We start from the raw sequence: 68565 nt of genomic DNA, 5'->3' as shown, positions 1-68565 counted from the left end.
CCCAGCCTATCACCATGCACCAACATCAACTCAAAATGGATTAAAGACCTTAACATTAAACCTGAATCTCTGAAAATACTGCAGGACAGAGTAGGAGAGACACTTGAACTAATAGGCACAGGAAGGAACTTCCTGAACAGAGTCCCAGGGTCACAACAAATTGGAGAGAGACTCGACAAATGGGACTACCTTAAAATAAAAAGCTTCTGCACAGATAAAGCTATCGCAACCAAGCTAGAAAGACAACCAACTAATTGGGAAAAAATATTTACCAGCAATATATCAGACAAGGGGTTAACATCCTGTATATACAGGGAACTCAAGAAACTAATCCCTCCCAAACCTAACAAACCAATTACTAAATGGGCAAGGAAACTAAAGAGGGACGTCTCAAATGAAGAAATAAAAATGGCAAAGAAACACATGAGGAAATGTTCATCATCCCTGGTGGTGAAGGAAATGCAAATAAAGACAACCCTGAGATACCACCTTACCCCAGTCAGAATGTCCCACATCCACAAATCAGCCAACGACAAATGCTGGAGGGGATGTGGAGAAAGAGGAACGCTATTACACTGCTGGTGGGAATGTACACTCATACAACCACTTTGGAAAGCAGTCTGGAGGGTCCTTAGAAAGCTAAAGATTGACCTCCCTTACTACCCAGTCATACCACTTCTAGGCATCTACCCTGAACAACAGGAACCAATATACAAGGACACGTGCACCTCCATGTTTATTGCAGCACTGTTCGCAATAGCTAGGATATGGAAACAACCTAGATGCCCCACCACAGATGAATGGATCCAAAAATTGTGGTATCTATACACAATGGAATATTATGCAGCCATTAGAAATGACAAAATAATGGCATTTGCAGGGAAATGGATGGAGCTAGAAGGAATCATGTTGAGCGAGGTAAGCCAAGAACGAAGAGACAAACAGTACATGGTCTCCCTGATAAGTGGATGATAAATGCAAAATGTTAGGTGATATGACAAAACTAACAGGACTTAAGAAACAAAGAACTCCCACTCATCTGGTTGAACCACTACCAAATATCCCCATGCTGCTGATCACATATATGGTATATAACATGTGAGCACCGTTATATATTACAGACTGTGATAGACAATTTGCTCCAGGAAAGTTAGAATGAACTTGTGACTTTAAACGAGCATCATTATTCCACAATACTGTGAATTACCGGAAATTAAGTAACCACTTAATCACAATCCAAAAAAAAAAAAAAAAAAAGAACCTTAAAGAACCTTGGTGAAGGGAGGGAGGGAGGGGATGGTAGGGGGAAAACAATGGAGGGGGTAACAATGCTCAAGAGGAAGTGTACTCATTACCTCACTCATGTAACTGTAACCCTCTGTATAGTATCTTTACAATAAAAAAAATTTAAAAAAAAGAAAATAACATAATAAAGAGGGCTAGTGGTGCAGCTCAGTGATTAAGTCTGGGCCTGCCACCAGTGAGACCTAGGATTGATCCCAGCCCCACACATATATAAAACCTAAAAAGAGAACAGAGGCAGGAGAAGTGGAAGCAAAGGTGACATTTATTTGAAAGTGAGAACGAGGCACCAGGGAAACTGGGGCAAGCCTCTTAGCTATTAAAGGGCAAATAAACCCCCAACCAGGACTCCCAGCTGGGAGGGTTGTCTTTTGCCATGTGAGGTCTTGTCCACCTGCTTACCTGGCGAAGAAGAGGAGGAGGAAAGTATAGACTTTTCCTGAAAGAGAGGAAGAAATGGTACCCAGAAGAAATCAGGAGCCCAATGCAGGTTCCTGGAGTCTCCCTTTTATATGCCTCTTGGGGGAGTCACAGTTCTTCTGGCGTCTGGTTGGATCACCATCCCTCTCACCCCAAGGGGAAGGGACAAGTTGTCACCTGTGGAGGGTAGCTACAGGGTTGTCAGGGCCTTTACTTCTCTCAGGGCTTATTTTCGTTTCCCTGGCTCTTCAGAAAGAGGAGTGTTCTCAGATCTCAGCCTCCTGAATAGCTATGATTATAGGCATGAGCCACCAGCAACTGGCCCAATCAATGAATTTTTTCAATTAGATTGCCCTATACTGGAAAAACAACTGGGAGAGACTCTGCAGGGTCCTGAAGAATGACAGGCTAAATTCTAAATGCAATAGGCTATAGGTCTCATTGGGCCAGCTCTCCTAAAATGGTGGGCTCTAAGACAGAATCTTAGAGTTTCTTCTAAGTTTGTTTTCCATTGCTGGAACAAAATACTCCAGGCTGGGTGCCTTCATTTTTAAGTTTTTAGCTCCTTGATTTGGAATCTGAAATTCTAGGATTGGAGTTTTACACAGATGAACAGATGGCCTCTGATGAGAACCCCATAGAAGGTGGTACCATCAGCGTTAGGAATTCATGCAGAAGGGATCATATGAAACCAGAAAAGGATTCCAAGGCCAGACTTCTTGTTTGTTTGTTTTGGGGGGAATAGTCCGGGGGCTTGTGCCCAGGGACTAGTGTAGGCGCTGTCCCTGAGCTCTTTTGCTCAAGGCTAGCACAATACTACTTGGTGCCACTTTCAGTTTTCTGAGTGGTTTATTGGAGATCAGAGTCTCACGGACTTCCCTGCCCCAGCTGGTTTCAGCCTAATTAGTAGGTAGGATTATAGGCGTGAGCCACTGGCCCCTGGCAGTTTTATTATTAATTTTAATACAGAGTATGGTGGCTGGGACCCTGGAACAGGGATTACAGGTGTGCCCCACCATAGCCAACTAGAACAAGGGATGCTTCTCACCTATCTGAACTACTATCTCAACCTATGATGTGAGGTTTGGTGAAGAACATTCGAGGCCATCCCGTGGAAAAGGTTCGTGATTTGTGCCACAGTCTGACTGTGCCCCTCAAGGGTGCAAGTATTGGTAACTTGCTCCTTAGTGTGGCCATATTGGGAGGCAGTGGCAGCTTTAAGAAGTGGGGCCTAGACTGGGCACCGGTGGTTCACGCCTGTCATTATGGGTACTCAGGAGGCTGAGATCTGGGGATCGCATTTCAAAGCCAGCCAGGGCAGGAAAGACTGTGAGAATCCTATATCCAATAAACCACTAGAAAACCAGAAGTGGCGCTGTAGCTCAAGTGGTAGAGCACTCGTCTTCAGCTGAAGAGCTGAGGGACAACACCCAGGCCCAAAGTTCAACCCCCATGACTGACAAAAAAAAAAAAAAAAAGAAGTGGGGGCCTACTGAAGGGTGATTTGGGTCATTGGGGGGGTGCTGTTTCACGGGGATGAATGTTGGCAGCTAGGCGCTGGTGGCTCACATCTGTAATCCTAGCTACTCAGAAGGCAGAGATCTGACCACCATGCTCAGATTTGGTGCAGTGGCTCAAGTGGTAGAGCGCTGGCCTTGAGCAGAAGAGCTGAGGGACAGCAGCCAGGCACAGAGTTCAAGCCCCACGACAGACAATAATAATAACACAACAAATAAGAGGATTCCTGTCAAAAATAATCAATTTAGGTTCACCGAACCGGGGTGGGAGAGAAGAAATCTCCGTGGAGAAGAAATCTTCAACCAGATCCTTTGCCAGGAGGTGTATGCTTAAATGCAGGGAGTGGGGCTATCCGACTAGTACCCACAAACTTGGAATTCTGGTACAAAATGATTCCTGAAGGTACAGAAGCAAAAGTTTTTGCAATGGTGCAATTTCCAGCTTTCATCGTGACTGTGGCAGAGTGCGAGTCTTGAGCAAAAAATAAAAAGGCCAGCGACAGCGCCCAGAGACGGAGCTCGAGCGCCAAATCCTGAGTTCGAACCCTACGACCGGCACCAAAAAGAAAAAGAAAGCAAAAAGGCTTTGTGGAGCCCGACCCGTGAATCCCACTGATACCCATCAAAGGAGCAAGACTCCACATTAAAAGGGTCTCAAGTGAGGCTGGGCATTGGCCATGAACTAGACCAGAAAGACAGACAGACAGACACACACACACACACTCAGTCACACACACACACACACTCACACACACACACACACACACACACACACACACACACACACACACACACACTCGATCTCATCAGGACCCCGCAAAAAGGCGAGTTGACTCCCTCAACTTCCACTTCGACACCGAACCTTAAAGAACTGGCCAGGTGCAGGCAACCCGGACGCAAAGGAGACCGGGACTTCCGGTGTGTCACTTCCGCTTCCGGTTTCACCAGTATTTCCTGTGGTCGAGACCAAAGCGTTTCCAGTGAGGAGTTTGTGGCGTCGGAAGAAGGTTCCAGGAGATTCGAGATCCCGCCAGGATGATCGAGGTTGTTTGCAACGACCGTCTGGGGAAGAAAGTCCGCGTTAAGTGCAACACCGATGACACCATCGGGGACCTTAAGAAGTTAATCGCTGCCCAAACTGGCACCCGTTGGAACAAAATTGTCCTTAAAAAATGGTACACGATTTTCAAGGACCATGTGTCTCTGGGGGATTATGAAATCCATGATGGAATGAACCTGGAACTTTACTACCAGTAGAGAAGTCCTCCTCCTGTCCTCTCCTCATCCTCCAACCTCAGCTCTCCCATTGCTATGGATGTTTGTTTTGAAAAATTCTCATTAATAAAGACTTAGATGCTGCAAAAAAAAAATGAACTATACATCTTGTGGGCGAGGGGATGGGAGGGAAAAACTGGGAGATAGCCAGGGAAGGGGGGACATTGTTACAAAAGAAATGCACTCCTAACCTGACTTATGTCACTGTAACCCCTGTGTATATCACTTTTATCATAACAATAAAAATTGTAAATAAAATTAAAAAATAAGGTTGAGTAAATTTGTGTAGAGAAAATGTAATGCATATTTGATTACCAGGAGAAAAAATGAACAATGTAAATGTTGTGAGGGTTAAATAAGAGGCTGTACTTTGTTTTGCTTGAGTGTTTGAAGGTCCACATCAAACTAAATTTTTTTTTTGGGGGGGGATCCGGTCTTGGGGCCTGAACTTTGGGCCTGGGGGCTGTCCCTCAGCTCTTCAGCTCAAGGCTAGCGCTCTACCACTTGAGCCACAGCATCACTTCCGGCGTTTTTTCTTTCTGCTTATGTGGTGCTGAGGAATTGAACCCAGGGTCTCAGGCATGCAAGGCAAGCACTCTACCACTGAGCCACCTTCCCAGCCCCCTTATTTTTTTTTAATTGTGAAAATACTGTACAGAGGAGTTACAATTACATGGGCAAGATAATGAGTACATTTCTTATCAAGCATTGTATCCTCCTCCTCTGTTTCCCCTTCCAATCCTCCCCCGCCCTAAAACAACAATAACAACAACAACAAAACCCAACCAGGTACTGGTGGCTCACACCAGTAATCCTAGCTACTAAGGAGTTTGAATTTTGGGGGCTGGGGGTTTAGCCCAGCGGAAGGGCGCCCGCCTGGCAAGCACAAGGCCCTGGGTTCGGTTCTCAGCTCTGTGGGTTCGGTTCTCAGCCCTGTGGGTTCGGTTCTCAGCCCTGGAAAAAAGAAAAAAGAAAAAAAAAAAGAGTTTGAATTTTGGGATCACAAGGCAAAGCCATCCCAGGCAGGAAAGGTCATGAGACTCTTCTCTCCAATTAACCGCCAAAAACCGGAGGTGGTGCTGTAGCTCCAAGTGATAGAGCACTAGCTTTGAGTGAAAAAGCTCAGGGACATCACCCTGGCTGGCCCTGAGTTAATGCTTCCTGACCAACCCAAACCCAAAACAAAAACAAATATCCCCTAACTGGGGACTGTGACACACACCTCTAATCCTCTCACTGAGAATGCTGAGGCAGGGGGACTGAGAGGTTGAGATCAGTTAGGAAGACATTATCCCAAAATAGCAAGGATTGAGGGAACAGGTCAATGATAGAAAGCTTACCTGACTTAATCAAGGCGCTTTGTTCAATCCCCCAAAATATAAATAAATCAGGAAACACTGGTGATTATATAACTATTTTCTTACCAGACCTGGTTGCAAAGAGCAGAGGTGTCTGTCTGCCTGGCCCTCAGGTAACCTAGTTTGTAATATCATTTTTTTTAAAAAAATATTTTTTATTGTTAGGATACTGTACAGAGGGGTTACAGTTAAATGAACAAGGTAATGAGTCCATTTCCTATCCAGCATTGTTACTCTCCCTCCTTTGTTTTTCCCCTACCCCCTAACTCTTCCCTCCTCTCCCCCACAAAGTTGTAAAGTTTGTTTTCAACATAGTGCCTTGAGCCAGGCGCTGGTGGCTCACGCCTGTAATCCTAGCTATTCAGGAGGCTGAGATCTGGGGATCGCGGTTCAAAGCCAGCCGGGGCAGGAAAGACTGTGAGAATCCAATCTCCAATAAACCACTAGAAAACCAGAAGTGGCGCTGTAGCTCAAGTGGTAGAACACTCGTCTTCAGCTGAAGAGCTGAGGGACAGCGCCCAGGCCCAGAATTCAAACCCCATGTCTGACAAAAAAAAAAAAAAAGAAGTGGGGGCCTACTGGAGGGTGATTTGGGTCATTGGGGGGGTGCTGTTTCACGGGGATGAATGTTGGCAGCTAGGCGCTGGTGGCTCACATCTGTAATCCTAGCTACTCAGAAGGCAGAGATCTGACCACCATGCTCAGATTTGGTGCAGTGGCTCAAGTGGTAGAGCGCTGGCCTTGAGCAGAAGAGCTGAGGGACAGCAGCCAGGCACAGAGTTCAAGCCCCACGACAGACAATAATAATAACACAACAAATAAGAGGATTCCTGTCAAAAATAATCAATTTAGGTTCACCGAACCGGGGTGGGAGAGAAGAAATCTCCGTGGAGAAGAAATCTTCAACCAGATCCTTTGCCAGGAGGTGTATGCTTAAATGCAGGGAGTGGGGCTATCCGACTAGTACCCACAAACTTGGAATTCTGGTACAAAATGATTCCTGAAGGTACAGAAGCAAAAGCTTTGCAATGGTGCAATTTCCAGCTTTCATCGTGACTGTGGCAGAGTGCGAGTCTTGAGCAAAAAAAAAAAAAGGCCAGCAACAGCGCCCAGAGACGGAGCTCGAGCGCCAAGTCCTGAGTTCGAACCCTACGACCGGCACCAAAAACAAAAAGAAAGCAAAAAGGCTTTGTGGAGCCCGACCCGTGAATCCCACTGATACCCATCAAAGGAGCAAGACTCCACATTAAAAGGGTCTCAAGCGAGCCTGGGCATTTGCCATGAGCTCGACCAGACAGACAGACACACACACACACTCACACACACACACTCACACACACACACACACACACACACACACACACACACACACACACACACACTCGATCTCATCAGGACCCCGCAAAGAGGCGAGTTGACTCCCTCAACTGCCACTTCGACACCGGAACCTTAAAGAACTGGCCAGGTGCAGGCAACCCGGAAGCAAAGGAGACCGGGACTTCCGGTGTGTCACTTCCGCTTCCGGTTTCACCAGTATTTCCTTTGGTCGAGACCAAAGCGTTTCCAGTGAGGAGTTTGTGGCGTCGGAAGAAGGTTCGACGAGATTCGAGATCCCGCCAGGATGATCGAGGTTGTTTGCAACGACCGTCTGGGGAAGAAAGTCCGCGTTAAGTGCAACACCGATGACACCATCGGGGACCTTAAGAAGTTAATCGCTGCCCAAACTGGCACCCGTTGGAACAAAATTGTCCTTAAAAAATGGTACACGATTTTCAAGGACCATGTGTCTCTGGGGGATTATGAAATCCATGATGGAATGAACCTGGAACTTTACTACCAGTAGAGAAGTCCTCCTCCTGTCCTCTCCTCATCCTCCAACCTCACCTCTCCCATTGCTATGGATGTTTGTTTTGAAAAATTCTCATTAATAAAGACTTAGATGCTGCAAAAAAAAAAAAAAAAAAAAAAAAGAACTATACAACTTGTGGGCGAGGGGATGGGAGGGAAAAACTGGGAGATAGCCAGGGAAGGGGGGACATTGTCACAAAAGAAATGCACTCCTAACCTGACTTATGTCACTGTAACCCCTGTGTATATCACTTTTTTAATAACAATAAAAATTGTAAATACAATTAAAAAATAAGTTTGAGTAAATTTGTGTAGAGAAAATGTAATGCATATTTGATTACCAGGAGAAAAAATGAACAATGTAAATGTTGTGAGGGTTAAATAAGTGGCTGTATTTTGTTTTGCTTGAGTGTTTGAAGGTCCACATCAAACTAAATATTTTTTTGGGGGGGTTCCGGTCGTGGGGCTTGAACTTTGGGCCTGGGGGCTGTCCCTCAGCTCTTCAGCTCAAGGCTAGCGCTCTACCACTTGAGCCACAGCATCACTTCCGGCTTTTTTTCTTTTTGCTTATGTGTTGCTGAGGAATTGAACCCAGGGTCTCATGCATGCAAGGCAAGCACTCTACAACTGAGCCACCTTCCCAGCCCCCTTATTTTTTTTAATTGTGAAAATACTGTTCAGAGGAGTTACAAGTACATGGGCAAGATAATGAGTCCATTTCTTATCAAGCATTGTAGCCTCCTCCTCTGTTTCCCCTTCCCATCCCTTCCCATCCTCCCCGCCCTAAAACAACAACAACAACAACAACAACAAAACCCAACCAGGTACTGGTGGCTCACACCAGTAATCCTAGCTACTAAAGAGTTTGAATTTTGGGGGCTGGGGGTTTAGCCCAGCGGAAGGGCGCCCGCCTGGCAAGCACAAGGCCCTGGGTACGGTTCTCAGCTCTGTGGGTTCGGTTCTCAGCCCTGGAAAAAAGAAAAAAAAGAAAAAAAAAGAGTTTGAATTTGGGAATCACATTGCAAAGCCATCCCAGGCAGGAAAGGTCATGAGACTCTTCTCTCCAATTAACCGCCAAAAACCGGAGGTGGTGCTGTAGCTCCAAGTGATAGAGCACTAGCTTTGAGTGAAAAAGCTCAGGGACATCACCCTGGCTGGCCCTGAGTTAACCCTTCCTGACCAACCCAAACCCAAAACAAAAACAAATATCCCCTAACTGGGGACTGTGACACACACCTCTAATCCTCTCACTGAGAATGCTGAGGCAGGGGGACTGAGAGGTTGAGATCAGTTAGGAAGACATTATCCCAAAATAGCAAGGATTGAGGGAACAGGTCAATGATAGAAAGCTTACTCAAGGCTCTTTGTTCAATCCCCCAAAATATAAATAAATCAGGAAACACTGGTGATTATATAACTATTTTCTTACCAGACCTGGTTGCAAAGAGCAGAGGTGTCTGTCTGCCTGGCCCTCAGGTACCCTAGTTTGTAATATCATTTTTTTAAAAAAAATATTTTTTATTGTTAGGATACTGTACAGAGGAGTTACAGTTAAATGAACAAGGTAATGAGTCCATTTCCTATCCAGCATTGTTACTCTCCCTCCTTTGTTTTTCCCCTACCCCCTAACTCTTCCCTCCTCTCCCCCACAAAGTTGTAAAGTTTGTTTTCAACATAGTGCCTTGAGCCAGGCGCTCGTGGCTCACGCCTGTAATCCTAGCTACTCAGGAGGCTGAGATCCGGGGATCGCGGTTCAAAGCCAGCCCGGGCAGGAAAGACTGTGAGAATCCTATCTCCAATAAACCACTAGAAAACCAGAAGTGGCGCTGTAGCTCAAGTGGTAGAGCACTCGTCTTCAGCTGAAGAGTTGAGGGACAGCGCCCAGGCCCACAGTTCAACCCCTATGACTGACAAAAAAAAAAAGAAGTGGGGGCCTACTGGAGGGTGATTTGGGTCATTGGGGGGGTGCTGTTTCACGGGGATGAATGTTGGCAGCTAGGCGCTGGTGGCTCACATCTGTAATCCTAGCTACTCAGAAGGCAGAGATCTGACCACCATGCTCAGATTTGGTGCAGTGGCTCAAGTGGTAGAGCGCTGGCCTTGAGCAGAAGAGCTGAGGGACAGCAGCCAGGCACAGAGTTCAAGCCCCACGACAGACAATAATAATAACACAACAAATAAGAGGATTCCTGTCAAAAATAATCAATTTAGGTTCACCGAACCGGGGTGGGAGAGAAGAAATCTCCGTGGAGAAGAAATCTTCAACCAGATCCTTTGCCAGGAGGTGTATGCTTAAATGCAGGGAGTGGGGCTATCCGACTAGTACCCACAAACTCGGAATTCTTGTACAAAATGATTCCTGAAGGTACAGAAGCAAAAGTTTTTGCAATGGTGCAATTTCCAGCTTTCATCGTGACTGTGGCAGAGTGCGAGTCTTGAGCAAAAAAAAAAAAAGGCCAGCGACAGCGCCCAGAGACGGAGCTCGAGCGCCAAGTCCTGAGTTCGAACCCTACGACCGGCACCAAAAAAGAAAAAGAAAGCAAAAAGGCTTTGTGGAGCCCGACCCGTGAATCCCACTGATACCCATCAAAGGAGCAAGACTCCACATTAAAAGGGTCTCAAGTGAGGCTGGGCATTGGCCATGAACTCGCCCAGACAGACAGACAGACAGACAGACACACACACACACACACACTCACACACACAAACACTCACACACACACACACACACACACACACACACACACACACACACACACACACACACACACACACACACACACACACACACACACACTCGATCTCATCAGGACCCCGCAAAGAGGCGAGTTGACTCCCTCAACTTCCACTTCGACACCGGAACCTTAAAGAACTGGCCAGGTGCAGGCAACCCGGACGCAAAGGAGACCGGGACTTCCGGTGTGTCACTTCCGCTTCCGGTTTCACCAGTATTTCCTTTGGTCGAGACCAAAGCGTTTCCAGTGAGGAGTTTGTGGCGTCGGAAGAAGGTTCGACGAGATTCGAGATCCCGCCAGGATGATCGAGGTTGTTTGCAACGACCGTCTGGGGAAGAAAGTCCGCGTTAAGTGCAACACCGATGACACCATCGGGGACCTTAAGAAGTTAATCGCTGCCCAAACTGGCACCCGTTGGAACAAAATTGTCCTTAAAAAATGGTACACGATTTTCAAGGACCATGTGTCTCTGGGGGATTATGAAATCCATGATGGAATGAACCTGGAACTTTACTACCAGTAGAGAAGTCCTCCTCCTGTCCTCTCCTCATGCTCCAACCTCAGCTCTCCCATTGCTATGGATGTTTGTTTTGAAAAATTCTCATTAATAAAGACTTAGATGCTGCAAAAAAAAAAAATGAACTATACAACTTGTGGGCGAGGGGATGGGAGGGAAAAACTGGGAGATAGCCAGGGAAGGGGGGACATTGTCACAAAATTAATGCACTCCTAACCTGACTTATGTCACTGTAACCCCTGTGTATATCACTTTTATAATAACAATAAAAATTGTAAATAAAATTAAAAAATGAGGTTGAGTAAATTTGTGTAGAGAAAATGTAATGCATATTTGATTACCAGGAGAAAAAATGAACAATGTAAATGTTGTGAGGGTTAAATAAGTGGCTGTATTTTGTTTTGCTTGAGTGTTTGAAGGTCCACATCAAACTAAATATTTTTTTGGGGTGGGGGTCCGGTCGTGGGGCCTGAACTTTGGGCCTGGGGGCTGTCCCTCAGCTCTTCAGCTCAAGGCTAGCGCTCTACCACTTGAGCCACAGCATCACTTCCGGCTTTTTTTCTTTTTGCTTATGTGTTGCTGAGGAATTGAACCCAGGGTCTCATGCATGCAAGGCAAGCACTCTACCACTGAGCCACCTTCCCAGCCCCCTTATTTTTTTTAATTGTGAAAATACAGTTCAGAGGAGTTACAAGTACATGGGCAAGATAATGAGTCCATTTCTTATCAAGCATTGTAGCCTCCTCCTCTGTTTCCCCTTCCCATCCCTTCCCATGCTCCCGCCCTAAAACAACAACAACAACAACAAAACCCAACCAGGTACTGGTAGCTCACACCAGTAATCCTAGCTACTAAAGAGTTTGAATTTTGGGGGCTGGGGGTTTAGCCCAGCGGAAGGGCGCCCGCCTGGCAAGCACAAGGCCCTGGGTACGGTTCTCAGCTCTGTGGGTTCGGTTCTCAGCCCTGGAAAAAAGAAAAAAAAGAAAAAAAAAGAGTTTGAATTTGGGAATCACATTGCAAAGCCATCCCAGGCAGGAAAGGTCATGAGACTCTTCTCTCCAATTAACCGCCAAAAACCGGAGGTGGTGCTGTAGCTCCAAGTGATAGAGCACTAGCTTTGAGTGAAAAAGCTCAGGGACATCACCCTGGCTGGCCCTGAGTTAACCCTTCCTGACCAACCCAAACCCAAAACAAAAACAAATATCCCCTAACTGGGGACTGTGACACACACCTCTAATCCTCTCACTGAGAATGCTGAGGCAGGGGGACTGAGAGGTTGAGATCAGTTAGGAAGACATTATCCCAAAATAGCAAGGATTGAGGGAACAGGTCAATGATAGAAAGCTTACCTGACTTACTCAAGGCTCTTTGTTCAATCCCCCAAAATATAAATAAATCAGGAAACACTGGTGATTATATAACTATTTTCTTACCAGACCTGGTTGCAAAGAGCAGAGGTGTCTGTCTGCCTGGCCCTCAGGTACCCTAGTTTGTAATATCATTTTTTTAAAAAAAATATTTTTTATTGTTAGGATACTGTACAGAGGAGTTACAGTTAAATGAACAAGGTAATGAGTCCATTTCCTATCCAGCATTGTTACTCTCCCTCCTTTGTTTTTCCCCTACCCCCTAACTCTTCCCTCCTCTCCCCCACAAAGTTGTAAAGTTTGTTTTCAACATAGTGCCTTGAGCCGGGCGCTGGTGGCTCACGCCTGTAATCCTAGCTACTCAGGAGGCTGAGATCCGGGGATCGCGGTTCAAAGCCAGCCGGGGCAGGAAAGACTGTGAGAATCCTATCTCCAATAAACCACTAGAAAACCAGAAGTGGCGCTGTAGCTCAAGTGGTAGAGCACTCGTCTTCAGCTGAAGAGCTGAGGGACAGCGCCCAGGCCCAGAGTTCAACCCCCATGACTGACAAAAAAAAAAAAAGAAGTGGGGGCCTACTGGAGGGTGATTTGGGTCATTCGGGGGGTGCATTTCACGGGGATGAATGTTGGCAGCTAGGCGCTGGTGGCTCACATCTGTAATCCTAGCTACTCAGAAGGCAGAGATCTGACCACCATGCTCAGATTTGGTGCAGTGGCTCAAGTGGTAGAGCGCTGGCCTTGAGCAGAAGAGCTGAGGGACAACAGCCAGGCACAGAGTTCAAGCCCCACGAAAGACAATAATAATAACACAACAAATAAGAGGATTCCTGTCAAAAATAATCAATTTAGGTTCACCGAACCGGGGTGGGAGAGAAGAAATCTCCGTGGAGAAGAAATCTTCAACCAGATCCTTTGCCAGGAGGTGTATGCTTAAATGCAGGGAGTGGGGCTATCCGACTAGTACCCACAAACTCGGAATTCTGGTACAAAATGATTCCTGAAGGTACAGAAGCAAAAGTTTTTGCAATGGTGCAATTTCCAGCTTTCATCGTGACTGTGGCAGAGTGCGAGTCTTGAGCAAAAAAAAAAAAAGGCCAGCGACAGCGCCCAGAGACGGAGCTCGAGCGCCAAGTCCTGAGTTCGAACCCTACGACCAGCACCAAAAAGAAAAAGGAAGCAAAAAGGCTTTGTGGAGCCCGACCCGTGAATCCCACTGATACCCATCAAAGGAGCAAGACTCCACATTAAAAGGGTCTCAAGTGAGGCTGGGCATTGGCCATGAACTCGCCCAGACAGACAGACAGACAGACAGACACACACACACACACTCTCACACACACACACACACACACACACACACACACACACACACACACACACACACACACACACACACACACACACACACACACACACACACACACTCGATCTCATCAGGACCCCGCAAAAAGGCGAGTTGACTCCCTCAACTTCCACTTCGATACCGGAACCTTAAAGAACTGGCCAGGTGCAGGCAACCCGGACGCAAAGGAGACCGGGACTTCCGGTGTGTCACTTCCGCTTCCGGTTTCACCAGTATTTCCTTTGGTCGAGACCAAAGCGTTTCCAGTGAGGAGTTTGTGGCATCGGAAGAAGGTTCGACGAGATTCGAGATCCCGCCAGGATGATCGAGGTTGTTTGCAACGACCGTCTGGGGAAGAAAGTCCGCGTTAAGTGCAACACCGATGACACCATCGGGGACCTTAAGAAGTTAATCGCTGCCCAAACTGGCACCCGTTGGAACAAAATTGTCCTTAAAAAATGGTACACGATTTTCAAGGACCATGTGTCTCTGGGGGATTATGAAATCCATGATGGAATGAACCTGGAACTTTACTACCAGTAGAGAAGTCCTCCTCCTGTCCTCTCCTCATGCTCCAACCTCAGCTCTCCCATTGCTATGGATGATGGTTTTGAAAAATTCTCATTAATAAAGACATAGATGCTGCAAAAAAAAAAAAAAAAAGAACTGTACAACTTGTGGGCGAGGGGATGGGAGGGAAAAACTGGGAGATATCCAGGGAAGGGGGAACATTGTCACAAAAGAAATGCACTCCTAACCTGACTTATGTCACTGTAACCCCTGTGTATATCACTTTTATAATAACAATAAAAATTGTAAATACAATTAAAAAATAAGTTTGAGTAAATTTGTGTAGAGAAAATGTAATGCATATTTGATTACCAGGAGAAAAAATGAACAATGTAAATGTTGTGAGGGTTAAATAAGTGGCTGTATTTTGTTTTGCTTGAGTGTTTGAAGGTCCACATCAAACTAAATATTTTTTTGGGGGGGTTCCGGTCGTGGGGCTTGAACTTTGGGCCTGGGGGCTGTCCCTCAGCTCTTCAGCTCAAGGCTAGCGCTCTACCACTTGAGCCACAGCATCACTTCCGGCTTTTTTTCTTTTTGCTTATGTGTTGCTGAGGAATTGAACCCAGGGTCTCATGCATGCAAGGCAAGCACTCTACAACTGAGCCACCTTCCCAGCCCCCTTATTTTTTTTAATTGTGAAAATACTGTTCAGAGGAGTTACAAGTACATGGGCAAGATAATGAGTCCATTTCTTATCAAGCATTGTAGCCTCCTCCTCTGTTTCCCCTTCCCATCCCTTCCCATCCTCCCCGCCCTAAAACAACAACAACAACAACAACAACAAAACCCAACCAGGTACTGGTGGCTCACACCAGTAATCCTAGCTACTAAAGAGTTTGAATTTTGGGGGCTGGGGGTTTAGCCCAGCGGAAGGGCGCCCGCCTGGCAAGCACAAGGCCCTGGGTACGGTTCTCAGCTCTGTGGGTTCGGTTCTCAGCCCTGGAAAAAAGAAAAAAAAGAAAAAAAGAGAGTTTGAATTTGGGAATCACATTGCAAAGCCATCCCAGGCAGGAAAGGTCATGAGACTCTTCTCTCCAATTAACCGCCAAAAACCGGAGGTGGTGCTGTAGCTCCAAGTGATAGAGCACTAGCTTTGAGTGAAAAAGCTCAGGGACATCACCCTGGCTGGCCCTGAGTTAACCCTTCCTGACCAACCCAAACCCAAAACAAAAACAAATATCCCCTAACTGGGGACTGTGACACACACCTCTAATCCTCTCACTGAGAATGCTGAGGCAGGGGGACTGAGAGGTTGAGATCAGTTAGGAAGACATTATCCCAAAATAGCAAGGATTGAGGGAACAGGTCAATGATAGAAAGCTTACCTGACTTACTCAAGGCTCTTTGTTCAATCCCCCAAAATATAAATAAATCAGGAAACACTGGTGATTATATAACTATTTTCTTACCAGACCTGGTTGCAAAGAGCAGAGGTGTCTGTCTGCCTGGCCCTCAGGTACCCTAGTTTGTAATATCATTTTTTTTTAAAAAATATTTTTTATTGTTAGGATACTGTACAGAGGAGTTACAGTTAAATGAACAAGGTAATGAGTCCATTTCCTATCCAGCATTGTTACTCTCCCTCCTTTGTTTTTCCCCTACCCCCTAACTCTTCACTCCTCTCCCCCACAAAGTTGTAAAGTTTGTTTTCAACATAGTGCCTTGAGCCGGGCGCTGGTGGCTCACGCCTGTAATCCTAGCTACTCAGGAGGCTGAGATCCGGGGATCGCGGTTCAAAGCCAGCCCGGGCAGGAAAGACTGTGAGAATCCTATCTCCAATAAACCACTAGAAAACCAGAAGTGGCGCTGTAGCTCAAGTGGTAGAGCACTCGTCTTCAGCTGAAGAGTTGAGGGACAGCGCCCAGGCCCACAGTTCAACCCCTATGACTGACAAAAAAAAAAAAGAAGTGGGGGCCTACTGGAGGGTGATTTGGGTCATTGGGGGGGTGCTGTTTCACGGGGATGAATGTTGGCAGCTAGGCGCTGGTGGCTCACATCTGTAATCCTAGCTACTCAGAAGGCAGAGATCTGACCACCATGCTCAGATTTGGTGCAGTGGCTCAAGTGGTAGAGCGCTGGCCTTGAGCAGAAGAGCTGAGGGACAGCAGCCAGGCACAGAGTTCAAGCCCCACGACAGACAATAATAATAACACAACAAATAAGAGGATTCCTGTCAAAAATAATCAATTTAGGTTCACCGAACCGGGGTGGGAGAGAAGAAATCTCCGTGGAGAAGAAATCTTCAACCAGATCCTTTGCCAGGAGGTGTATGCTTAAATGCAGGGAGTGGGGCTATCCGACTAGTACCCACAAACTCGGAATTCTGGTACAAAATGATTCCTGAAGGTACAGAAGCAAAAGTTTTTGCAATGGTGCAATTTCCAGCTTTCATCGTGACTGTGGCAGAGTGCGAGTCTTGAGCAAAAAAAAAAAAAGGCCAGCGACAGCGCCCAGAGACGGAGCTCGAGCGCCAAGTCCTGAGTTCGAACCCTACGACCGGCACCAAAAAGAAAAAGAAAGCAAAAAGGCTTTGTGGAGCCCGACCCGTGAATCCCACTGATACCCATCAAAGGAGCAAGACTCCACATTAAAAGGGTCTCAAGTGAGGCTGGGCATTGGCCATGAACTCGCCCAGACAGACAGACAGACAGACAGACACACACACACACACACACTCACACACACACACACACACACACACACACACACACACACACACACACACACACACACACACATACACACACTCGATCTCATCAGGACCCCGCAAAAAGGCGAGTTGACTCCCTCAACTTCCACTTCGATACCGGAACCTTAAAGAACTGGCCAGGTGCAGGCAACCCGGACGCAAAGGAGACCGGGACTTCCGGTGTGTCACTTCCGCTTCCGGTTTCACCAGTATTTCCTTTGGTCGAGACCAAAGCGTTTCCAGTGAGGAGTTTGTGGCATCGGAAGAAGGTTCGACGAGATTCGAGATCCCGCCAGGATGATCGAGGTTGTTTGCAACGACCGTCTGGGGAAGAAAGTCCGCGTTAAGTGCAACACCGATGACACCATCGGGGACCTTAAGAAGTTAATCGCTGCCCAAACTGGCACCCGTTGGAACAAAATTGTCCTTAAAAAATGGTACACGATTTTCAAGGACCATGTGTCTCTGGGGGATTATGAAATCCATGATGGAATGAACCTGGAACTTTACTACCAGTAGAGAAGTCCTCCTCCTGTCCTCTCCTCATGCTCCAACCTCAGCTCTCCCATTGCTATGGATGTTTGTTTTGAAAAATTCTCATTAATAAAGACATAGATGCTGCAAAAAAAAAAAAAAAAAAAAAAGAACTGTACAACTTGTGGGCGAGGGGATGGGAGGGAAAAACTGGGAGATATCCAGGGAAGGGGGAACATTGTCACAAAAGAAATGCACTCCTAACCTGACTTATGTCACTGTAACCCCTGTGTATATCACTTTTATAATAACAATAAAAATTGTAAATACAATTAAAAAATAAGTTTGAGTAAATTTGTGTAGAGAAAATGTAATGCATATTTGATTACCAGGAGAAAAAATGAACAATGTAAATGTTGTGAGGGTTAAATAAGTGGCTGTATTTTGTTTTGCTTGAGTGTTTGAAGGTCCACATCAAACTAAATATTTTTTTGGGGGGGTTCCGGTCGTGGGGCTTGAACTTTGGGCCTGGGGGCTGTCCCTCAGCTCTTCAGCTCAAGGCTAGCGCTCTACCACTTGAGCCACAGCATCACTTCCGGCTTTTTTTCTTTTTGCTTATGTGTTGCTGAGGAATTGAACCCAGGGTCTCATGCATGCAAGGCAAGCACTCTACAACTGAGCCACCTTCCCAGCCCCCTTATTTTTTTTAATTGTGAAAATACTGTTCAGAGGAGTTACAAGTACATGGGCAAGATAATGAGTCCATTTCTTATCAAGCATTGTAGCCTCCTCCTCTGTTTCCCCTTCCCATCCCTTCCCATCCTCCCCGCCCTAAAACAACAACAACAACAACAACAACAAAACCCAACCAGGTACTGGTGGCTCACACCAGTAATCCTAGCTACTAAAGAGTTTGAATTTTGGGGGCTGGGGGTTTAGCCCAGCGGAAGGGCGCCCGCCTGGCAAGCACAAGGCCCTGGGTACGGTTCTCAGCTCTGTGGGTTCGGTTCTCAGCCCTGGAAAAAAGAAAAAAAAGAAAAAAAAAGAGTTTGAATTTGGGAATCACATTGCAAAGCCATCCCAGGCAGGAAAGGTCATGAGACTCTTCTCTCCAATTAACCGCCAAAAACCGGAGGTGGTGCTGTAGCTCCAAGTGATAGAGCACTAGCTTTGAGTGAAAAAGCTCAGGGACATCACCCTGGCTGGCCCTGAGTTAACCCTTCCTGACCAACCCAAACCCAAAACAAAAACAAATATCCCCTAACTGGGGACTGTGACACACACCTCTAATCCTCTCACTGAGAATGCTGAGGCAGGGGGACTGAGAGGTTGAGATCAGTTAGGAAGACATTATCCCAAAATAGCAAGGATTGAGGGAACAGGTCAATGATAGAAAGCTTACCTGACTTACTCAAGGCTCTTTGTTCAATCCCCCAAAATATAAATAAATCAGGAAACACTGGTGATTATATAACTATTTTCTTACCAGACCTGGTTGCAAAGAGCAGAGGTGTCTGTCTGCCTGGCCCTCAGGTACCCTAGTTTGTAATATCATTTTTTTAAAAAAAATATTTTTTATTGTTAGGATACTGTACAGAGGAGTTACAGTTAAATGAACAAGGTAATGAGTCCATTTCCTATCCAGCATTGTTACTCTCCCTCCTTTGTTTTTCCCCTACCCCCTAACTCTTCCCTCCTCTCCCCCACAAAGTTGTAAAGTTTGTTTTCAACATAGTGCCTTGAGCCAGGCGCTCGTGGCTCACGCCTGTAATCCTAGCTACTCAGGAGGCTGAGATCCGGGGATCGCGGTTCAAAGCCAGCCCGGGCAGGAAAGACTGTGAGAATCCTATCTCCAATAAACCACTAGAAAACCAGAAGTGGCGCTGTAGCTCAAGTGGTAGAGCACTCGTCTTCAGCTGAAGAGTTGAGGGACAGCGCCCAGGCCCACAGTTCAACCCCTATGACTGACAAAAAAAAAAAGAAGTGGGGGCCTACTGGAGGGTGATTTGGGTCATTGGGGGGGTGCTGTTTCACGGGGATGAATGTTGGCAGCTAGGCGCTGGTGGCTCACATCTGTAATCCTAGCTACTCAGAAGGCAGAGATCTGACCACCATGCTCAGATTTGGTGCAGTGGCTCAAGTGGTAGAGCGCTGGCCTTGAGCAGAAGAGCTGAGGGACAGCAGCCAGGCACAGAGTTCAAGCCCCACGACAGACAATAATAATAACACAACAAATAAGAGGATTCCTGTCAAAAATAATCAATTTAGGTTCACCGAACCGGGGTGGGAGAGAAGAAATCTCCGTGGAGAAGAAATCTTCAACCAGATCCTTTGCCAGGAGGTGTATGCTTAAATGCAGGGAGTGGGGCTATCCGACTAGTACCCACAAACTCGGAATTCTGGTACAAAATGATTCCTGAAGGTACAGAAGCAAAAGTTTTTGCAATGGTGCAATTTCCAGCTTTCATCGTGACTGTGGCAGAGTGCGAGTCTTGAGCAAAAAAAAAAAAAGGCCAGCGACAGCGCCCAGAGACGGAGCTCGAGCGCCAAGTCCTGAGTTCGAACCCTACGACCGGCACCAAAAAGAAAAAGAAAGCAAAAAGGCTTTGTGGAGCCCGACCCGTGAATCCCACTGATACCCATCAAAGGAGCAAGACTCCACATTAAAAGGGTCTCAAGTGAGGCTGGGCATTGGCCATGAACTCGCCCAGACAGACAGACAGACAGACACACACACACACACACACACTCACACACATAAACACTCACACACACACACACACACACACACACACACACACACACACACACACACACACACACACACACACTCGATCTCATCAGGACCCCGCAAAGAGGCGAGTTGACTCCCTCAACTTCCACTTCGACACCGGAACCTTAAAGAACTGGCCAGGTGCAGGCAACCCGGACGCAAAGGAGACCGGGACTTCCGGTGTGTCACTTCCGCTTCCGGTTTCACCAGTATTTCCTTTGGTCGAGACCAAAGCGTTTCCAGTGAGGAGTTTGTGGCGTCGGAAGAAGGTTCGACGAGATTCGAGATCCCGCCAGGATGATCGAGGTTGTTTGCAACGACCGTCTGGGGAAGAAAGTCCGCGTTAAGTGCAACACCGATGACACCATCGGGGACCTTAAGAAGTTAATCGCTGCCCAAACTGGCACCCGTTGGAACAAAATTGTCCTTAAAAAATGGTACACGATTTTCAAGGACCATGTGTCTCTGGGGGATTATGAAATCCATGATGGAATGAACCTGGAACTTTACTACCAGTAGAGAAGTCCTCCTCCTGTCCTCTCCTCATGCTCCAACCTCAGCTCTCCCATTGCTATGGATGTTTGTTTTGAAAAATTCTCATTAATAAAGACTTAGATGCTGCAAAAAAAAAAAAAAAAAAAAAGAACTGTACAACTTGTGGGCGAGGGGATGGGAGGGAAAAACTGGGAGATATCCAGGGAAGGGGGAACATTGTCACAAAAGAAATGCACTCCTAACCTGACTTATGTCACTGTAACCCCTGTGTATATCACTTTTATAATAACAATAAAAATTGTAAATACAATTAAAAAATAAGTTTGAGTAAATTTGTGTAGAGAAAATGTAATGCATATTTGATTACCAGGAGAAAAAATGAACAATGTAAATGTTGTGAGGGTTAAATAAGTGGCTGTATTTTGTTTTGCTTGAGTGTTTGAAGGTCCACATCAAACTAAATATTTTTTTGGGGGGGTTCCGGTCGTGGGGCTTGAACTTTGGGCCTGGGGGCTGTCCCTCAGCTCTTCAGCTCAAGGCTAGCGCTCTACCACTTGAGCCACAGCATCACTTCCGGCTTTTTTTCTTTTTGCTTATGTGTTGCTGAGGAATTGAACCCAGGGTCTCATGCATGCAAGGCAAGCACTCTACAACTGAGCCACCTTCCCAGCCCCCTTATTTTTTTTAATTGTGAAAATACTGTTCAGAGGAGTTACAAGTACATGGGCAAGATAATGAGTCCATTTCTTATCAAGCATTGTAGCCTCCTCCTCTGTTTCCCCTTCCCATCCCTTCCCATCCTCCCCGCCCTAAAACAACAACAACAACAACAACAACAAAACCCAACCAGGTACTGGTGGCTCACACCAGTAATCCTAGCTACTAAAGAGTTTGAATTTTGGGGGCTGGGGGTTTAGCCCAGCGGAAGGGCGCCCGCCTGGCAAGCACAAGGCCCTGGGTACGGTTCTCAGCTCTGTGGGTTCGGTTCTCAGCCCTGGAAAAAAGAAAAAAAAGAAAAAAAAAGAGTTTGAATTTGGGAATCACATTGCAAAGCCATCCCAGGCAGGAAAGGTCATGAGACTCTTCTCTCCAATTAACCGCCAAAAACCGGAGGTGGTGCTGTAGCTCCAAGTGATAGAGCACTAGCTTTGAGTGAAAAAGCTCAGGGACATCACCCTGGCTGGCCCTGAGTTAACCCTTCCTGACCAACCCAAACCCAAAACAAAAACAAATATCCCCTAACTGGGGACTGTGACACACACCTCTAATCCTCTCACTGAGAATGCTGAGGCAGGGGGACTGAGAGGTTGAGATCAGTTAGGAAGACATTATCCCAAAATAGCAAGGATTGAGGGAACAGGTCAATGATAGAAAGCTTACCTGACTTACTCAAGGCTCTTTGTTCAATCCCCCAAAATATAAATAAATCAGGAAACACTGGTGATTATATAACTATTTTCTTACCAGACCTGGTTGCAAAGAGCAGAGGTGTCTGTCTGCCTGGCCCTCAGGTACCCTAGTTTGTAATATCATTTTTTTAAAAAAAATATTTTTTATTGTTAGGATACTGTACAGAGGAGTTACAGTTAAATGAACAAGGTAATGAGTCCATTTCCTATCCAGCATTGTTACTCTCCCTCCTTTGTTTTTCCCCTACCCCCTAACTCTTCCCTCCTCTCCCCCACAAAGTTGTAAAGTTTGTTTTCAACATAGTGCCTTGAGCCAGGCGCTCGTGGCTCACGCCTGTAATCCTAGCTACTCAGGAGGCTGAGATCCGGGGATCGCGGTTCAAAGCCAGCCCGGGCAGGAAAGACTGTGAGAATCCTATCTCCAATAAACCACTAGAAAACCAGAAGTGGCGCTGTAGCTCAAGTGGTAGAGCACTCGTCTTCAGCTGAAGAGTTGAGGGACAGCGCCCAGGCCCACAGTTCAACCCCTATGACTGACAAAAAAAAAAAAAGAAGTGGGGGCCTACTGGAGGGTGATTTGGGTCATTGGGGGGGTGCTGTTTCACGGGGATGAATGTTGGCAGCTAGGCGCTGGTGGCTCACATCTGTAATCCTAGCTACTCAGAAGGCAGAGATCTGACCACCATGCTCAGATTTGGTGCAGTGGCTCAAGTGGTAGAGCGCTGGCCTTGAGCAGAAGAGCTGAGGGACAGCAGCCAGGCACAGAGTTCAAGCCCCACGACAGACAATAATAATAACACAACAAATAAGAGGATTCCTGTCAAAAATAATCAATTTAGGTTCACCGAACCGGGGTGGGAGAGAAGAAATCTCCGTGGAGAAGAAATCTTCAACCAGATCCTTTGCCAGGAGGTGTATGCTTAAATGCAGGGAGTGGGGCTATCCGACTAGTACCCACAAACTCGGAATTCTGGTACAAAATGATTCCTGAAGGTACAGAAGCAAAAGTTTTTGCAATGGTGCAATTTCCAGCTTTCATCGTGACTGTGGCAGAGTGCGAGTCTTGAGCAAAAAAAAAAAAAGGCCAGCGACAGCGCCCAGAGACGGAGCTCGAGCGCCAAGTCCTGAGTTCGAACCCTACGACCGGCACCAAAAAGAAAAAGAAAGCAAAAAGGCTTTGTGGAGCCCGACCCGTGAATCCCACTGATACCCATCAAAGGAGCAAGACTCCACATTAAAAGGGTCTCAAGTGAGGCTGGGCATTGGCCATGAACTCGCCCAGACAGACAGACAGACAGACAGACACACACACACACACACTCACACACACAAACACTCACACACACACACACACACACACACACACACACACACACACACACACACACACACACACACACACACACACACACTCGATCTCATCAGGACCCCGCAAAGAGGCGAGTTGACTCCCTCAACTTCCACTTCGACACCGGAACCTTAAAGAACTGGCCAGGTGCAGGCAACCCGGACGCAAAGGAGACCGGGACTTCCGGTGTGTCACTTCCGCTTCCGGTTTCACCAGTATTTCCTTTGGTCGAGACCAAAGCGTTTCCAGTGAGGAGTTTGTGGCGTCGGAAGAAGGTTCGACGAGATTCGAGATCCCGCCAGGATGATCGAGGTTGTTTGCAACGACCGTCTGGGGAAGAAAGTCCGCGTTAAGTGCAACACCGATGACACCATCGGGGACCTTAAGAAGTTAATCGCTGCCCAAACTGGCACCCGTTGGAACAAAATTGTCCTTAAAAAATGGTACACGATTTTCAAGGACCATGTGTCTCTGGGGGATTATGAAATCCATGATGGAATGAACCTGGAACTTTACTACCAGTAGAGAAGTCCTCCTCCTGTCCTCTCCTCATGCTCCAACCTCAGCTCTCCCATTGCTATGGATGTTTGTTTTGAAAAATTCTCATTAATAAAGACTTAGATGCTGCAAAAAAAAAAATGAACTATACAACTTGTGGGCGAGGGGATGGGAGGGAAAAACTGGGAGATAGCCAGGGAAGGGGGGACATTGTCACAAAATTAATGCACTCCTAACCTGACTTATGTCACTGTAACCCCTGTGTATATCACTTTTATAATAACAATAAAAATTGTAAATAAAATTAAAAAATGAGGTTGAGTAAATTTGTGTAGAGAAAATGTAATGCATATTTGATTACCAGGAGAAAAAATGAACAATGTAAATGTTGTGAGGGTTAAATAAGTGGCTGTATTTTGTTTTGCTTGAGTGTTTGAAGGTCCACATCAAACTAAATATATTTTGGGGGTGGGGGTCCGGTCGTGGGGCCTGAACTTTGGGCCTGGGGGCTGTCCCTCAGCTCTTCAGCTCAAGGCTAGCGCTCTACCACTTGAGCCACAGCATCACTTCCGGCTTTTTTTCTTTTTGCTTATGTGTTGCTGAGGAATTGAACCCAGGGTCTCATGCATGCAAGGCAAGCACTCTACCACTGAGCCACCTTCCCAGCCCCCTTATTTTTTTTAATTGTGAAAATACAGTTCAGAGGAGTTACAAGTACATGGGCAAGATAATGAGTCCATTTCTTATCAAGCATTGTAGCCTCCTCCTCTGTTTCCCCTTCCCATCCCTTCCCATGCTCCCGCCCTAAAACAACAACAACAACAACAAAACCCAACCAGGTACTGGTAGCTCACACCAGTAATCCTAGCTACTAAAGAGTTTGAATTTTGGGGGCTGGGGGTTTAGCCCAGCGGAAGGGCGCCCGCCTGGCAAGCACAAGGCCCTGGGTACGGTTCTCAGCTCTGTGGGTTCGGTTCTCAGCCCTGGAAAAAAGAAAAAAAAGAAAAAAAAAGAGTTTGAATTTGGGAATCACATTGCAAAGCCATCCCAGGCAGGAAAGGTCATGAGACTCTTCTCTCCAATTAACCGCCAAAAACCGGAGGTGGTGCTGTAGCTCCAAGTGATAGAGCACTAGCTTTGAGTGAAAAAGCTCAGGGACATCACCCTGGCTGGCCCTGAGTTAACCCTTCCTGACCAACCCAAACCCAAAACAAAAACAAATATCCCCTAACTGGGGACTGTGACACACACCTCTAATCCTCTCACTGAGAATGCTGAGGCAGGGGGACTGAGAGGTTGAGATCAGTTAGGAAGACATTATCCCAAAATAGCAAGGATTGAGGGAACAGGTCAATGATAGAAAGCTTACCTGACTTACTCAAGGCTCTTTGTTCAATCCCCCAAAATATAAATAAATCAGGAAACACTGGTGAATATATAACTATTTTCTTACCAGACCTGGTTGCAAAGAGCAGAGGTGTCTGTCTGCCTGGCCCTCAGGTACCCTAGTTTGTAATATCATTTTTTAAAAAAAATATTTTTTATTGTTAGGATACTGTACAGAGGAGTTACAGTTAAATGAACAAGGTAATGAGTCTATTTCCTATCCAGCATTGTTACTCTCCCTCCTTTGTTTTTCCCCTACCCCCTAACTCTTCCCTCCTCTCCCCCACAAAGTTGTAAAGTTTGTTTTCAACATAGTGCCTTGAGCCAGGCGCTGGTGGCTCACGCCTGTAATCCTAGCTACTCAGGAGGCTGAGATCCGGGGATCGCGGTTCAAAGCCAGCCCGGGCAGGAAAGACTGTGAGAATCCTATCTCCAATAAACCACTAGAAAACCAGAAGTGGCGCTGTAGCTCAAGTGGTAGAGCACTCGTCTTCAGCTGAAGAGCTGAGGGACAGCGCCCAGGCCCAGAGTTCAACCCCCATGACTGACAAAAAAAAAAAAAAGAAGTGGGGGCCTACTGGAGGGTGATTTGGGTCATTCGGGGGGTGCATTTCACGGGGATGAATGTTGGCAGCTAGGCGCTGGTGGCTCACATCTGTAATCCTAGCTACTCAGAAGGCAGAGATCTGACCACCATGCTCAGATTTGGTGCAGTGGCTCAAGTGGTAGAGCGCTGGCCTTGAGCAGAAGAGCTGAGGGACAACAGCCAGGCACAGAGTTCAAGCCCCACGACAGACAATAATAATAACACAACAAATAAGAGGATTCCTGTCAAAAATAATCAATTTAGGTTCACCGAACCGGGGTGGGAGAGAAGAAATCTCCGTGGAGAAGAAATCTTCAACCAGATCCTTTGCCAGGAGGTGTATGCTTAAATGCAGGGAGTGGGGCTATCCGACTAGTACCCACAAACTCGGAATTCTGGTACAAAATGATTCCTGAAGGTACAGAAGCAAAAGTTTTTGCAATGGTGCAATTTCCAGCTTTCATCGTGACTGTGGCAGAGTGCGAGTCTTGAGCAAAAAAAAAAAAAGGCCAGCGACAGCGCCCAGAGACGGAGCTCGAGCGCCAAGTCCTGAGTTCGAACCCTACGACCGGCACCAAAAAGAAAAAGAAAGCAAAAAGGCTTTGTGGAGCCCGACCCGTGAATCCCACTGATACCCATCAAAGGAGCAAGACTCCACATTAAAAGGGTCTCAAGTGAGGCTGGGCATTGGCCATGAACTCGCCCAGACAGACAGACAGACAGACAGACAGACACACACACACACACTCACACACACACACACACACACACACACACACACACACACACACACACACACACACACACACACACACACACACTCGATCTCATCAGGACCCCGCAAAAAGGCGAGTTGACTCCCTCAACTTCCACTTCGATACAGGAACCTTAAAGAACTGGCCAGGTGCAGGCAACCCGGACGCAAAGGAGACCGGGACTTCCGGTGTGTCACTTCCGCTTCCGGTTTCACCAGTATTTCCTTTGGTCGAGACCAAAGCGTTTCCAGTGAGGAGTTTGTGGCATCGGAAGAAGGTTCGACGAGATTCGAGATCCGGCCAGGATGATCGAGGTTGTTTGCAACGACCGTCTGGGGAAGAAAGTCCGCGTTAAGTGCAACACCGATGACACCATCGGGGACCTTAAGAAGTTAATCGCTGCCCAAACTGGCACCCGTTGGAACAAAATTGTCCTTAAAAAATGGTACACGATTTTCAAGGACCATGTGTCTCTGGGGGATTATGAAATCCATGATGGAATGAACCTGGAACTTTACTACCAGTAGAGAAGTCCTCCTCCTGTCCTCTCCTCATGCTCCAACCTCAGCTCTCCCATTGCTATGGATGTTTGTTTTGAAAAATTCTCATTAATAAAGACTTAGATGCTGCAAAAAAAAAAAAATGAACTATACAACTTGTGGGCGAGGGGATGGGAGGGAAAAACTGGGAGATAGCCAGGGAAGGGGGGACATTGTCACAAAATTAATGCACTCCTAACCTGACTTATGTCACTGTAACCCCTGTGTATATCACTTTTATAATAACAATAAAAATTGTAAATAAAATTAAAAAATGAGGTTGAGTAAATTTGTGTAGAGAAAATGTAATGCATATTTGATTACCAGGAGAAAAAATGAACAATGTAAATGTTGTGAGGGTTAAATAAGTGGCTGTATTTTGTTTTGCTTGAGTGTTTGAAGGTCCACATCAAACTAAATATTTTTTTGGGGTGGGGGTCCGGTCGTGGGGCCTGAACTTTGGGCCTGGGGGCTGTCCCTCAGCTCTTCAGCTCAAGGCTAGCGCTCTACCACTTGAGCCACAGCATCACTTCCGGCTTTTTTTCTTTTTGCTTATGTGTTGCTGAGGAATTGAACCCAGGGTCTCATGCATGCAAGGCAAGCACTCTACCACTGAGCCACCTTCCCAGCCCCCTTATTTTTTTTAATTGTGAAAATACTGTTCAGAGGAGTTACAAGTACATGGGCAAGATAATGAGTCCATTTCTTATCAAGCATTGTAGCCTCCTCCTCTGTTTCCCCTTCCCATCCCTTCCCATCCTCCCCGCCCTAAAACAACAACAACAACAACAACAACAAAACCCAACCAGGTACTGGTGGCTCACACCAGTAATCCTAGCTACTAAAGAGTTTGAATTTTGGGGGCTGGGGGTTTAGCCCAGCGGAAGGGCGCCCGCCTGGCAAGCACAAGGCCCTGGGTACGGTTCTCAGCTCTGTGGGTTCGGTTCTCAGCCCTGGAAAAAAGAAAAAAAAGAAAAAAAGAGAGTTTGAATTTGGGAATCACATTGCAAAGCCATCCCAGGCAGGAAAGGTCATGAGACTCTTCTCTCCAATTAACCGCCAAAAACCGGAGGTGGTGCTGTAGCTCCAAGTGATAGAGCACTAGCTTTGAGTGAAAAAGCTCAGGGACATCACCCTGGCTGGCCCTGAGTTAACCCTTCCTGACCAACCCAAACCCAAAACAAAAACAAATATCCCCTAACTGGGGACTGTGACACACACCTCTAATCCTCTCACTGAGAATGCTGAGGCAGGGGGACTGAGAGGTTGAGATCAGTTAGGAAGACATTATCCCAAAATAGCAAGGATTGAGGGAACAGGTCAATGATAGAAAGCTTACCTGACTTACTCAAGGCTCTTTGTTCAATCCCCCAAAATATAAATAAATCAGGAAACACTGGTGATTATATAACTATTTTCTTACCAGACCTGGTTGCAAAGAGCAGAGGTGTCTGTCTGCCTGGCCCTCAGGTACCCTAGTTTGTAATATCATTTTTTTAAAAAAAATATTTTTTATTGTTAGGATACTGTACAGAGGAGTTACAGTTAAATGAACAAGGTAATGAGTCCATTTCCTATCCAGCATTGTTACTCTCCCTCCTTTGTTTTTCCCCTACCCCCTAACTCTTCCCTCCTCTCCCCCACAAAGTTGTAAAGTTTGTTTTCAACATAGTGCCTTGAGCCGGGCGCTGGTGGCTCACGCCTGTAATCCTAGCTACTCAGGAGGCTGAGATCCGGGGATCGCGGTTCAAAGCCAGCCCGGGCAGGAAAGACTGTGAGAATCCTATCTCCAATAAACCACTAGAAAACCAGAAGTGGCGCTGTAGCTCAAGTGGTAGAGCACTCGTCTTCAGCTGAAGAGTTGAGGGACAGCGCCCAGGCCCACAGTTCAACCCCTATGACTGACAAAAAAAAAAAAGAAGTGGGGGCCTACTGGAGGGTGATTTGGGTCATTGGGGGGGTGCTGTTTCACGGGGATGAATGTTGGCAGCTAGGCGCTGGTGGCTCACATCTGTAATCCTAGCTACTCAGAAGGCAGAGATCTGACCACCATGCTCAGATTTGGTGCAGTGGCTCAAGTGGTAGAGCGCTGGCCTTGAGCAGAAGAGCTGAGGGACAGCAGCCAGGCACAGAGTTCAAGCCCCACGACAGACAATAATAATAACACAACAAATAAGAGGATTCCTGTCAAAAATAATCAATTTAGGTTCACCGAACCGGGGTGGGAGAGAAGAAATCTCCGTGGAGAAGAAATCTTCAACCAGATCCTTTGCCAGGAGGTGTATGCTTAAATGCAGGGAGTGGGGCTATCCGACTAGTACCCACAAACTCGGAATTCTGGTACAAAATGATTCCTGAAGGTACAGAAGCAAAAGTTTTTGCAATGGTGCAATTTCCAGCTTTCATCGTGACTGTGGCAGAGTGCGAGTCTTGAGCAAAAAAAAAAAAAGGCCAGCGACAGCGCCCAGAGACGGAGCTCGAGCGCCAAGTCCTGAGTTCGAACCCTACGACCGGCACCAAAAAGAAAAAGAAAGCAAAAAGGCTTTGTGGAGCCCGACCCGTGAATCCCACTGATACCCATCAAAGGAGCAAGACTCCACATTAAAAGGGTCTCAAGTGAGGCTGGGCATTGGCCATGAACTCGCCCAGACAGACAGACAGACAGACAGACACACACACACACACACTCACACTCACACACACACACACACACACACACACACACACACACACACACACACACACACACACACACACACACACACACACACACACTCGATCTCATCAGGACCCCGCAAAAAGGCGAGTTGACTCCCTCAACTTCCACTTCGATACCGGAACCTTAAAGAACTGGCCAGGTGCAGGCAACCCGGACGCAAAGGAGACCGGGACTTCCGGTGTGTCACTTCCGCTTCCGGTTTCACCAGTATTTCCTTTGGTCGAGACCAAAGCGTTTCCAGTGAGGAGTTTGTGGCATCGGAAGAAGGTTCGACGAGATTCGAGATCCCGCCAGGATGATCGAGGTTGTTTGCAACGACCGTCTGGGGAAGAAAGTCCGCGTTAAGTGCAACACCGATGACACCATCGGGGACCTTAAGAAGTTAATCGCTGCCCAAACTGGCACCCGTTGGAACAAAATTGTCCTTAAAAAATGGTACACGATTTTCAAGGACCATGTGTCTCTGGGGGATTATGAAATCCATGATGGAATGAACCTGGAACTTTACTACCAGTAGAGAAGTCCTCCTCCTGTCCTCTCCTCATGCTCCAACCTCAGCTCTCCCATTGCTATGGATGATGGTTTTGAAAAATTCTCATTAATAAAGACATAGATGCTGCAAAAAAAAAAAAAAAAAAGAACTGTACAACTTGTGGGCGAGGGGATGGGAGGGAAAAACTGGGAGATATCCAGGGAAGGGGGAACATTGTCACAAAAGAAATGCACTCCTAACCTGACTTATGTCACTGTAACCCCTGTGTATATCACTTTTATAATAACAATAAAAATTGTAAATACAATTAAAAAATAAGTTTGAGTAAATTTGTGTAGAGAAAATGTAATGCATATTTGATTACCAGGAGAAAAAATGAACAATGTAAATGTTGTGAGGGTTAAATAAGTGGCTGTATTTTGTTTTGCTTGAGTGTTTGAAGGTCCACATCAAACTAAATATTTTTTTGGGGGGGTTCCGGTCGTGGGGCTTGAACTTTGGGCCTGGGGGCTGTCCCTCAGCTCTTCAGCTCAAGGCTAGCGCTCTACCACTTGAGCCACAGCATCACTTCCGGCTTTTTTTCTTTTTGCTTATGTGTTGCTGAGGAATTGAACCCAGGGTCTCATGCATGCAAGGCAAGCACTCTACAACTGAGCCACCTTCCCAGCCCCCTTATTTTTTTTAATTGTGAAAATACTGTTCAGAGGAGTTACAAGTACATGGGCAAGATAATGAGTCCATTTTTTATCAAGCATTGTAGCCTCCTCCTCTGTTTCCCCTTCCCATCCCTTCCCATCCTCCCCGCCCTAAAACAACAACAACAACAACAACAACAAAACCCAACCAGGTACTGGTGGCTCACACCAGTAATCCTAGCTACTAAAGAGTTTGAATTTTGGGGGCTGGGGGTTTAGCCCAGCGGAAGGGCGCCCGCCTGGCAAGCACAAGGCCCTGGGTACGGTTCTCAGCTCTGTGGGTTCGGTTCTCAGCCCTGGAAAAAAGAAAAAAAAGAAAAAAAAAGAGTTTGAATTTGGGAATCACATTGCAAAGCCATCCCAGGCAGGAAAGGTCATGAGACTCTTCTCTCCAATTAACCGCCAAAAACCGGAGGTGGTGCTGTAGCTCCAAGTGATAGAGCACTAGCTTTGAGTGAAAAAGCTCAGGGACATCACCCTGGCTGGCCCTGAGTTAACCCTTCCTGACCAACCCAAACCCAAAACAAAAACAAATATCCCCTAACTGGGGACTGTGACACACACCTCTAATCCTCTCACTGAGAATGCTGAGGCAGGGGGACTGAGAGGTTGAGATCAGTTAGGAAGACATTATCCCAAAATAGCAAGGATTGAGGGAACAGGTCAATGATAGAAAGCTTACCTGACTTACTCAAGGCTCTTTGTTCAATCCCCCAAAATATAAATAAATCAGGAAACACTGGTGATTATATAACTATTTTCTTACCAGACCTGGTTGCAAAGAGCAGAGGTGTCTGTCTGCCTGGCCCTCAGGTACCCTAGTTTGTAATATCATTTTTTTAAAAAAAATATTTTTTATTGTTAGGATACTGTACAGAGGAGTTACAGTTAAATGAACAAGGTAATGAGTCCATTTCCTATCCAGCATTGTTACTCTCCCTCCTTTGTTTTTCCCCTACCCCCTAACTCTTCCCTCCTCTCCCCCACAAAGTTGTAAAGTTTGTTTTCAACATAGTGCCTTGAGCCAGGCGCTCGTGGCTCACGCCTGTAATCCTAGCTACTCAGGAGGCTGAGATCCGGGGATCGCGGTTCAAAGCCAGCCCGGGCAGGAAAGACTGTGAGAATCCTATCTCCAATAAACCACTAGAAAACCAGAAGTGGCGCTGTAGCTCAAGTGGTAGAGCACTCGTCTTCAGCTGAAGAGTTGAGGGACAGCGCCCAGGCCCACAGTTCAACCCCTATGACTGACAAAAAAAAAAAAGAAGTGGGGGCCTACTGGAGGGTGATTTGGGTCATTGGGGGGGTGCTGTTTCACGGGGATGAATGTTGGCAGCTAGGCGCTGGTGGCTCACATCTGTAATCCTAGCTACTCAGAAGGCAGAGATCTGACCACCATGCTCAGATTTGGTGCAGTGGCTCAAGTGGTAGAGCGCTGGCCTTGAGCAGAAGAGCTGAGGGACAGCAGCCAGGCACAGAGTTCAAGCCCCACGACAGACAATAATAATAACACAACAAATAAGAGGATTCCTGTCAAAAATAATCAATTTAGGTTCACCGAACCGGGGTGGGAGAGAAGAAATCTCCGTGGAGAAGAAATCTTCAACCAGATCCTTTGCCAGGAGGTGTATGCTTAAATGCAGGGAGTGGGGCTATCCGACTAGTACCCACAAACTCGGAATTCTGGTACAAAATGATTCCTGAAGGTACAGAAGCAAAAGTTTTTGCAATGGTGCAATTTCCAGCTTTCATCGTGACTGTGGCAGAGTGCGAGTCTTGAGCAAAAAAAAAAAAAGGCCAGCGACAGCGCCCAGAGACGGAGCTCGAGCGCCAAGTCCTGAGTTCGAACCCTACGACCGGCACCAAAAAGAAAAAGAAAGCAAAAAGGCTTTGTGGAGCCCGACCCGTGAATCCCACTGATACCCATCAAAGGAGCAAGACTCCACATTAAAAGGGTCTCAAGTGAGGCTGGGCATTGGCCATGAACTCGCCCAGACAGACAGACAGACAGACAGACAGACACACACACACACACACTCACACACACAAACACTCACACACACACACACACACACACACACACACACACACACACACACACACACACACACACAGACACACTCGATCTCATCAGGACCCCGCAAAGAGGCGAGTTGACTCCCTCAACTTCCACTTCGACACCGGAACCTTAAAGAACTGGCCAGGTGCAGGCAACCCGGACGCAAAGGAGACCGGGACTTCCGGTGTGTCACTTCCGCTTCCGGTTTCACCAGTATTTCCTTTGGTCGAGACCAAAGCGTTTCCAGTGAGGAGTTTGTGGCGTCGGAAGAAGGTTCGACGAGATTCGAGATCCCGCCAGGATGATCGAGGTTGTTTGCAACGACCGTCTGGGGAAGAAAGTCCGCGTTAAGTGCAACACCGATGACACCATCGGGGACCTTAAGAAGTTAATCGCTGCCCAAACTGGCACCCGTTGGAACAAAATTGTCCTTAAAAAATGGTACACGATTTTCAAGGACCATGTGTCTCTGGGGGATTATGAAATCCATGATGGAATGAACCTGGAACTTTACTACCAGTAGAGAAGTCCTCCTCCTGTCCTCTCCTCATGCTCCAACCTCAGCTCTCCCATTGCTATGGATGTTTGTTTTGAAAAATTCTCATTAATAAAGACTTAGATGCTGCAAAAAAAAAAAAAAAAAAAAAAAGAACTGTACAACTTGTGGGCGAGGGGATGGGAGGGAAAAACTGGGAGATATCCAGGGAAGGGGGAACATTGTCACAAAAGAAATGCACTCCTAACCTGACTTATGTCACTGTAACCCCTGTGTATATCACTTTTATAATAACAATAAAAATTGTAAATACAATTAAAAAATAAGTTTGAGTAAATTTGTGTAGAGAAAATGTAATGCATATTTGATTACCAGGAGAAAAAATGAACAATGTAAATGTTGTGAGGGTTAAATAAGTGGCTGTATTTTGTTTTGCTTGAGTGTTTGAAGGTCCACATCAAACTAAATATTTTTTTGGGGGGGTTCCAGTCGTGGGGCTTGAACTTTGGGCCTGGGGGCTGTCCCTCAGCTCTTCAGCTCAAGGCTAGCGCTCTACCACTTGAGCCACAGCATCACTTCCGGCTTTTTTTCTTTTTGCTTATGTGTTGCTGAGGAATTGAACCCAGGGTCTCATGCATGCAAGGCAAGCACTCTACAACTGAGCCACCTTCCCAGCCCCCTTATTTTTTTTAATTGTGAAAATACTGTTCAGAGGAGTTACAAGTACATGGGCAAGATAATGAGTCCATTTCTTATCAAGCATTGTAGCCTCCTCTTCTGTTTCCCCTTCCCATCCCTTCCCATCCTCCCCGCCCTAAAACAACAACAACAACAACAACAACAAAACCCAACCAGGTACTGGTGGCTCACACCAGTAATCCTAGCTACTAAAGAGTTTGAATTTTGGGGGCTGGGGGTTTAGCCCAGCGGAAGGGCGCCCGCCTGGCAAGCACAAGGCCCTGGGTACGGTTCTCAGCTCTGTGGGTTCGGTTCTCAGCCCTGGAAAAAAGAAAAAAAAGAAAAAAAAAGAGTTTGAATTTGGGAATCACATTGCAAAGCCATCCCAGGCAGGAAAGGTCATGAGACTCTTCTCTCCAATTAACCGCCAAAAACCGGAGGTGGTGCTGTAGCTCCAAGTGATAGAGCACTAGCTTTGAGTGAAAAAGCTCAGGGACATCACCCTGGCTGGCCCTGAGTTAACCCTTCCTGACCAACCCAAACCCAAAACAAAAACAAATATCCCCTAACTGGGGACTGTGACACACACCTCTAATCCTCTCACTGAGAATGCTGAGGCAGGGGGACTGAGAGGTTGAGATCAGTTAGGAAGACATTATCCCAAAATAGCAAGGATTGAGGGAACAGGTCAATGATAGAAAGCTTACCTGACTTACTCAAGGCTCTTTGTTCAATCCCCCAAAATATAAATAAATCAGGAAACACTGGTGATTATATAACTATTTTCTTACCAGACCTGGTTGCAAAGAGCAGAGGTGTCTGTCTGCCTGGCCCTCAGGTACCCTAGTTTGTAATATCATTTTTTTTAAAAAAATATTTTTTATTGTTAGGATACTGTACAGAGGAGTTACAGTTAAATGAACAAGGTAATGAGTCCATTTCCTATCCAGCATTGTTACTCTCCCTCCTTTGTTTTTCCCCTACCCCCTAACTCTTCCCTCCTCTCCCCCACAAAGTTGTAAAGTTTGTTTTCAACATAGTGCCTTGAGCCAGGCGCTCGTGGCTCACGCCTGTAATCCTAGCTACTCAGGAGGCTGAGATCCGGGGATCGCGGTTCAAAGCCAGCCCGGGCAGGAAAGACTGTGAGAATCCTATCTCCAATAAACCACTAGAAAACCAGAAGTGGCGCTGTAGCTCAAGTGGTAGAGCACTCGTCTTCAGCTGAAGAGTTGAGGGACAGCGCCCAGGCCCACAGTTCAACCCCTATGACTGACAAAAAAAAAAAAAAGAAGTGGGGGCCTACTGGAGGGTGATTTGGGTCATTGGGGGGGTGCTGTTTCACGGGGATGAATGTTGGCAGCTAGGCGCTGGTGGCTCACATCTGTAATCCTAGCTACTCAGAAGGCAGAGATCTGACCACCATGCTCAGATTTGGTGCAGTGGCTCAAGTGGTAGAGCGCTGGCCTTGAGCAGAAGAGCTGAGGGACAGCAGCCAGGCACAGAGTTCAAGCCCCACGACAGACAATAATAATAACACAACAAATAAGAGGATTCCTGTCAAAAATAATCAATTTAGGTTCACCGAACCGGGGTGGGAGAGAAGAAATCTCCGTGGAGAAGAAATCTTCAACCAGATCCTTTGCCAGGAGGTGTATGCTTAAATGCAGGGAGTGGGGCTATCCGACTAGTACCCACAAACTCGGAATTCTGGTACAAAATGATTCCTGAAGGTACAGAAGCAAAAGTTTTTGCAATGGTGCAATTTCCAGCTTTCATCGTGACTGTGGCAGAGTGCGAGTCTTGAGCAAAAAAAAAAAAAGGCCAGCGACAGCGCCCAGAGACGGAGCTCGAGCGCCAAGTCCTGAGTTCGAACCCTACGACCGGCACCAAAAAGAAAAAGAAAGCAAAAAGGCTTTGTGGAGCCCGACCCGTGAATCCCACTGATACCCATCAAAGGAGCAAGACTCCACATTAAAAGGGTCTCAAGTGAGGCTGGGCATTGGCCATGAACTCGCCCAGACAGACAGACAGACAGACAGACACACACACACACACACTCACACACACAAACACTCACACACACACACACACACACACACACACACACACACACACACACACACACACACACACACACACACACACACACACACACACACTCGATCTCATCAGGACCCCGCAAAGAGGCGAGTTGACTCCCTCAACTTCCACTTCGACACCGGAACCTTAAAGAACTGGCCAGGTGCAGGCAACCCGGACGCAAAGGAGACCGGGACTTCCGGTGTGTCACTTCCGCTTCCGGTTTCACCAGTATTTCCTTTGGTCGAGACCAAAGCGTTTCCAGTGAGGAGTTTGTGGCGTCGGAAGAAGGTTCGACGAGATTCGAGATCCCGCCAGGATGATCGAGGTTGTTTGCAACGACCGTCTGGGGAAGAAAGTCCGCGTTAAGTGCAACACCGATGACACCATCGGGGACCTTAAGAAGTTAATCGCTGCCCAAACTGGCACCCGTTGGAACAAAATTGTCCTTAAAAAATGGTACACGATTTTCAAGGACCATGTGTCTCTGGGGGATTATGAAATCCATGATGGAATGAACCTGGAACTTTACTACCAGTAGAGAAGTCCTCCTCCTGTCCTCTCCTCATGCTCCAACCTCAGCTCTCCCATTGCTATGGATGTTTGTTTTGAAAAATTCTCATTAATAAAGACTTAGATGCTGCAAAAAAAAAAAATGAACTATACAACTTGTGGGCGAGGGGATGGGAGGGAAAAACTGGGAGATAGCCAGGGAAGGGGGGACATTGTCACAAAATTAATGCACTCCTAACCTGACTTATGTCACTGTAACCCCTGTGTATATCACTTTTATAATAACAATAAAAATTGTAAATAAAATTAAAAAATGAGGTTGAGTAAATTTGTGTAGAGAAAATGTAATGCATATTTGATTACCAGGAGAAAAAATGAACAATGTAAATGTTGTGAGGGTTAAATAAGTGGCTGTATTTTGTTTTGCTTGAGTGTTTGAAGGTCCACATCAAACTAAATATTTTTTTGGGGTGGGGGTCCGGTCGTGGGGCCTGAACTTTGGGCCTGGGGGCTGTCCCTCAGCTCTTCAGCTCAAGGCTAGCGCTCTACCACTTGAGCCACAGCATCACTTCCGGCTTTTTTTCTTTTTGCTTATGTGTTGCTGAGGAATTGAACCCAGGGTCTCATGCATGCAAGGCAAGCACTCTACCACTGAGCCACCTTCCCAGCCCCCTTATTTTTTTTAATTGTGAAAATACAGTTCAGAGGAGTTACAAGTACATGGGCAAGATAATGAGTCCATTTCTTATCAAGCATTGTAGCCTCCTCCTCTGTTTCCCCTTCCCATCCCTTCCCATGCTCCCGCCCTAAAACAACAACAACAACAACAAAACCCAACCAGGTACTGGTAGCTCACACCAGTAATCCTAGCTACTAAAGAGTTTGAATTTTGGGGGCTGGGGGTTTAGCCCAGCGGAAGGGCGCCCGCCTGGCAAGCACAAGGCCCTGGGTACGGTTCTCAGCTCTGTGGGTTCGGTTCTCAGCCCTGGAAAAAAGAAAAAAAAGAAAAAAAAAGAGTTTGAATTTGGGAATCACATTGCAAAGCCATCCCAGGCAGGAAAGGTCATGAGACTCTTCTCTCCAATTAACCGCCAAAAACCGGAGGTGGTGCTGTAGCTCCAAGTGATAGAGCACTAGCTTTGAGTGAAAAAGCTCAGGGACATCACCCTGGCTGGCCCTGAGTTAACCCTTCCTGACCAACCCAAACCCAAAACAAAAACAAATATCCCCTAACTGGGGACTGTGACACACACCTCTAATCCTCTCACTGAGAATGCTGAGGCAGGGGGACTGAGAGGTTGAGATCAGTTAGGAAGACATTATCCCAAAATAGCAAGGATTGAGGGAACAGGTCAATGATAGAAAGCTTACCTGACTTACTCAAGGCTCTTTGTTCAATCCCCCAAAATATAAATAAATCAGGAAACACTGGTGAATATATAACTATTTTCTTACCAGACCTGGTTGCAAAGAGCAGAGGTGTCTGTCTGCCTGGCCCTCAGGTACCCTAGTTTGTAATATCATTTTTTTAAAAAAAATATTTTTTATTGTTAGGATACTGTACAGAGGAGTTACAGTTAAATGAACAAGGTAATGAGTCTATTTCCTATCCAGCATTGTTACTCTCCCTCCTTTGTTTTTCCCCTACCCCCTAACTCTTCCCTCCTCTCCCCCACAAAGTTGTAAAGTTTGTTTTCAACATAGTGCCTTGAGCCAGGCGCTGGTGGCTCACGCCTGTAATCCTAGCTACTCAGGAGGCTGAGATCCGGGGATCGCGGTTCAAAGCCAGCCCGGGCAGGAAAGACTGTGAGAATCCTATCTCCAATAAACCACTAGAAAACCAGAAGTGGCGCTGTAGCTCAAGTGGTAGAGCACTCGTCTTCAGCTGAAGAGTTGAGGGACAGCGCCCAGGCCCACAGTTCAACCCCTATGACTGACAAAAAAAAAAAAGAAGTGGGGGCCTACTGGAGGGTGATTTGGGTCATTGGGGGGGTGCTGTTTCACGGGGATGAATGTTGGCAGCTAGGCGCTGGTGGCTCACATCTGTAATCCTAGCTACTCAGAAGGCAGAGATCTGACCACCATGCTCAGATTTGGTGCAGTGGCTCAAGTGGTAGAGCGCTGGCCTTGAGCAGAAGAGCTGAGGGACAGCAGCCAGGCACAGAGTTCAAGCCCCACGACAGACAATAATAATAACACAACAAATAAGAGGATTCCTGTCAAAAATAATCAATTTAGGTTCACCGAACCGGGGTGGGAGAGAAGAAATCTCCGTGGAGAAGAAATCTTCAACCAGATCCTTTGCCAGGAGGTGTATGCTTAAATGCAGGGAGTGGGGCTATCCGACTAGTACCCACAAACTCGGAATTCTGGTACAAAATGATTCCTGAAGGTACAGAAGCAAAAGTTTTTGCAATGGTGCAATTTCCAGCTTTCATCGTGACTGTGGCAGAGTGCGAGTCTTGAGCAAAAAAAAAAAAAGGCCAGCGACAGCGCCCAGAGACGGAGCTCGAGCGCCAAGTCCTGAGTTCGAACCCTACGACCGGCACCAAAAAGAAAAAGAAAGCAAAAAGGCTTTGTGGAGCCCGACCCGTGAATCCCACTGATACCCATCAAAGGAGCAAGACTCCACATTAAAAGGGTCTCAAGTGAGGCTGGGCATTGGCCATGAACTCGCCCAGACAGACAGACAGACAGACACACACACACACACACACACTCACACACACAAACACTCACACACACACACACACACACACACACACACACACACACACACACACACACACACACACACACACACTCGATCTCATCAGGACCCCGCAAAGAGGCGAGTTGACTCCCTCAACTTCCACTTCGACACCGGAACCTTAAAGAACTGGCCAGGTGCAGGCAACCCGGACGCAAAGGAGACCGGGACTTCCGGTGTGTCACTTCCGCTTCCGGTTTCACCAGTATTTCCTTTGGTCGAGACCAAAGCGTTTCCAGTGAGGAGTTTGTGGCGTCGGAAGAAGGTTCGACGAGATTCGAGATCCCGCCAGGATGATCGAGGTTGTTTGCAACGACCGTCTGGGGAAGAAAGTCCGCGTTAAGTGCAACACCGATGACACCATCGGGGACCTTAAGAAGTTAATCGCTGCCCAAACTGGCACCCGTTGGAACAAAATTGTCCTTAAAAAATGGTACACGATTTTCAAGGACCATGTGTCTCTGGGGGATTATGAAATCCATGATGGAATGAACCTGGAACTTTACTACCAGTAGAGAAGTCCTCCTCCTGTCCTCTCCTCATGCTCCAACCTCAGCTCTCCCATTGCTATGGATGTTTGTTTTGAAAAATTCTCATTAATAAAGACTTAGATGCTGCAAAAAAAAAAAAAATGAACTATACAACTTGTGGGCGAGGGGATGGGAGGGAAAAACTGGGAGATAGCCAGGGAAGGGGGGACATTGTCACAAAATTAATGCACTCCTAACCTGACTTATGTCACTGTAACCCCTGTGTATATCACTTTTATAATAACAATAAAAATTGTAAATAAAATTAAAAAATGAGGTTGAGTAAATTTGTGTAGAGAAAATGTAATGCATATTTGATTACCAGGAGAAAAAATGAACAATGTAAATGTTGTGAGGGTTAAATAAGTGGCTGTATTTTGTTTTGCTTGAGTGTTTGAAGGTCCACATCAAACTAAATATTTTTTTGGGGTGGGGGTCCGGTCGTGGGGCCTGAACTTTGGGCCTGGGGGCTGTCCCTCAGCTCTTCAGCTCAAGGCTAGCGCTCTACCACTTGAGCCACAGCATCACTTCCGGCTTTTTTTCTTTTTGCTTATGTGTTGCTGAGGAATTGAACCCAGGGTCTCATGCATGCAAGGCAAGCACTCTACCACTGAGCCACCTTCCCAGCCCCCTTATTTTTTTTAATTGTGAAAATACTGTTCAGAGGAGTTACAAGTACATGGGCAAGATAATGAGTCCATTTCTTATCAAGCATTGTAGCCTCCTCCTCTGTTTCCCCTTCCCATCCCTTCCCATCCTCCCCGCCCTAAAACAACAACAACAACAACAAAACCCAACCAGGTACTGGTGGCTCACACCAGTAATCCTAGCTACTAAAGAGTTTGAATTTTGGGGGCTGGGGGTTTAGCCCAGCGGAAGGGCGCCCGCCTGGCAAGCACAAGGCCCTGGGTACGGTTCTCAGCTCTGTGGGTTCGGTTCTCAGCCCTGGAAAAAAGAAAAAAAAGAAAAAAAAAGAGTTTGAATTTGGGAATCACATTGCAAAGCCATCCCAGGCAGGAAAGGTCATGAGACTCTTCTCTCCAATTAACCGCCAAAAACCGGAGGTGGTGCTGTAGCTCCAAGTGATAGAGCACTAGCTTTGAGTGAAAAAGCTCAGGGACATCACCCTGGCTGGCCCTGAGTTAACCCTTCCTGACCAACCCAAACCCAAAACAAAAACAAATATCCCCTAACTGGGGACTGTGACACACACCTCTAATCCTCTCACTGAGAATGCTGAGGCAGGGGGACTGAGAGGTTGAGATCAGTTAGGAAGACATTATCCCAAAATAGCAAGGATTGAGGGAACAGGTCAATGATAGAAAGCTTACCTGACTTACTCAAGGCTCTTTGTTCAATCCCCCAAAATATAAATAAATCAGGAAACACTGGTGATTATATAACTATTTTCTTACCAGACCTGGTTGCAAAGAGCAGAGGTGTCTGTCTGCCTGGCCCTCAGGTACCCTAGTTTGTAATATCATTTTTTTTAAAAAAATATTTTTTATTGTTAGGATACTGTACAGAGGAGTTACAGTTAAATGAACAAGGTAATGAGTCCATTTCCTATCCAGCATTGTTACTCTCCCTCCTTTGTTTTTCCCCTACCCCCTAACTCTTCCCTCCTCTCCCCCACAAAGTTGTAAAGTTTGTTTTCAACATAGTGCCTTGAGCCAGGCGCTCGTGGCTCACGCCTGTAATCCTAGCTACTCAGGAGGCTGAGATCCGGGGATCGCGGTTCAAAGCCAGCCCGGGCAGGAAAGACTGTGAGAATCCTATCTCCAATAAACCACTAGAAAACCAGAAGTGGCGCTGTAGCTCAAGTGGTAGAGCACTCGTCTTCAGCTGAAGAGTTGAGGGACAGCGCCCAGGCCCACAGTTCAACCCCTATGACTGACAAAAAAAAAAAAGAAGTGGGGGCCTACTGGAGGGTGATTTGGGTCATTGGGGGGGTGCTGTTTCACGGGGATGAATGTTGGCAGCTAGGCGCTGGTGGCTCACATCTGTAATCCTAGCTACTCAGAAGGCAGAGATCTGACCACCATGCTCAGATTTGGTGCAGTGGCTCAAGTGGTAGAGCGCTGGCCTTGAGCAGAAGAGCTGAGGGACAGCAGCCAGGCACAGAGTTCAAGCCCCACGACAGACAATAATAATAACACAACAAATAAGAGGATTCCTGTCAAAAATAATCAATTTAGGTTCACCGAACCGGGGTGGGAGAGAAGAAATCTCCGTGGAGAAGAAATCTTCAACCAGATCCTTTGCCAGGAGGTGTATGCTTAAATGCAGGGAGTGGGGCTATCCGACTAGTACCCACAAACTCGGAATTCTGGTACAAAATGATTCCTGAAGGTACAGAAGCAAAAGTTTTTGCAATGGTGCAATTTCCAGCTTTCATCGTGACTGTGGCAGAGTGCGAGTCTTGAGCAAAAAAAAAAAAAGGCCAGCGACAGCGCCCAGAGACGGAGCTCGAGCGCCAAGTCCTGAGTTCGAACCCTACGACCGGCACCAAAAAAGAAAAAGAAAGCAAAAAGGCTTTGTGGAGCCCGACCCGTGAATCCCACTGATACCCATCAAAGGAGCAAGACTCCACATTAAAAGGGTCTCAAGTGAGGCTGGGCATTGGCCATGAACTCGCCCAGACAGACAGACAGACAGACAGACAGACACACACACACACACACACACACACACAAACACTCACACACACACACACACACACACACACACACACACACACACACACACACACACACACACACACACACACACACACACACACACACACACACACACACACACACACACACTCGATCTCATCAGGACCCCGCAAAGAGGCGAGTTGACTCCCTCAACTTCCACTTCGACACCGGAACCTTAAAGAACTGGCCAGGTGCAGGCAACCCGGACGCAAAGGAGACCGGGACTTCCGGTGTGTCACTTCCGCTTCCGGTTTCACCAGTATTTCCTTTGGTCGAGACCAAAGCGTTTCCAGTGAGGAGTTTGTGGCGTCGGAAGAAGGTTCGACGAGATTCGAGATCCCGCCAGGATGATCGAGGTTGTTTGCAACGACCGTCTGGGGAAGAAAGTCCGCGTTAAGTGCAACACCGATGACACCATCGGGGACCTTAAGAAGTTAATCGCTGCCCAAACTGGCACCCGTTGGAACAAAATTGTCCTTAAAAAATGGTACACGATTTTCAAGGACCATGTGTCTCTGGGGGATTATGAAATCCATGATGGAATGAACCTGGAACTTTACTACCAGTAGAGAAGTCCTCCTCCTGTCCTCTCCTCATGCTCCAACCTCAGCTCTCCCATTGCTATGGATGTTTGTTTTGAAAAATTCTCATTAATAAAGACTTAGATGCTGCAAAAAAAAAAAATGAACTATACAACTTGTGGGCGAGGGGATGGGAGGGAAAAACTGGGAGATAGCCAGGGAAGGGGGGACATTGTCACAAAATTAATGCACTCCTAACCTGACTTATGTCACTGTAACCCCTGTGTATATCACTTTTATAATAACAATAAAAATTGTAAATAAAATTAAAAAATGAGGTTGAGTAAATTTGTGTAGAGAAAATGTAATGCATATTTGATTACCAGGAGAAAAAATGAACAATGTAAATGTTGTGAGGGTTAAATAAGTGGCTGTATTTTGTTTTGCTTGAGTGTTTGAAGGTCCACATCAAACTAAATATTTTTTTGGGGTGGGGGTCCGGTCGTGGGGCCTGAACTTTGGGCCTGGGGGCTGTCCCTCAGCTCTTCAGCTCAAGGCTAGCGCTCTACCACTTGAGCCACAGCATCACTTCCGGCTTTTTTTCTTTTTGCTTATGTGTTGCTGAGGAATTGAACCCAGGGTCTCATGCATGCAAGGCAAGCACTCTACCACTGAGCCACCTTCCCAGCCCCCTTATTTTTTTTAATTGTGAAAATACTGTTCAGAGGAGTTACAAGTACATGGGCAAGATAATGAGTCCATTTCTTATCAAGCATTGTAGCCTCCTCCTCTGTTTCCCCTTCCCATCCCTTCCCATCCTCCCCGCCCTAAAACAACAACAACAACAACAACAACAAAACCCAACCAGGTACTGGTGGCTCACACCAGTAATCCTAGCTACTAAAGAGTTTGAATTTTGGGGGCTGGGGGTTTAGCCCAGCGGAAGGGCGCCCGCCTGGCAAGCACAAGGCCCTGGGTACGGTTCTCAGCTCTGTGGGTTCGGTTCTCAGCCCTGGAAAAAAGAAAAAAAAGAAAAAAAGAGAGTTTGAATTTGGGAATCACATTGCAAAGCCATCCCAGGCAGGAAAGGTCATGAGACTCTTCTCTCCAATTAACCGCCAAAAACCGGAGGTGGTGCTGTAGCTCCAAGTGATAGAGCACTAGCTTTGAGTGAAAAAGCTCAGGGACATCACCCTGGCTGGCCCTGAGTTAACCCTTCCTGACCAACCCAAACCCAAAACAAAAACAAATATCCCCTAACTGGGGACTGTGACACACACCTCTAATCCTCTCACTGAGAATGCTGAGGCAGGGGGACTGAGAGGTTGAGATCAGTTAGGAAGACATTATCCCAAAATAGCAAGGATTGAGGGAACAGGTCAATGATAGAAAGCTTACCTGACTTACTCAAGGCTCTTTGTTCAATCCCCCAAAATATAAATAAATCAGGAAACACTGGTGATTATATAACTATTTTCTTACCAGACCTGGTTGCAAAGAGCAGAGGTGTCTGTCTGCCTGGCCCTCAGGTACCCTAGTTTGTAATATCATTTTTTTAAAAAAAATATTTTTTATTGTTAGGATACTGTACAGAGGAGTTACAGTTAAATGAACAAGGTAATGAGTCCATTTCCTATCCAGCATTGTTACTCTCCCTCCTTTGTTTTTCCCCTACCCCCTAACTCTTCACTCCTCTCCCCCACAAAGTTGTAAAGTTTGTTTTCAACATAGTGCCTTGAGCCGGGCGCTGGTGGCTCACGCCTGTAATCCTAGCTACTCAGGAGGCTGAGATCCGGGGATCGCGGTTCAAAGCCAGCCCGGGCAGGAAAGACTGTGAGAATCCTATCTCCAATAAACCACTAGAAAACCAGAAGTGGCGCTGTAGCTCAAGTGGTAGAGCACTCGTCTTCAGCTGAAGAGTTGAGGGACAGCGCCCAGGCCCACAGTTCAACCCCTATGACTGACAAAAAAAAAAAAAGAAGTGGGGGCCTACTGGAGGGTGATTTGGGTCATTGGGGGGGTGCTGTTTCACGGGGATGAATGTTGGCAGCTAGGCGCTGGTGGCTCACATCTGTAATCCTAGCTACTCAGAAGGCAGAGATCTGACCACCATGCTCAGATTTGGTGCAGTGGCTCAAGTGGTAGAGCGCTGGCCTTGAGCAGAAGAGCTGAGGGACAGCAGCCAGGCACAGAGTTCAAGCCCCACGACAGACAATAATAATAACACAACAAATAAGAGGATTCCTGTCAAAAATAATCAATTTAGGTTCACCGAACCGGGGTGGGAGAGAAGGAATCTCCGTGGAGAAGAAATCTTCAACCAGATCCTTTGCCAGGAGGTGTATGCTTAAATGCAGGGAGTGGGGCTATCCGACTAGTACCCACAAACTCGGAATTCTGGTACAAAATGATTCCTGAAGGTACAGAAGCAAAAGTTTTTGCAATGGTGCAATTTCCAGCTTTCATCGTGACTGTGGCAGAGTGCGAGTCTTGAGCAAAAAAAAAAAAAGGCCAGCGACAGCGCCCAGAGACGGAGCTCGAGCGCCAAGTCCTGAGTTCGAACCCTACGACCGGCACCAAAAAGAAAAAGAAAGCAAAAAGGCTTTGTGGAGCCCGACCCGTGAATCCCACTGATACCCATCAAAGGAGCAAGACTCCACATTAAAAGGGTCTCAAGTGAGGCTGGGCATTGGCCATGAACTCGCCCAGACAGACAGACAGACAGACAGACACACACACACACACACTCACACACACACACACACACACACACACACACACACACACACACACACACACACACACACACACACACACTCGATCTCATCAGGACCCCGCAAAAAGGCGAGTTGACTCCCTCAACTTCCACTTCGATACCGGAACCTTAAAGAACTGGCCAGGTGCAGGCAACCCGGACGCAAAGGAGACCGGGACTTCCGGTGTGTCACTTCCGCTTCCGGTTTCACCAGTATTTCCTTTGGTCGAGACCAAAGCGTTTCCAGTGAGGAGTTTGTGGCATCGGAAGAAGGTTCGACGAGATTCGAGATCCCGCCAGGATGATCGAGGTTGTTTGCAACGACCGTCTGGGGAAGAAAGTCCGCGTTAAGTGCAACACCGATGACACCATCGGGGACCTTAAGAAGTTAATCGCTGCCCAAACTGGCACCCGTTGGAACAAAATTGTCCTTAAAAAATGGTACACGATTTTCAAGGACCATGTGTCTCTGGGGGATTATGAAATCCATGATGGAATGAACCTGGAACTTTACTACCAGTAGAGAAGTCCTCCTCCTGTCCTCTCCTCATGCTCCAACCTCAGCTCTCCCATTGCTATGGATGATGGTTTTGAAAAATTCTCATTAATAAAGACATAGATGCTGCAAAAAAAAAAAAAAAAAAAAAGAACTGTACAACTTGTGGGCGAGGGGATGGGAGGGAAAAACTGGGAGATATCCAGGGAAGGGGGAACATTGTCACAAAAGAAATGCACTCCTAACCTGACTTATGTCACTGTAACCCCTGTGTATATCACTTTTATAATAACAATAAAAATTGTAAATACAATTAAAAAATAAGTTTGAGTAAATTTGTGTAGAGAAAATGTAATGCATATTTGATTACCAGGAGAAAAAATGAACAATGTAAATGTTGTGAGGGTTAAATAAGTGGCTGTATTTTGTTTTGCTTGAGTGTTTGAAGGTCCACATCAAACTAAATATTTTTTTGGGGTGGGGGTCCGGTCGTGGGGCCTGAACTTTGGGCCTGGGGGCTGTCCCTCAGCTCTTCAGCTCAAGGCTAGCGCTCTACCACTTGAGCCACAGCATCACTTCCGGCTTTTTTTCTTTTTGCTTATGTGTTGCTGAGGAATTGAACCCAGGGTCTCATGCATGCAAGGCAAGCACTCTACCACTGAGCCACCTTCCCAGCCCCCTTATTTTTTTTAATTGTGAAAATACTGTTCAGAGGAGTTACAAGTACATGGGCAAGATAATGAGTCCATTTCTTATCAAGCATTGTAGCCTCCTCCTCTGTTTCCCCTTCCCATCCCTTCCCATCCTCCCCGCCCTAAAACAACAACAACAACAACAACAACAAAACCCAACCAGGTACTGGTGGCTCACACCAGTAATCCTAGCTACTAAAGAGTTTGAATTTTGGGGGCTGGGGGTTTAGCCCAGCGGAAGGGCGCCCGCCTGGCAAGCACAAGGCCCTGGGTACGGTTCTCAGCTCTGTGGGTTCGGTTCTCAGCCCTGGAAAAAAGAAAAAAAAGAAAAAAAGAGAGTTTGAATTTGGGAATCACATTGCAAAGCCATCCCAGGCAGGAAAGGTCATGAGACTCTTCTCTCCAATTAACCGCCAAAAACCGGAGGTGGTGCTGTAGCTCCAAGTGATAGAGCACTAGCTTTGAGTGAAAAAGCTCAGGGACATCACCCTGGCTGGCCCTGAGTTAACCCTTCCTGACCAACCCAAACCCAAAACAAAAACAAATATCCCCTAACTGGGGACTGTGACACACACCTCTAATCCTCTCACTGAGAATGCTGAGGCAGGGGGACTGAGAGGTTGAGATCAGTTAGGAAGACATTATCCCAAAATAGCAAGGATTGAGGGAACAGGTCAATGATAGAAAGCTTACCTGACTTACTCAAGGCTCTTTGTTCAATCCCCCAAAATATAAATAAATCAGGAAACACTGGTGATTATATAACTATTTTCTTACCAGACCTGGTTGCAAAGAGCAGAGGTGTCTGTCTGCCTGGCCCTCAGGTACCCTAGTTTGTAATATCATTTTTTTTAAAAAAATATTTTTTATTGTTAGGATACTGTACAGAGGAGTTACAGTTAAATGAACAAGGTAATGAGTCCATTTCCTATCCAGCATTGTTACTCTCCCTCCTTTGTTTTTGCCCTACCCCCTAACTCTTCCCTCCTCTCCCCCACAAAGTTGTAAAGTTTGTTTTCAACATAGTGCCTTGAGCCAGGCGCTCGTGGCTCACGCCTGTAATCCTAGCTACTCAGGAGGCTGAGATCCGGGGATCGCGGTTCAAAGCCAGCCCGGGCAGGAAAGACTGTGAGAATCCTATCTCCAATAAACCACTAGAAAACCAGAAGTGGCGCTGTAGCTCAAGTGGTAGAGCACTCGTCTTCAGCTGAAGAGTTGAGGGACAGCGCCCAGGCCCACAGTTCAACCCCTATGACTGACAAAAAAAAAAAAGAAGTGGGGGCCTACTGGAGGGTGATTTGGGTCATTGGGGGGGTGCTGTTTCACGGGGATGAATGTTGGCAGCTAGGCGCTGGTGGCTCACATCTGTAATCCTAGCTACTCAGAAGGCAGAGATCTGACCACCATGCTCAGATTTGGTGCAGTGGCTCAAGTGGTAGAGCGCTGGCCTTGAGCAGAAGAGCTGAGGGACAGCAGCCAGGCACAGAGTTCAAGCCCCACGACAGACAATAATAATAACACAACAAATAAGAGGATTCCTGTCAAAAATAATCAATTTAGGTTCACCGAACCGGGGTGGGAGAGAAGAAATCTCCGTGGAGAAGAAATCTTCAACCAGATCCTTTGCCAGGAGGTGTATGCTTAAATGCAGGGAGTGGGGCTATCCGACTAGTACCCACAAACTCGGAATTCTGGTACAAAATGATTCCTGAAGGTACAGAAGCAAAAGTTTTTGCAATGGTGCAATTTCCAGCTTTCATCGTGACTGTGGCAGAGTGCGAGTCTTGAGCAAAAAAAAAAAAAGGCCAGCGACAGCGCCCAGAGACGGAGCTCGAGCGCCAAGTCCTGAGTTCGAACCCTACGACCGGCACCAAAAAAGAAAAAGAAAGCAAAAAGGCTTTGTGGAGCCCGACCCGTGAATCCCACTGATACCCATCAAAGGAGCAAGACTCCACATTAAAAGGGTCTCAAGTGAGGCTGGGCATTGGCCATGAACTCGCCCAGACAGACAGACAGACAGACAGACAGACACACACACACACACACACACACACACAAACACTCACACACACACACACACACACACACACACACACACACACACACACACACACACACACACACACACACACACACACACACACACACACACACACACACACACACACACACACACACACTCGATCTCATCAGGACCCCGCAAAGAGGCGAGTTGACTCCCTCAACTTCCACTTCGACACCGGAACCTTAAAGAACTGGCCAGGTGCAGGCAACCCGGACGCAAAGGAGACCGGGACTTCCGGTGTGTCACTTCCGCTTCCGGTTTCACCAGTATTTCCTTTGGTCGAGACCAAAGCGTTTCCAGTGAGGAGTTTGTGGCGTCGGAAGAAGGTTCGACGAGATTCGAGATCCCGCCAGGATGATCGAGGTTGTTTGCAACGACCGTCTGGGGAAGAAAGTCCGCGTTAAGTGCAACACCGATGACACCATCGGGGACCTTAAGAAGTTAATCGCTGCCCAAACTGGCACCCGTTGGAACAAAATTGTCCTTAAAAAATGGTACACGATTTTCAAGGACCATGTGTCTCTGGGGGATTATGAAATCCATGATGGAATGAACCTGGAACTTTACTACCAGTAGAGAAGTCCTCCTCCTGTCCTCTCCTCATGCTCCAACCTCAGCTCTCCCATTGCTATGGATGTTTGTTTTGAAAAATTCTCATTAATAAAGACTTAGATGCTGCAAAAAAAAAAAATGAACTATACAACTTGTGGGCGAGGGGATGGGAGGGAAAAACTGGGAGATAGCCAGGGAAGGGGGGACATTGTCACAAAATTAATGCACTCCTAACCTGACTTATGTCACTGTAACCCCTGTGTATATCACTTTTATAATAACAATAAAAATTGTAAATAAAATTAAAAAATGAGGTTGAGTAAATTTGTGTAGAGAAAATGTAATGCATATTTGATTACCAGGAGAAAAAATGAACAATGTAAATGTTGTGAGGGTTAAATAAGTGGCTGTATTTTGTTTTGCTTGAGTGTTTGAAGGTCCACATCAAACTAAATATTTTTTTGGGGTGGGGGTCCGGTCGTGGGGCCTGAACTTTGGGCCTGGGGGCTGTCCCTCAGCTCTTCAGCTCAAGGCTAGCGCTCTACCACTTGAGCCACAGCATCACTTCCGGCTTTTTTTCTTTTTGCTTATGTGTTGCTGAGGAATTGAACCCAGGGTCTCATGCATGCAAGGCAAGCACTCTACCACTGAGCCACCTTCCCAGCCCCCTTATTTTTTTTAATTGTGAAAATACTGTTCAGAGGAGTTACAAGTACATGGGCAAGATAATGAGTCCATTTCTTATCAAGCATTGTAGCCTCCTCCTCTGTTTCCCCTTCCCATCCCTTCCCATCCTCCCCGCCCTAAAACAACAACAACAACAACAACAACAAAACCCAACCAGGTACTGGTGGCTCACACCAGTAATCCTAGCTACTAAAGAGTTTGAATTTTGGGGGCTGGGGGTTTAGCCCAGCGGAAGGGCGCCCGCCTGGCAAGCACAAGGCCCTGGGTACGGTTCTCAGCTCTGTGGGTTCGGTTCTCAGCCCTGGAAAAAAGAAAAAAAAGAAAAAAAGAGAGTTTGAATTTGGGAATCACATTGCAAAGCCATCCCAGGCAGGAAAGGTCATGAGACTCTTCTCTCCAATTAACCGCCAAAAACCGGAGGTGGTGCTGTAGCTCCAAGTGATAGAGCACTAGCTTTGAGTGAAAAAGCTCAGGGACATCACCCTGGCTGGCCCTGAGTTAACCCTTCCTGACCAACCCAAACCCAAAACAAAAACAAATATCCCCTAACTGGGGACTGTGACACACACCTCTAATCCTCTCACTGAGAATGCTGAGGCAGGGGGACTGAGAGGTTGAGATCAGTTAGGAAGACATTATCCCAAAATAGCAAGGATTGAGGGAACAGGTCAATGATAGAAAGCTTACCTGACTTACTCAAGGCTCTTTGTTCAATCCCCCAAAATATAAATAAATCAGGAAACACTGGTGATTATATAACTATTTTCTTACCAGACCTGGTTGCAAAGAGCAGAGGTGTCTGTCTGCCTGGCCCTCAGGTACCCTAGTTTGTAATATCATTTTTTTAAAAAAAATATTTTTTATTGTTAGGATACTGTACAGAGGAGTTACAGTTAAATGAACAAGGTAATGAGTCCATTTCCTATCCAGCATTGTTACTCTCCCTCCTTTGTTTTTCCCCTACCCCCTAACTCTTCACTCCTCTCCCCCACAAAGTTGTAAAGTTTGTTTTCAACATAGTGCCTTGAGCCGGGCGCTGGTGGCTCACGCCTGTAATCCTAGCTACTCAGGAGGCTGAGATCCGGGGATCGCGGTTCAAAGCCAGCCCGGGCAGGAAAGACTGTGAGAATCCTATCTCCAATAAACCACTAGAAAACCAGAAGTGGCGCTGTAGCTCAAGTGGTAGAGCACTCGTCTTCAGCTGAAGAGTTGAGGGACAGCGCCCAGGCCCACAGTTCAACCCCTATGACTGACAAAAAAAAAAAAAGAAGTGGGGGCCTACTGGAGGGTGATTTGGGTCATTGGGGGGGTGCTGTTTCACGGGGATGAATGTTGGCAGCTAGGCGCTGGTGGCTCACATCTGTAATCCTAGCTACTCAGAAGGCAGAGATCTGACCACCATGCTCAGATTTGGTGCAGTGGCTCAAGTGGTAGAGCGCTGGCCTTGAGCAGAAGAGCTGAGGGACAGCAGCCAGGCACAGAGTTCAAGCCCCACGACAGACAATAATAATAACACAACAAATAAGAGGATTCCTGTCAAAAATAATCAATTTAGGTTCACCGAACCGGGGTGGGAGAGAAGAAATCTCCGTGGAGAAGAAATCTTCAACCAGATCCTTTGCCAGGAGGTGTATGCTTAAATGCAGGGAGTGGGGCTATCCGACTAGTACCCACAAACTCGGAATTCTGGTACAAAATGATTCCTGAAGGTACAGAAGCAAAAGTTTTTGCAATGGTGCAATTTCCAGCTTTCATCGTGACTGTGGCAGAGTGCGAGTCTTGAGCAAAAAAAAAAAAAGGCCAGCGACAGCGCCCAGAGACGGAGCTCGAGCGCCAAGTCCTGAGTTCGAACCCTACGACCGGCACCAAAAAGAAAAAGAAAGCAAAAAGGCTTTGTGGAGCCCGACCCGTGAATCCCACTGATACCCATCAAAGGAGCAAGACTCCACATTAAAAGGGTCTCAAGTGAGGCTGGGCATTGGCCATGAACTCGCCCAGACAGACAGACAGACAGACAGACACACACACACACACACTCACACACACACACACACACACACACACACACACACACACACACACACACACACACACACACACACACTCGATCTCATCAGGACCCCGCAAAAAGGCGAGTTGACTCCCTCAACTTCCACTTCGATACCGGAACCTTAAAGAACTGGCCAGGTGCAGGCAACCCGGACGCAAAGGAGACCGGGACTTCCGGTGTGTCACTTCCGCTTCCGGTTTCACCAGTATTTCCTTTGGTCGAGACCAAAGCGTTTCCAGTGAGGAGTTTGTGGCATCGGAAGAAGGTTCGACGAGATTCGAGATCCCGCCAGGATGATCGAGGTTGTTTGCAACGACCGTCTGGGGAAGAAAGTCCGCGTTAAGTGCAACACCGATGACACCATCGGGGACCTTAAGAAGTTAATCGCTGCCCAAACTGGCACCCGTTGGAACAAAATTGTCCTTAAAAAATGGTACACGATTTTCAAGGACCATGTGTCTCTGGGGGATTATGAAATCCATGATGGAATGAACCTGGAACTTTACTACCAGTAGAGAAGTCCTCCTCCTGTCCTCTCCTCATGCTCCAACCTCAGCTCTCCCATTGCTATGGATGATGGTTTTGAAAAATTCTCATTAATAAAGACATAGATGCTGCAAAAAAAAAAAAAAAAAAAAAGAACTGTACAACTTGTGGGCGAGGGGATGGGAGGGAAAAACTGGGAGATATCCAGGGAAGGGGGAACATTGTCACAAAAGAAATGCACTCCTAACCTGACTTATGTCACTGTAACCCCTGTGTATATCACTTTTATAATAACAATAAAAATTGTAAATACAATTAAAAAATAAGTTTGAGTAAATTTGTGTAGAGAAAATGTAATGCATATTTGATTACCAGGAGAAAAAATGAACAATGTAAATGTTGTGAGGGTTAAATAAGTGGCTGTATTTTGTTTTGCTTGAGTGTTTGAAGGTCCACATCAAACTAAATATTTTTTTGGGGGGGTTCCGGTCGTGGGGCTTGAACTTTGGGCCTGGGGGCTGTCCCTCAGCTCTTCAGCTCAAGGCTAGCGCTCTACCACTTGAGCCACAGCATCACTTCCGGCTTTTTTTCTTTTTGCTTATGTGTTGCTGAGGAATTGAACCCAGGGTCTCATGCATGCAAGGCAAGCACTCTACAACTGAGCCACCTTCCCAGCCCCCTTATTTTTTTTAATTGTGAAAATACTGTTCAGAGGAGTTACAAGTACATGGGCAAGATAATGAGTCCATTTCTTATCAAGCATTGTAGCCTCCTCCTCTGTTTCCCCTTCCCATCCCTTCCCATCCTCCCCGCCCTAAAACAACAACAACAACAACAACAACAAAACCCAACCAGGTACTGGTGGCTCACACCAGTAATCCTAGCTACTAAAGAGTTTGAATTTTGGGGGCTGGGGGTTTAGCCCAGCGGAAGGGCGCCCGCCTGGCAAGCACAAGGCCCTGGGTACGGTTCTCAGCTCTGTGGGTTCGGTTCTCAGCCCTGGAAAAAAGAAAAAAAAGAAAAAAAGAGAGTTTGAATTTGGGAATCACATTGCAAAGCCATCCCAGGCAGGAAAGGTCATGAGACTCTTCTCTCCAATTAACCGCCAAAAACCGGAGGTGGTGCTGTAGCTCCAAGTGATAGAGCACTAGCTTTGAGTGAAAAAGCTCAGGGACATCACCCTGGCTGGCCCTGAGTTAACCCTTCCTGACCAACCCAAACCCAAAACAAAAACAAATATCCCCTAACTGGGGACTGTGACACACACCTCTAATCCTCTCACTGAGAATGCTGAGGCAGGGGGACTGAGAGGTTGAGATCAGTTAGGAAGACATTATCCCAAAATAGCAAGGATTGAGGGAACAGGTCAATGATAGAAAGCTTACCTGACTTACTCAAGGCTCTTTGTTCAATCCCCCAAAATATAAATAAATCAGGAAACACTGGTGATTATATAACTATTTTCTTACCAGACCTGGTTGCAAAGAGCAGAGGTGTCTGTCTGCCTGGCCCTCAGGTACCCTAGTTTGTAATATCATTTTTTTAAAAAAAATATTTTTTATTGTTAGGATACTGTACAGAGGAGTTACAGTTAAATGAACAAGGTAATGAGTCCATTTCCTATCCAGCATTGTTACTCTCCCTCCTTTGTTTTTGCCCTACCCCCTAACTCTTCCCTCCTCTCCCCCACAAAGTTGTAAAGTTTGTTTTCAACATAGTGCCTTGAGCCAGGCGCTCGTGGCTCACGCCTGTAATCCTAGCTACTCAGGAGGCTGAGATCCGGGGATCGCGGTTCAAAGCCAGCCCGGGCAGGAAAGACTGTGAGAATCCTATCTCCAATAAACCACTAGAAAACCAGAAGTGGCGCTGTAGCTCAAGTGGTAGAGCACTCGTCTTCAGCTGAAGAGTTGAGGGACAGCGCCCAGGCCCACAGTTCAACCCCTATGACTGACAAAAAAAAAAAAGAAGTGGGGGCCTACTGGAGGGTGATTTGGGTCATTGGGGGGGTGCTGTTTCACGGGGATGAATGTTGGCAGCTAGGCGCTGGTGGCTCACATCTGTAATCCTAGCTACTCAGAAGGCAGAGATCTGACCACCATGCTCAGATTTGGTGCAGTGGCTCAAGTGGTAGAGCGCTGGCCTTGAGCAGAAGAGCTGAGGGACAGCAGCCAGGCACAGAGTTCAAGCCCCACGACAGACAATAATAATAACACAACAAATAAGAGGATTCCTGTCAAAAATAATCAATTTAGGTTCACCGAACCGGGGTGGGAGAGAAGAAATCTCCGTGGAGAAGAAATCTTCAACCAGATCCTTTGCCAGGAGGTGTATGCTTAAATGCAGGGAGTGGGGCTATCCGACTAGTACCCACAAACTCGGAATACTGGTACAAAATGATTCCTGAAGGTACAGAAGCAAAAGTTTTTGCAATGGTGCAATTTCCAGCTTTCATCGTGACTGTGGCAGAGTGCGAGTCTTGAGCAAAAAAAAAAAAAGGCCAGCGACAGCGCCCAGAGACGGAGCTCGAGCGCCAAGTCCTGAGTTCGAACCCTACGACCGGCACCAAAAAGAAAAAGAAAGCAAAAAGGCTTTGTGGAGCCCGACCCGTGAATCCCACTGATACCCATCAAAGGAGCAAGACTCCACATTAAAAGGGTCTCAAGTGAGGCTGGGCATTGGCCATGAACTCGCCCAGACAGACAGACAGACAGACAGACACACACACACACACACTCACACACACAAACACTCACACACACACACACACACACACACACACACACACACACACACACACACACACACACACACACACTCGATCTCATCAGGACCCCGCAAAGAGGCGAGTTGACTCCCTCAACTTCCACTTCGACACCGGAACCTTAAAGAACTGGCCAGGTGCAGGCAACCCGGACGCAAAGGAGACCGGGACTTCCGGTGTGTCACTTCCGCTTCCGGTTTCACCAGTATTTCCTTTGGTCGAGACCAAAGCGTTTCCAGTGAGGAGTTTGTGGCGTCGGAAGAAGGTTCGACGAGATTCGAGATCCCGCCAGGATGATCGAGGTTGTTTGCAACGACCGTCTGGGGAAGAAAGTCCGCGTTAAGTGCAACACCGATGACACCATCGGGGACCTTAAGAAGTTAATCGCTGCCCAAACTGGCACCCGTTGGAACAAAATTGTCCTTAAAAAATGGTACACGATTTTCAAGGACCATGTGTCTCTGGGGGATTATGAAATCCATGATGGAATGAACCTGGAACTTTACTACCAGTAGAGAAGTCCTCCTCCTGTCCTCTCCTCATGCTCCAACCTCAGCTCTCCCATTGCTATGGATGTTTGTTTTGAAAAATTCTCATTAATAAAGACATAGATGCTGCAAAAAAAAAAAAAAAAAAAAAAAGAACTGTACAACTTGTGGGCGAGGGGATGGGAGGGAAAAACTGGGAGATATCCAGGGAAGGGGGAACATTGTCACAAAAGAAATGCACTCCTAACCTGACTTATGTCACTGTAACCCCTGTGTATATCACTTTTATAATAACAATAAAAATTGTAAATACAATTAAAAAATAAGTTTGAGTAAATTTGTGTAGAGAAAATGTAATGCATATTTGATTACCAGGAGAAAAAATGAACAATGTAAATGTTGTGAGGGTTAAATAAGTGGCTGTATTTTGTTTTGCTTGAGTGTTTGAAGGTCCACATCAAACTAAATATTTTTTTGGGGGGGTTCCGGTCGTGGGGCTTGAACTTTGGGCCTGGGGGCTGTCCCTCAGCTCTTCAGCTCAAGGCTAGCGCTCTACCACTTGAGCCACAGCATCACTTCCGGCTTTTTTTCTTTTTGCTTATGTGTTGCTGAGGAATTGAACCCAGGGTCTCATGCATGCAAGGCAAGCACTCTACAACTGAGCCACCTTCCCAGCCCCCTTATTTTTTTTAATTGTGAAAATACTGTTCAGAGGAGTTACAAGTACATGGGCAAGATAATGAGTCCATTTCTTATCAAGCATTGTAGCCTCCTCCTCTGTTTCCCCTTCCCATCCCTTCCCATCCTCCCCGCCCTAAAACAACAACAACAACAACAACAACAAAACCCAACCAGGTACTGGTGGCTCACACCAGTAATCCTAGCTACTAAAGAGTTTGAATTTTGGGGGCTGGGGGTTTAGCCCAGCGGAAGGGCGCCCGCCTGGCAAGCACAAGGCCCTGGGTACGGTTCTCAGCTCTGTGGGTTCGGTTCTCAGCCCTGGAAAAAAGAAAAAAAAGAAAAAAAGAGAGTTTGAATTTGGGAATCACATTGCAAAGCCATCCCAGGCAGGAAAGGTCATGAGACTCTTCTCTCCAATTAACCGCCAAAAACCGGAGGTGGTGCTGTAGCTCCAAGTGATAGAGCACTAGCTTTGAGTGAAAAAGCTCAGGGACATCACCCTGGCTGGCCCTGAGTTAACCCTTCCTGACCAACCCAAACCCAAAACAAAAACAAATATCCCCTAACTGGGGACTGTGACACACACCTCTAATCCTCTCACTGAGAATGCTGAGGCAGGGGGACTGAGAGGTTGAGATCAGTTAGGAAGACATTATCCCAAAATAGCAAGGATTGAGGGAACAGGTCAATGATAGAAAGCTTACCTGACTTACTCAAGGCTCTTTGTTCAATCCCCCAAAATATAAATAAATCAGGAAACACTGGTGATTATATAACTATTTTCTTACCAGACCTGGTTGCAAAGAGCAGAGGTGTCTGTCTGCCTGGCCCTCAGGTACCCTAGTTTGTAATATCATTTTTTAAAAAAAATATTTTTTATTGTTAGGATACTGTACAGAGGAGTTACAGTTAAATGAACAAGGTAATGAGTCTATTTCCTATCCAGCATTGTTACTCTCCCTCCTTTGTTTTTCCCCTACCCCCTAACTCTTCCCTCCTCTCCCCCACAAAGTTGTAAAGTTTGTTTTCAACATAGTGCCTTGAGCCAGGCGCTGGTGGCTCACGCCTGTAATCCTAGCTACTCAGGAGGCTGAGATCCGGGGATCGCGGTTCAAAGCCAGCCCGGGCAGGAAAGACTGTGAGAATCCTATCTCCAATAAACCACTAGAAAACCAGAAGTGGCGCTGTAGCTCAAGTGGTAGAGCACTCGTCTTCAGCTGAAGAGCTGAGGGACAGCGCCCAGGCCCAGAGTTCAACCCCCATGACTGACAAAAAAAAAAAAGAAGTGGGGGCCTACTGGAGGGTGATTTGGGTCATTCGGGGGGTGCATTTCACGGGGATGAATGTTGGCAGCTAGGCGCTGGTGGCTCACATCTGTAATCCTAGCTACTCAGAAGGCAGAGATCTGACCACCATGCTCAGATTTGGTGCAGTGGCTCAAGTGGTAGAGCGCTGGCCTTGAGCAGAAGAGCTGAGGGACAACAGCCAGGCACAGAGTTCAAGCCCCACGACAGACAATAATAATAACACAACAAATAAGAGGATTCCTGTCAAAAATAATCAATTTAGGTTTACCGAACCGGGGTGGGAGAGAAGAAATCTCCGTGGAGAAGAAATCTTCAACCAGATCCTTTGCCAGGAGGTGTATGCTTAAATGCAGGGAGTGGGGCTATCCGACTAGTACCCACAAACTTGGAATTCTGGTACAAAATGATTCCTGAAGGTACAGAAGCAAAAGTTTTTGCAATGGTGCAATTTCCAGCTTTCATCGTGACTGTGGCAGAGTGCGAGTCTTGAGCAAAAAAAAAAAAAGGCCAGCGACAGCGCCCAGAGACGGAGCTCGAGCGCCAAGTCCTGAGTTCGAACCCTACGACCAGCACCAAAAAGAAAAAGGAAGCAAAAAGGCTTTGTGGAGCCCGACCCGTGAATCCCACTGATACCCATCAAAGGAGCAAGACTCCACATTAAAAGGGTCTCAAGTGAGGCTGGGCATTGGCCATGAACTCGCCCAGACAGACAGACAGACAGACAGACACACACACACACACTCACACACACACACACACACACACACACACACACACACACACACACACACACACACACACACACACACACACACACACACACACTCGATCTCATCAGGACCCCGCAAAAAGGCGAGTTGACTCCCTCAACTTCCACTTCGATACCGGAACCTTAAAGAACTGGCCAGGTGCAGGCAACCCGGACGCAAAGGAGACCGGGACTTCCGGTGTGTCACTTCCGCTTCCGGTTTCACCAGTATTTCCTTTGGTCGAGACCAAAGCGTTTCCAGTGAGGAGTTTGTGGCGTCGGAAGAAGGTTCGACGAGATTCGAGATCCCGCCAGGATGATCGAGGTTGTTTGCAACGACCGTCTGGGGAAGAAAGTCCGCGTTAAGTGCAACACCGATGACACCATCGGGGACCTTAAGAAGTTAATCGCTGCCCAAACTGGCACCCGTTGGAACAAAATTGTCCTTAAAAAATGGTACACGATTTTCAAGGACCATGTGTCTCTGGGGGATTATGAAATCCATGATGGAATGAACCTGGAACTTTACTACCAGTAGAGAAGTCCTCCTCCTGTCCTCTCCTCATGCTCCAACCTCAGCTCTCCCATTGCTATGGATGTTTGTTTTGAAAAATTCTCATTAATAAAGACATAGATGCTGCAAAAAAAAAAAAAAAAAAAAAAAAGAACTGTACAACTTGTGGGCGAGGGGATGGGAGGGAAAAACTGGGAGATATCCAGGGAAGGGGGAACATTGTCACAAAAGAAATGCACTCCTAACCTGACTTATGTCACTGTAACCCCTGTGTATATCACTTTTATAATAACAATAAAAATTGTAAATACAATTAAAAAATAAGTTTGAGTAAATTTGTGTAGAGAAAATGTAATGCATATTTGATTACCAGGAGAAAAAATGAACAATGTAAATGTTGTGAGGGTTAAATAAGTGGCTGTATTTTGTTTTGCTTGAGTGTTTGAAGGTCCACATCAAACTAAATATTTTTTTGGGGGGGTTCCGGTCGTGGGGCTTGAACTTTGGGCCTGGGGGCTGTCCCTCAGCTCTTCAGCTCAAGGCTAGCGCTCTACCACTTGAGCCACAGCATCACTTCCGGCTTTTTTTCTTTTTGCTTATGTGTTGCTGAGGAATTGAACCCAGGGTCTCATGCATGCAAGGCAAGCACTCTACAACTGAGCCACCTTCCCAGCCCCCTTATTTTTTTTAATTGTGAAAATACTGTTCAGAGGAGTTACAAGTACATGGGCAAGATAATGAGTCCATTTCTTATCAAGCATTGTAGCCTCCTCCTCTGTTTCCCCTTCCCATCCCTTCCCATCCTCCCCGCCCTAAAACAACAACAACAACAACAACAACAAAACCCAACCAGGTACTGGTGGCTCACACCAGTAATCCTAGCTACTAAAGAGTTTGAATTTTGGGGGCTGGGGGTTTAGCCCAGCGGAAGGGCGCCCGCCTGGCAAGCACAAGGCCCTGGGTACGGTTCTCAGCTCTGTGGGTTCGGTTCTCAGCCCTGGAAAAAAGAAAAAAAAGAAAAAAAAAAGAGTTTGAATTTGGGAATCACATTGCAAAGCCATCCCAGGCAGGAAAGGTCATGAGACTCTTCTCTCCAATTAACCGCCAAAAACCGGAGGTGGTGCTGTAGCTCCAAGTGATAGAGCACTAGCTTTGAGTGAAAAAGCTCAGGGACATCACCCTGGCTGGCCCTGAGTTAACCCTTCCTGACCAACCCAAACCCAAAACAAAAACAAATATCCCCTAACTGGGGACTGTGACACACACCTCTAATCCTCTCACTGAGAATGCTGAGGCAGGGGGACTGAGAGGTTGAGATCAGTTAGGAAGACATTATCCCAAAATAGCAAGGATTGAGGGAACAGGTCAATGATAGAAAGCTTACCTGACTTACTCAAGGCTCTTTGTTCAATCCCCCAAAATATAAATAAATCAGGAAACACTGGTGATTATATAACTATTTTCTTACCAGACCTGGTTGCAAAGAGCAGAGGTGTCTGTCTGCCTGGCCCTCAGGTACCCTAGTTTGTAATATCATTTTTTAAAAAAAATATTTTTTATTGTTAGGATACTGTACAGAGGAGTTACAGTTAAATGAACAAGGTAATGAGTCTATTTCCTATCCAGCATTGTTACTCTCCCTCCTTTGTTTTTCCCCTACCCCCTAACTCTTCCCTCCTCTCCCCCACAAAGTTGTAAAGTTTGTTTTCAACATAGTGCCTTGAGCCAGGCGCTGGTGGCTCACGCCTGTAATCCTAGCTACTCAGGAGGCTGAGATCCGGGGATCGCGGTTCAAAGCCAGCCCGGGCAGGAAAGACTGTGAGAATCCTATCTCCAATAAACCACTAGAAAACCAGAAGTGGCGCTGTAGCTCAAGTGGTAGAGCACTCGTCTTCAGCTGAAGAGCTGAGGGACAGCGCCCAGGCCCAGAGTTCAACCCCCATGACTGACAAAAAAAAAAAAAGAAGTGGGGGCCTACTGGAGGGTGATTTGGGTCATTCGGGGGGTGCATTTCACGGGGATGAATGTTGGCAGCTAGGCGCTGGTGGCTCACATCTGTAATCCTAGCTACTCAGAAGGCAGAGATCTGACCACCATGCTCAGATTTGGTGCAGTGGCTCAAGTGGTAGAGCGCTGGCCTTGAGCAGAAGAGCTGAGGGACAACAGCCAGGCACAGAGTTCAAGCCCCACGACAGACAATAATAATAACACAACAAATAAGAGGATTCCTGTCAAAAATAATCAATTTAGGTTTACCGAACCGGGGTGGGAGAGAAGAAATCTCCGTGGAGAAGAAATCTTCAACCAGATCCTTTGCCAGGAGGTGTATGCTTAAATGCAGGGAGTGGGGCTATCCGACTAGTACCCACAAACTCGGAATTCTGGTACAAAATGATTCCTGAAGGTACAGAAGCAAAAGTTTTTGCAATGGTGCAATTTCCAGCTTTCATCGTGACTGTGGCAGAGTGCGAGTCTTGAGCAAAAAAAAAAAAAAGGCCAGCGACAGCGCCCAGAGACGGAGCTCGAGCGCCAAGTCCTGAGTTCGAACCCTACGACCAGCACCAAAAAGAAAAAGGAAGCAAAAAGGCTTTGTGGAGCCCGACCCGTGAATCCCACTGATACCCATCAAAGGAGCAAGACTCCACATTAAAAGGGTCTCAAGTGAGGCTGGGCATTGGCCATGAACTCGCCCAGACAGACAGACAGACAGACAGACACACACACACACACTCACACACACACACACACACACACACACACACACACACACACACACACACACACACACACACACACACACACACACACACACACACACTCGATCTCATCAGGACCCCGCAAAAAGGCGAGTTGACTCCCTCAACTTCCACTTCGATACCGGAACCTTAAAGAACTGGCCAGGTGCAGGCAACCCGGACGCAAAGGAGACCGGGACTTCCGGTGTGTCACTTCCGCTTCCGGTTTCACCAGTATTTCCTTTGGTCGAGACCAAAGCGTTTCCAGTGAGGAGTTTGTGGCATCGGAAGAAGGTTCGACGAGATTCGAGATCCCGCCAGGATGATCGAGGTTGTTTGCAACGACCGTCTGGGGAAGAAAGTCCGCGTTAAGTGCAACACCGATGACACCATCGGGGACCTTAAGAAGTTAATCGCTGCCCAAACTGGCACCCGTTGGAACAAAATTGTCCTTAAAAAATGGTACACGATTTTCAAGGACCATGTGTCTCTGGGGGATTATGAAATCCATGATGGAATGAACCTGGAACTTTACTACCAGTAGAGAAGTCCTCCTCCTGTCCTCTCCTCATGCTCCAACCTCAGCTCTCCCATTGCTATGGATGTTTGTTTTGAAAAATTCTCATTAATAAAGACATAGATGCTGCAAAAAAAAAAAAAAAAAAAAGAACTGTACAACTTGTGGGCGAGGGGATGGGAGGGAAAAACTGGGAGATATCCAGGGAAGGGGGAACATTGTCACAAAAGAAATGCACTCCTAACCTGACTTATGTCACTGTAACCCCTGTGTATATCACTTTTATAATAACAATAAAAATTGTAAATACAATTAAAAAATAAGTTTGAGTAAATTTGTGTAGAGAAAATGTAATGCATATTTGATTACCAGGAGAAAAAATGAACAATGTAAATGTTGTGAGGGTTAAATAAGTGGCTGTATTTTGTTTTGCTTGAGTGTTTGAAGGTCCACATCAAACTAAATATTTTTTTGGGGGGGTTCCGGTCGTGGGGCTTGAACTTTGGGCCTGGGGGCTGTCCCTCAGCTCTTCAGCTCAAGGCTAGCGCTCTACCACTTGAGCCACAGCATCACTTCCGGCTTTTTTTCTTTTTGCTTATGTGTTGCTGAGGAATTGAACCCAGGGTCTCATGCATGCAAGGCAAGCACTCTACAACTGAGCCACCTTCCCAGCCCCCTTATTTTTTTTAATTGTGAAAATACTGTTCAGAGGAGTTACAAGTACATGGGCAAGATAATGAGTCCATTTCTTATCAAGCATTGTAGCCTCCTCCTCTGTTTCCCCTTCCCATCCCTTCCCATCCTCCCTGCCCTAAAACAACAACAACAACAAAACCCAACCAGGTACTGGTGGCTCACACCAGTAATCCTAGCTACTAAAGAGTTTGAATTTTGGGGGCTGGGGGTTTAGCCCAGCGGAAGGGCGCCCGCCTGGCAAGCACAAGGCCCTGGGTACGGTTCTCAGCTCTGTGGGTTCGGTTCTCAGCCCTGGAAAAAAGAAAAAAAAGAAAAAAAAAGAGTTTGAATTTGGGAATCACATTGCAAAGCCATCCCAGGCAGGAAAGGTCATGAGACTCTTCTCTCCAATTAACCGCCAAAAACCGGAGGTGGTGCTGTAGCTCCAAGTGATAGAGCACTAGCTTTGAGTGAAAAAGCTCAGGGACATCACCCTGGCTGGCCCTGAGTTAACCCTTCCTGACCAACCCAAACCCAAAACAAAAACAAATATCCCCTAACTGGGGACTGTGACACACACCTCTAATCCTCTCACTGAGAATGCTGAGGCAGGGGGACTGAGAGGTTGAGATCAGTTAGGAAGACATTATCCCAAAATAGCAAGGATTGAGGGAACAGGTCAATGATAGAAAGCTTACCTGACTTACTCAAGGCTCTTTGTTCAATCCCCCAAAATATAAATAAATCAGGAAACACTGGTGATTATATAACTATTTTCTTACCAGACCTGGTTGCAAAGAGCAGAGGTGTCTGTCTGCCTGGCCCTCAGGTACCCTAGTTTGTAATATCATTTTTTTAAAAAAAATATTTTTTATTGTTAGGATACTGTACAGAGGAGTTACAGTTAAATGAACAAGGTAATGAGTCCATTTCCTATCCAGCATTGTTACTCTCCCTCCTTTGTTTTTCCCCTACCCCCTAACTCTTCCCTCCTCTCCCCCACAAAGTTGTAAAGTTTGTTTTCAACATAGTGCCTTGAGCCGGGCGCTGGTGGCTCACGCCTGTAATCCTAGCTACTCAGGAGGCTGAGATCCGGGGATCGCGGTTCAAAGCCAGCCCGGGCAGGAAAGACTGTGAGAATCCTATCTCCAATAAACCACTAGAAAAACAGAAGTGGCGCTGTAGCTCAAGTGGTAGAGCACTCGTCTTCAGCTGAAGAGTTGAGGGACAGCGCCCAGGCCCACAGTTCAACCCCTATGACTGACAAAAAAAAAAAGAAGTGGGGGCCTACTGGAGGGTGATTTGGGTCATTGGGGGGGTGCTGTTTCACGGGGATGAATGTTGGCAGCTAGGCGCTGGTGGCTCACATCTGTAATCCTAGCTACTCAGAAGGCAGAGATCTGACCACCATGCTCAGATTTGGTGCAGTGGCTCAAGTGGTAGAGCGCTGGCCTTGAGCAGAAGAGCTGAGGGACAGCAGCCAGGCACAGAGTTCAAGCCCCACGACAGACAATAATAATAACACAACAAATAAGAGGATTCCTGTCAAAAATAATCAATTTAGGTTCACCGAACCGGGGTGGGAGAGAAGAAATCTCCGTGGAGAAGAAATCTTCAACCAGATCCTTTGCCAGGAGGTGTATGCTTAAATGCAGGGAGTGGGGCTATCCGACTAGTACCCACAAACTCGGAATTCTGGTACAAAATGATTCCTGAAGGTACAGAAGCAAAAGTTTTTGCAATGGTGCAATTTCCAGCTTTCATCGTGACTGTGGCAGAGTGCGAGTCTTGAGCAAAAAAAAAAAAAGGCCAGCGACAGCGCCCAGAGACGGAGCTCGAGCGCCAAGTCCTGAGTTCGAACCCTACGACCGGCACCAAAAAGAAAAAGAAAGCAAAAAGGCTTTGTGGAGCCCGACCCGTGAATCCCACTGATACCCATCAAAGGAGCAAGACTCCACATTAAAAGGGTCTCAAGTGAGGCTGGGCATTGGCCATGAACTCGCCCAGTCAGACAGACAGACAGACAGACAGACAGACAGACACACACACACACTCACACACACAAACACACACACACACACACACACACACACACACACACACACACACACACACACACACACACTCGATCTCATCAGGACCCCGCAAAGAGGCGAGTTGACTCCCTCAACTTCCACTTCGACACCGGAACCTTAAAGAACTGGCCAGGTGCAGGCAACCCGGACGCAAAGGAGACCGGGACTTCCGGTGTGTCACTTCCGCTTCCGGTTTCACCAGTATTTCCTTTGGTCGAGACCAAAGCGTTTCCAGTGAGGAGTTTGTGGCGTCGGAAGAAGGTTCGACGAGATTCGAGATCCCGCCAGGATGATCGAGGTTGTTTGCAACGACCGTCTGGGGAAGAAAGTCCGCGTTAAGTGCAACACCGATGACACCATCGGGGACCTTAAGAAGTTAATCGCTGCCCAAACTGGCACCCGTTGGAACAAAATTGTCCTTAAAAAATGGTACACGATTTTCAAGGACCATGTGTCTCTGGGGGATTATGAAATCCATGATGGAATGAACCTGGAACTTTACTACCAGTAGAGAAGTCCTCCTCCTGTCCTCTCCTCATGCTCCAACCTCAGCTCTCCCATTGCTATGGATGTTTGTTTTGAAAAATTCTCATTAATAAAGACTTAGATGCTGCAAAAAAAAAAAAATGAACTATACAACTTGTGGGCGAGGGGATGGGAGGGAAAAACTGGGAGATAGCCAGGGAAGGGGGGACATTGTCACAAAATTAATGCACTCCTAACCTGACTTATGTCACTGTAACCCCTGTGTATATCACTTTTATAATAACAATAAAAATTGTAAATAAAATTAAAAAATGAGGTTGAGTAAATTTGTGTAGAGAAAATGTAATGCATATTTGATTACCAGGAGAAAAAATGAACAATGTAAATGTTGTGAGGGTTAAATAAGTGGCTGTATTTTGTTTTGCTTGAGTGTTTGAAGGTCCACATCAAACTAAATATTTTTTTGGGGTGGGGGTCCGGTCGTGGGGCCTGAACTTTGGGCCTGGGGGCTGTCCCTCAGCTCTTCAGCTCAAGGCTAGCGCTCTACCACTTGAGCCACAGCATCACTTCCGGCTTTTTTTCTTTTTGCTTATGTGTTGCTGAGGAATTGAACCCAGGGTCTCATGCATGCAAGGCAAGCACTCTACCACTGAGCCACCTTCCCAGCCCCCTTATTTTTTTTAATTGTGAAAATACTGTTCAGAGGAGTTACAAGTACATGGGCAAGATAATGAGTCCATTTCTTATCAAGCATTGTAGCCTCCTCCTCTGTTTCCCCTTCCCATCCCTTCCCATGCTCCCGCCCTAAAACAACAACAACAACAACAACAAAACCCAACCAGGTACTGGTAGCTCACACCAGTAATCCTAGCTACTAAAGAGTTTGAATTTTGGGGGCTGGGGGTTTAGCCCAGCGGAAGGGCGCCCGCCTGGCAAGCACAAGGCCCTGGGTACGGTTCTCAGCTCTGTGGGTTCGGTTCTCAGCCCTGGAAAAAAGAAAAAAAAGAAAAAAAAAGAGTTTGAATTTGGGAATCACATTGCAAAGCCATCCCAGGCAGGAAAGGTCATGAGACTCTTCTCTCCAATTAACCGCCAAAAACCGGAGGTGGTGCTGTAGCTCCAAGTGATAGAGCACTAGCTTTGAGTGAAAAAGCTCAGGGACATCACCCTGGCTGGCCCTGAGTTAACCCTTCCTGACCAACCCAAACCCAAAACAAAAACAAATATCCCCTAACTGGGGACTGTGACACACACCTCTAATCCTCTCACTGAGAATGCTGAGGCAGGGGGACTGAGAGGTTGAGATCAGTTAGGAAGACATTATCCCAAAATAGCAAGGATTGAGGGAACAGGTCAATGATAGAAAGCTTACCTGACTTACTCAAGGCTCTTTGTTCAATCCCCCAAAATATAAATAAATCAGGAAACACTGGTGAATATATAACTATTTTCTTACCAGACCTGGTTGCAAAGAGCAGAGGTGTCTGTCTGCCTGGCCCTCAGGTACCCTAGTTTGTAATATCATTTTTTAAAAAAAATATTTTTTATTGTTAGGATACTGTACAGAGGAGTTACAGTTAAATGAACAAGGTAATGAGTCTATTTCCTATCCAGCATTGTTACTCTCCCTCCTTTGTTTTTCCCCTACCCCCTAACTCTTCCCTCCTCTCCCCCACAAAGTTGTAAAGTTTGTTTTCAACATAGTGCCTTGAGCCAGGCGCTGGTGGCTCACGCCTGTAATCCTAGCTACTCAGGAGGCTGAGATCCGGGGATCGCGGTTCAAAGCCAGCCCGGGCAGGAAAGACTGTGAGAATCCTATCTCCAATAAACCACTAGAAAACCAGAAGTGGCGCTGTAGCTCAAGTGGTAGAGCACTCGTCTTCAGCTGAAGAGCTGAGGGACAGCGCCCAGGCCCAGAGTTCAACCCCCATGACTGACAAAAAAAAAAAAAGAAGTGGGGGCCTACTGGAGGGTGATTTGGGTCATTCGGGGGGTGCATTTCACGGGGATGAATGTTGGCAGCTAGGCGCTGGTGGCTCACATCTGTAATCCTAGCTACTCAGAAGGCAGAGATCTGACCACCATGCTCAGATTTGGTGCAGTGGCTCAAGTGGTAGAGCGCTGGCCTTGAGCAGAAGAGCTGAGGGACAACAGCCAGGCACAGAGTTCAAGCCCCACGACAGACAATAATAATAACACAACAAATAAGAGGATTCCTGTCAAAAATAATCAATTTAGGTTCACCGAACCGGGGTGGGAGAGAAGAAATCTCCGTGGAGAAGAAATCTTCAACCAGATCCTTTGCCAGGAGGTGTATGCTTAAATGCAGGGAGTGGGGCTATCCGACTAGTACCCACAAAC

General features: G+C 46.7%; 14 protein-coding genes across 14 annotated transcripts; all 14 read left to right on the top strand.

The window, feature by feature from the left end:
* The first annotated feature begins 23742 nt into the window (after positions 1-23742).
* LOC138839552 (ubiquitin-like protein 5) lies at positions 23743-23979 on the top strand. The gene has a single exon (XM_070039122.1). The coding sequence runs from the start codon at positions 23743-23745 to the stop codon at positions 23962-23964; it is 222 nt and encodes a 73-aa protein (XP_069895223.1). The 3' UTR covers positions 23965-23979.
* A 2990-nt stretch (positions 23980-26969) lies between these two features.
* On the top strand, positions 26970-27206 carry LOC138839551 (ubiquitin-like protein 5). The gene has a single exon (XM_070039121.1). It carries the CDS (start codon positions 26970-26972, stop codon positions 27189-27191), a length of 222 nt encoding a protein of 73 aa, XP_069895222.1. The 3' UTR covers positions 27192-27206.
* A 3011-nt stretch (positions 27207-30217) lies between these two features.
* Positions 30218-30454, top strand: LOC138839550 (ubiquitin-like protein 5). The gene has a single exon (XM_070039120.1). It carries the CDS (start codon positions 30218-30220, stop codon positions 30437-30439), a length of 222 nt encoding a protein of 73 aa, XP_069895221.1. The 3' UTR covers positions 30440-30454.
* A 3013-nt stretch (positions 30455-33467) lies between these two features.
* Positions 33468-33704, top strand: LOC138839549 (ubiquitin-like protein 5). Its single transcript, XM_070039119.1, has one exon. It carries the CDS (start codon positions 33468-33470, stop codon positions 33687-33689), a length of 222 nt encoding a protein of 73 aa, XP_069895220.1. The 3' UTR covers positions 33690-33704.
* Positions 33705-36738: 3034 nt separating this feature from the next.
* LOC138839548 (ubiquitin-like protein 5) lies at positions 36739-36975 on the top strand. The gene has a single exon (XM_070039118.1). It carries the CDS (start codon positions 36739-36741, stop codon positions 36958-36960), a length of 222 nt encoding a protein of 73 aa, XP_069895219.1. The 3' UTR covers positions 36961-36975.
* Positions 36976-39974: 2999 nt separating this feature from the next.
* On the top strand, positions 39975-40211 carry LOC138839547 (ubiquitin-like protein 5). Its single transcript, XM_070039117.1, has one exon. It carries the CDS (start codon positions 39975-39977, stop codon positions 40194-40196), a length of 222 nt encoding a protein of 73 aa, XP_069895218.1. The 3' UTR covers positions 40197-40211.
* Positions 40212-43260: 3049 nt separating this feature from the next.
* On the top strand, positions 43261-43497 carry LOC138839546 (ubiquitin-like protein 5). The gene has a single exon (XM_070039116.1). The coding sequence runs from the start codon at positions 43261-43263 to the stop codon at positions 43480-43482; it is 222 nt and encodes a 73-aa protein (XP_069895217.1). The 3' UTR covers positions 43483-43497.
* A 2993-nt stretch (positions 43498-46490) lies between these two features.
* On the top strand, positions 46491-46727 carry LOC138839545 (ubiquitin-like protein 5). Its single transcript, XM_070039114.1, has one exon. It carries the CDS (start codon positions 46491-46493, stop codon positions 46710-46712), a length of 222 nt encoding a protein of 73 aa, XP_069895215.1. The 3' UTR covers positions 46713-46727.
* Positions 46728-49796: 3069 nt separating this feature from the next.
* On the top strand, positions 49797-50033 carry LOC138839544 (ubiquitin-like protein 5). The gene has a single exon (XM_070039113.1). It carries the CDS (start codon positions 49797-49799, stop codon positions 50016-50018), a length of 222 nt encoding a protein of 73 aa, XP_069895214.1. The 3' UTR covers positions 50019-50033.
* Positions 50034-53024: 2991 nt separating this feature from the next.
* On the top strand, positions 53025-53261 carry LOC138839543 (ubiquitin-like protein 5). Its single transcript, XM_070039112.1, has one exon. The coding sequence runs from the start codon at positions 53025-53027 to the stop codon at positions 53244-53246; it is 222 nt and encodes a 73-aa protein (XP_069895213.1). The 3' UTR covers positions 53247-53261.
* Positions 53262-56271: 3010 nt separating this feature from the next.
* LOC138839541 (ubiquitin-like protein 5) lies at positions 56272-56508 on the top strand. The gene has a single exon (XM_070039111.1). The coding sequence runs from the start codon at positions 56272-56274 to the stop codon at positions 56491-56493; it is 222 nt and encodes a 73-aa protein (XP_069895212.1). The 3' UTR covers positions 56494-56508.
* Positions 56509-59518: 3010 nt separating this feature from the next.
* Positions 59519-59755, top strand: LOC138839540 (ubiquitin-like protein 5). The gene has a single exon (XM_070039110.1). The coding sequence runs from the start codon at positions 59519-59521 to the stop codon at positions 59738-59740; it is 222 nt and encodes a 73-aa protein (XP_069895211.1). The 3' UTR covers positions 59741-59755.
* A 3018-nt stretch (positions 59756-62773) lies between these two features.
* LOC138839539 (ubiquitin-like protein 5) lies at positions 62774-63010 on the top strand. The gene has a single exon (XM_070039109.1). The coding sequence runs from the start codon at positions 62774-62776 to the stop codon at positions 62993-62995; it is 222 nt and encodes a 73-aa protein (XP_069895210.1). The 3' UTR covers positions 62996-63010.
* A 2997-nt stretch (positions 63011-66007) lies between these two features.
* Positions 66008-66244, top strand: LOC138839538 (ubiquitin-like protein 5). The gene has a single exon (XM_070039107.1). It carries the CDS (start codon positions 66008-66010, stop codon positions 66227-66229), a length of 222 nt encoding a protein of 73 aa, XP_069895208.1. The 3' UTR covers positions 66230-66244.
* The last annotated feature ends 2321 nt before the right edge of the window (positions 66245-68565 follow it).

This window comes from Dipodomys merriami, unplaced genomic scaffold (genome assembly GCF_024711535.1).
Source record: "Dipodomys merriami isolate MVZ:Mamm:240054 unplaced genomic scaffold, mDipMer1.0.p SCAF_3, whole genome shotgun sequence".
Classification (NCBI taxonomy): Eukaryota; Metazoa; Chordata; class Mammalia; order Rodentia; family Heteromyidae; genus Dipodomys; species Dipodomys merriami.
This window is presented reverse-complemented; position numbering and strand designations above follow the sequence as displayed.

Excerpts from the sequence above, each read along its gene's own strand:
- LOC138839550 (XM_070039120.1), top strand. The coding sequence starts at position 30,218 with ATGATCGAGGTTGTTTGCAACGACCGTCTGGGGAAGAAAGTCCGCGTT.
- LOC138839543 (XM_070039112.1), top strand. The coding sequence starts at position 53,025 with ATGATCGAGGTTGTTTGCAACGACCGTCTGGGGAAGAAAGTCCGCGTT.
- LOC138839540 (XM_070039110.1), top strand. The coding sequence starts at position 59,519 with ATGATCGAGGTTGTTTGCAACGACCGTCTGGGGAAGAAAGTCCGCGTT.
- LOC138839544 (XM_070039113.1), top strand. The coding sequence starts at position 49,797 with ATGATCGAGGTTGTTTGCAACGACCGTCTGGGGAAGAAAGTCCGCGTT.
- LOC138839546 (XM_070039116.1), top strand. The coding sequence starts at position 43,261 with ATGATCGAGGTTGTTTGCAACGACCGTCTGGGGAAGAAAGTCCGCGTT.
- LOC138839545 (XM_070039114.1), top strand. The coding sequence starts at position 46,491 with ATGATCGAGGTTGTTTGCAACGACCGTCTGGGGAAGAAAGTCCGCGTT.
- LOC138839551 (XM_070039121.1), top strand. The coding sequence starts at position 26,970 with ATGATCGAGGTTGTTTGCAACGACCGTCTGGGGAAGAAAGTCCGCGTT.
- LOC138839552 (XM_070039122.1), top strand. The coding sequence starts at position 23,743 with ATGATCGAGGTTGTTTGCAACGACCGTCTGGGGAAGAAAGTCCGCGTT.
- LOC138839548 (XM_070039118.1), top strand. The coding sequence starts at position 36,739 with ATGATCGAGGTTGTTTGCAACGACCGTCTGGGGAAGAAAGTCCGCGTT.
- LOC138839549 (XM_070039119.1), top strand. The coding sequence starts at position 33,468 with ATGATCGAGGTTGTTTGCAACGACCGTCTGGGGAAGAAAGTCCGCGTT.
- LOC138839538 (XM_070039107.1), top strand. The coding sequence starts at position 66,008 with ATGATCGAGGTTGTTTGCAACGACCGTCTGGGGAAGAAAGTCCGCGTT.
- LOC138839541 (XM_070039111.1), top strand. The coding sequence starts at position 56,272 with ATGATCGAGGTTGTTTGCAACGACCGTCTGGGGAAGAAAGTCCGCGTT.
- LOC138839539 (XM_070039109.1), top strand. The coding sequence starts at position 62,774 with ATGATCGAGGTTGTTTGCAACGACCGTCTGGGGAAGAAAGTCCGCGTT.
- LOC138839547 (XM_070039117.1), top strand. The coding sequence starts at position 39,975 with ATGATCGAGGTTGTTTGCAACGACCGTCTGGGGAAGAAAGTCCGCGTT.